This window comes from Macaca mulatta, chromosome 12 (genome assembly GCF_049350105.2).
Source record: "Macaca mulatta isolate MMU2019108-1 chromosome 12, T2T-MMU8v2.0, whole genome shotgun sequence".
Taxonomy (NCBI): Eukaryota; Metazoa; Chordata; class Mammalia; order Primates; family Cercopithecidae; genus Macaca; species Macaca mulatta.
Genome location: NC_133417.1, coordinates 96,684,201 through 96,756,289, shown reverse-complemented (window position 1 = coordinate 96,756,289; position 72,089 = coordinate 96,684,201). Strand labels below are relative to the sequence as shown.

The following is a 72,089-nucleotide window of genomic DNA, read 5'->3' as shown; positions in this document are numbered from 1 at the left end:
AATGCGACTTCACTGTAGAGGGAAAAATATTCATCAGGTTGATTATTCAGCAATGTTTGCTTACTCAAATATTTAATCTAAATATGAAGTTAGGCTCCTTTTTACCAGGGGATTGAGTCCTCCTGGTATCACTGGTGCTGCACAATCATATGGCCATACAAACACATCCACATCTGCATGCTCATGGTACATACACACTCACAATCAAGCAGCCACACAACCACCACCAAGAAGGCAGTGAATGAAACACCATCCTCCAAAAGCTCCAATCAATGATGAATCAACGTATTCTCCCACAAGTGGGTAAACTCTTTGGTGTCTGTGACCCCACATTAACTCCCTCCTATGTGGCAAGTCGTTACTCCTACTCCCCTGTGTTCCTGTGGTGCCCTACTGGCACTGAGCTCCTTGGCTCCATCTGCACTGTTGTCTCGCTGGGTCCCTGCTGTGCACTCTGCTGCCCTCCTTGCTGCCAGCATTTTGCAGCCGCCACCTTTCTGCCTCCAGCGCTGCTGGCAACTTCTATTATTGCTGTATTTGCTGAGAAAGCCAGTCCTACAACTGTCTCCCTTCTCTAGAAACAAAAAAACAAAGGGGAAAACAAGGCACTCTCAGGGACTAGTCAGTTTTCTGTCCTTCAAAAGTCCGAGGTCTTAATTTCTGGTTTGTATAGAGTCTCAATACTACCTCACAAAGGTAAGAGGAGGTCTTCCCAGCACTAGTGCTTATTTTGGGATGGCTGATGATGGGGAAATCATTAACATGAAATAACAACAACAAACATTTACATAGCACTTAGAATATTCTAGGAACTGTTTAAAGTGCTTGGCACACATTAATTTATTTAATGCAATTATTATACCAGTCCCTTTCAATGTTAAAAGCATGCTTATACCTAAATTGGCCTCCTAAGCCCCAGATCTAAACTTTCCAATAGAAGGGAAATCCTTTGCTCTCGCATCATCATCCAGAGTGATAGTTACGTCTTCCCACTCAGGATATAGTAAGATTGGACAAGGTTGATACCTGGCCTGTCCCAAATTCTGAGCATTCCTAGATTGTTATATCATAGTATAAAGGTTTAGCTTTCTCAGGGCAGATAATGTGTCCATTCAAATTTTTAAACTTTTTAAAAAATGAAAATAAATAGAAGATAGAAAAATATAATAAACCCTTTTATACTAGTCCCCAATCCTTAATAATTATCATCTTATGAATAATCTCACTTCATCTATACTCCCACCCACAGTACTATTTTGAGGCAAATAACTAACATCCTATCATTTCATCTTGTGTGACCAGCTGCCTTGTCAATGGGCAGGAATATTTTGAAAAGAATCCTTTTTTCTGAGTAGTAGTTCTCAATAGTAGGCTTAAAATATTCAATAAACCATGCTATAAACAGATGTGCTGTCATCCAGGCTTTGTTTTCCCATTTATAGAGCACAGGCAGAGCAGAGTTAGCATAATTCTTAAGGGCCCTAAGATTTTTGGAGTGAGCATTGTAAATGAGCAAGTAAATGAGCATTGGCTTCAACAAAAATCACCAACTGCGTATCCCCTAACAAGAGAGTCAACCTTTTCTTTGAAGCTTTGAATCCAGGCATTGACTTCTTCTCTCTAGCTATAAAAGTCCTAGATGGCATCTTCTGTCAATAGAAAACTCTTTTGTCTAATCATCCTTCAGTATTGCCTCCAGGTCCTTCTACATATACCCAAATACACACATGCTCAAGTCCCACAGTCAGTTCTGTGGAACCTGCATATATGAAAAGATGGCCCTCTATATATGTGGGTTTCACATCCCATGAATACTGTATTTTCAATCTGCATTTGACTGAAAACAATTAATGTAAAAGTGAACCTGCACAGGCACAAACCATGTTGCTCAAGGGTCAACTGTGCATTGAAAATCTGTTGTTTAAAGCAGCCACCTGTCTTCCTCTGTTTGTGTTGCTATCAAGGAATACCTGACACTGGGTAATTTACAAAGAAAAGAGGTTTACTTGGCTCATGGTTCTGCAGGCTGTAGAAGAAGTATGTTGCCAACATCTGCTTCTAATGAAGAGCTCAGGAAGCTTCCCCTCGTGGCAGAAAACAAAGGGGAGCTGTTGTGTAGAGATCATATGTCAAGAGGGAAAGCAGGAGAGAGGGGAGGTGCCAGATGCTCACAGAAACCAATAGAACAAGAACCCACGCATTTCCACAAGGATGACACCAAGTCCTTCTTAAGGAATCTGCTCCCATGACTCAAACATTTCCTATTAGTTCCCACCTTCAACACTGGGAAACAAATTTCAACATAAAGTTTGGGGGGACAAACATTCAAACTATAGTACCAACTTCTTCAATTAACGATCTTAGCTAGATCTTCTGGAGAACTTGCTGCAGCTTCTACATCAGCACTTGCTGCTTTACCTTACACTTTTATGTTATGGACTTGGCTTCTTTCCTGAAATTTTATAAACTGACCTCTGCTAGCTTCCAACTCTTCTTCTGCAGCTTCCTCACCTCTATCAGGCTACATAGAATTGAAGAGAGTTAGAACTTATTCTGCATTAGGTTTTGGCTTAAGGGAATGTTATAGCTTGATTGATCTTCTATATATACCACTAAAACTTTCTGTATATCAGCAATAGGCTGTTTCACTTTTTTATCATTCATGTATTCAGAACAGAATTCTCTGGTTTATTTCAAAATGGCTACTTTTCCCATCCCTCTGCCAGAAGCAGAAGAGGATTTTTCTTTGATATTCACTATGAGAACCTGCTAGAGCTCCAGGAGATAAAACTCATGAAAGTGTGGGAGCCCCTCAGTGATTGGGTTTTCCTGGTGTTTTTAATCTCTTAGAATTGTCGCTCTGAGCCTCCAGCAAATCATCCGCTACTGTTCAAGTTTTCCTACCCTGCACTGGTTCCCGCGGAGCTTTCTGCTCCTGGGTTTTTGCTCTGGTAGGTTGTGATTCTTTGTATTTGCCTGACTCTACAAATCTGTGAGGCAGTTGTTTGCTCTATGACCTCACTGTTCTTACAGATCAAAGAAGAGTTGTTGACTTTTCAGTTTGTTCAGTTTTTTTACTTGTTGTTACGGTAGAGTAGTGATGTCCAGGCTCCTTAAATGTGGAACTGGAAACTAGAACAGGACACAACAGGTATCTCCAAAATACTAGGACTCTTCAACATAGCCAACAAGCCATGTCACACTAGGAAAAAAGTGACCCATTTCTTAATATTATCAATATCTAATCACAGTTCAGGTTTTCCCAAATGTCCATTGCATACTTTTATCCAGTGGATTTTTTCACAACAAAATTCAAATAAAATTCACGAATTGCATTTAACTTACGTTTCCCTTGAGAGGACTTTCCACAATCATCACCCCTTTAATTTCCTTGCAATTTATTTGTTGAAGAAACATAGCTGTTGGTCTTGTAGGGTTTCAAACTTTGTTTCTGGATTATTTAACTTGTTCTCTGTACTCTAATTTCCATAAACTTGTAGATATAGAGACCCAAATACAGTCAGGCTCAATTTTTTTTGAAAGAATGCTAGTGTTAGTTATTATTGCTTCATATCAGGAGGTGCATAATGTCTGGTTGTCTAGTGTTTGGTGATTGATCAAGGTGGTTCCGAATTGTCAACTAGATCCATTTATGAGAAAGTATTCATCAATTTTCCAAAATGATTTAGAAAACATTGGTGATCATTTCATAGATTCATTATTTCATTAGAAGTAGCAAAATGGTGATATTATAATGCTGTTATTCCTTCTTAATTTATTAGCTTGAATTTCTTATAAAGAAGAACTTTTCCATATCAACTATTAGATTACCCTGAGGCATGGTTTCTATAGGAAAGACAATATAAATATTCTATTATTCTTTTTATTTATCTTTTTGCAGAACAATGAGTTTTCTGTGTTTTGAGTATATATAACATATATACATATATACACATATATTATATATGTATGTAATATATGTAATACATATATGTATTGTATGTGTATATGTATATTATATGTGTTATATGTATATATACATATAATATATTATATGTGTATATATGTATATATATAATATATATACACATATAATTTTTTTTTCCTTGGAGGCAAGGTCTTGCTCTCTTGTCCAGGCTGGAACGTGGTGGCATGAACATGGCTCACTGAAGCCTCGATCTCCTGGGCTCACAGGACCCTCCCATCTCAGCCCACTCAGTAGCTGGAACCATAGACATGCGCCACCACACCCAGCTTATTTTTTTTATTTTGTGTAGAGATGGGGTCACGCCATGTTGTCTAAGCTGGTCTCAAACCCCTGGGATCAAGCAATCTTCCCGATCTGCCTCACAAAGTGTTAGGATTACAGCCATGAGCCACCACATATGGCCAAGCATAATTTCAAACTCACAGATTTTAATATGAATTTTGATTTATCATAATTGTTTTGGTATACACAATTTACCATATTTGGCAAGAAATAATCCCTTCAAATTGGCTCCTAAGTCCTTTAAAATGTAGTATTTTTTAAGGGTTTCCTTTCTTTCATGTTCAACAAGATGTTTTCAGCTTATCTCATACATTTGTCATTTCTCCAAGGAATTCTTATTCCTTTTAGCAGAAAATTGCATTTAGAGACTATAATCTGGGTTCTGAGGGTGCTCATTACTGATTTTCAAATAACAGGGCAAGAAAATGTGCTTCTGTAAAGGAAATACATTATGATTTTATAATGATATTTCCAATTCAAATTTGTAATTATAAATACAATTTATAATTTTACTTAGCAGCTTTGATTTTATATATATAGATTCTTGATTCCTAATATTAACAAATTGCATGTTATTTATCCTGCAAAATATATATAACAGATTCAGAGTAACAATATTAACATATGTTATTATTTAACATTAATACTATTAGTAAGTTAATTTTATTTTTAATTCATTTTTATTTATGTTTAATTTATTTTCATACCTTAAGGCATATCCACTAAAAATGCATAGACAAATGACTGTGTTTTAAAAATACTTGAAGTAATTCTCCTCTGTGTGTTTAGGGCACCAACACAATTAGTTTCATTTATTTCATTTTGCTTTTGCTTTGGATATATAGTCATGCACCTCATAACATTGTTTCAGTCAACAATGGCCCACAGTGAACCATGTAAGCCCTGGTGGTTCCATAAGACTGTAATGAAGCTGGACAATTTCTATCACCTAGTGACACTGTAACTGCAGTGACATCATAGCTGTCTTAATGGTATAGCACAATCCATTACATATGCAAATCTATGATTAAAAAAGAAGCAAATTGAGTAAACCACCATGGACATATTTCTGAAAAAAAGTGACACCTCCTCAAAAAGAGCCTCAGGCAGGTCCTTCAGGAAGCATTCCAGAAGGTATTGTTATCATAGGCGATGACAGCTCCATACATGTTATTGCCCCTCAAGACCTTTCAGTGGGACAAGATGTGGAGATGGAAGACACTGATATTAATGATCCTGACCCTGTGTAGGTCTAGGCTAATGTGTGTGTGTCTTAGGTGGTTGTTTTTAAGCTTTAAAAGAAAAAATAAATAAATACATTTGAAAAAATTTTGAAAAGCTTATAGAATAAGGACATAAAGAAAATATTTTTGTACAGCTGTGCAATGTGTGTTTTAAGCTAAGTGTTATTACAAGAGTTAAAAACTTAAAAAACATTTAAAAAGTTTATAAAGTAAAAAAGTTACAGTGAGCTAATTCATTATTGAAGAAGAAAATGTTTTTTTATAAATTTAGTGTAGCCTGTTTATAAATTCTATAGTAGTGTAGAATAATGTTCTAGGCCTCCATATTCACTCACCACTCACTCACTGACTCATCCTGAGCAACTTCCAACCTCTGAGATCCATTCCTGGTAGGTGCCCTATGCAAGTGTACCATTTTTTGACTTTTATAGTGTGTTTTTACTGTACTTTTTCTATGTTTAGATAAACAAATGTTCACCATTGTGTTACAACTGTCTACCGTATTCACTTCAGTAACATGCTATACAGGTTTGTAACTTAGGAGCAATAGACTACATCATATAGCTTAGGTGTGTAGTAGGTATATTCTATGATGTTGGCACAGGGACAAAATTGCCTAATGGCACCATTTCTCAGAATATATCCCTGTCATTAAGTGACACATCACTGTATAAGTATTTTTTTATCTTGATTGTAAGTGTGCACGTGTGTAAAACATTTACATGGTTCTAAAGTTCTAGCTACAAAACAAAGTAAATTTAGAGATATCTAACTTCTATCTGTGTCCCCTCTTCTAAAAAATCATTATTAGTGTTTTTTATTAATTCTTTCATTTTTCAAATAAAAGCAAAATACATATTTATATTCTCCCTTTATTAAATAAGAGGTAGCATACTCTATTAACTATTCTGCACCTTTTTTCACTTAACAATATATCCTAAAGATCATTTTATGAAAGTATACAAATTTCCTACCCCTGTTGGAGCTGCTTAGTATTCCATGGGGTGAACACACTGTAGTATGTTCAACCATTCCTGAGTTGGTGGACATCTGAGTTGTTTCCAGTCTTTAACTATTATACGCAATGCTTCGGTGAACATGTCTTTTCGTATTTGTGCCATTGTATCTTTAGTTTTGTATCAGTTAGCTTTTGCTATGTATAGCACACTACCTCAGAACTTAATGGCATAAAACAACAATCATTCATTAGCTCAAGATTCTGTAGGTCAGCAATTTTGGCAGAGCTCAGTGCTGTCCTTCTGTTGTTCTCACTCATGTGACTGAAGTCAGCTGGCAACTCAGCTGGAGCTGGATAGTCTAAGACAGACTCATCCATGTGTCTAGTATTAGCAGGCTGTGAGCCAAGGTTTCTCAAGTGACCTCTCATCCTCCAGCAGGCTAGCTAGTGATCATTTATATGGTCTCATGGCAGTCTCATGGCAGTCTCAGGGCTCCAAGTACTTCAAGAGAGAGCAAGCTCAATGCCCAAGCACTTTTCAATCTTCTGCAGCCATCAAGTTTGCTATTGGCATTTTGATCTAGCAGGACACATGAACAAGCCCACTGTCAGCAGAAAAGAAGAGGACTAACCAAAGACATGCAAACATACTTTCCTGCTTCCATGGGAGGGGTATACCACCATCTATTTGCAAATCATCTACTGTGGAGAGACATTACTAAACGTGGGTGATACAGTTTGGGTACTTGTCTCCTCCAAATCTCATGTTGAAATATGATCCCCGCTGTTGGAGATGAGGCCTAGGGGGAAGTGTTTGGGTCAAGGTAGTGGATCCCTTGTGAATGGTTGGACACTTTCTCAGTAGCAATGAGTTCATGTGAAACCTGGTTGCTTAAAAGAGCCTGGTATCTCTCTTGCTCCCTCTCATCAAGTAATATGCTGGCTCCTCTTCTCTTCCACCATGACCAAAAGCTTCCCGGGCCTCCTCAAAAGCTGAGCAGATGCTAACAACCATGATTGTACAGTAATATGCTGGCTCCTCTTCTCTTCCACCATGACCAAAAGCTTCCCGGGCCTCCTCAAAAGCTGAGCAGATGCTAACAACCATGATTGTACAGTAATATGCTGGCTCCTCTTCTCTTCCACCATGACCAAAAGCTTCCCGGGCCTCCTCAAAAGCTGAGCAGATGCTAACAACCATGATTGTACAGTAATATGCTGGCTCCTCTTCTCTTCCACCATGACCAAAAGCTTCCTGGGCCTCATCAGAAGCTGAGCAGATGCTAACAGCCATGCTTGTACAGCTTGAAGAACCATGAAAAAAATATACCTCTTTTCTTTATAAATTTTCAGCCTCAGATATTTCTTTGTAGCAATACAAAAGGACTAATACAGCAGGATTGCTAGGTCACAAGGCAAATTCAAATGTAAAATTGCCAAATTCCCCTCTATAGAGATTATATAGTTTTGCATTTCCTCCATGAGTGAATGTTCCTATTCCAATAGTGTTACCAAGAGAATATGTTTTTTTGTTTTGTTTTGTTTTGTTTTTTTGAGACGGCGTTTCACTCTAGTCACCCAGGCTGGAGTGCAGTGGTGCAATCTCGGCTCACTGCAACCTCCACCTCCCAGGTTCAAGCAATTCTCCTGCCTCAGCCTCCTGAGAAGCTAGGATCACAGGTGTGCACCACCATGCCCAGCAAATTTTTGTATTTTTAGTAGAGACAGGGTTTCACCATGTTGGCCAGGCTGGTCTCGAACTCCTGACCTCAGGTGATCCACCCGCCTTGGCCTACCGAAGTGCTAGGATTACAGGCATGAGCCACCCCACCCAGCGAAGAGTGTGTGTTTTCAGACTTTCATATTCTTTCCAATCTAAAAGTTACGAATGGTATCTCAGTGGTATTTTAATTTACATCTTTCATTATGAGTGAAGTTGCTTCTTTTTATATACTTAAGGGCCATTTGAACTTTTTTTCTGTGAACTGTCCATATTTTTTGCCCATTTTTCCATAGTGTATTTTGTCTGCTCTATTTATACAAGTTCTTTTTATGTTAGGAATATTAGCCCTTTGTGATATTACACATATTTTTCCCAGTTGTCATTTTATTTTTTAACATGTAATTGTAGTCAAATTGATCAATCTTTCATTTAATGCCTCTGAACTTTGAGCCATTTTTAGAAAATTTTCTCCATTCTTAATAGAACTCACCCATGGTTTTTTACTGTTTGTGTGGGGGTTAGGGAGAGTATCCAGTTTTCCCAATATCCAAGACTCCATATTTTCCCTGTTGATCTGATACTACTTCTGTCGATTTAAATTTAACTAATTGGGTCTGTCATATGTTGACATTTAAAGTATGACTAATCTCAGGTAAAAATGTAAATTAGTAAAATTCCATATTTTGTTTTCCATTTCGCCTCTGCATACACTTCCTTTCAAAACTAACTCCAATTCTATCTCCTCTATGAAGCACCATCCAGGGTCAGCAGCAGCCACAACGTTTCACTACTGTTCAGTCATAACAGTATAGGCTTTGGTGTGTTGAACTCAGTCACCGTGATCTCATGCAAACTACTCAATCCTTCTCATGGGGATAACAAAACCTCCCTCTCAGGGTCATTCGTAGTAACTCACTAGCATAGTACTTGGCATATAGTGTTCAACAAAGTATAGCAGCCCATTAAAGAAGTGGAAGCAGAGGATCGTTAAACAATTGATGAGAAGGAAAAGCAAAGACCTGATATGCATGTGACTCAGAAATGTGGAGTTCAATGCAGAGAACCTCTGTTGGCAGTGATAATGTGTCATGTGTTTGTGTACATACGTGCACGTGCACATGGACTGGGAAAGAACTATATATTTTTAGTCTGTTTCACTCAGGAATGCTTCCCTGTAGACTCAGGTTGGGGGATTGTAGCGGGGGGCGGGGTGTCTTTGCTTGACAAGTAACTTACACTGTCTGGCTATGCCGATTCTGAATGCCAACCTAGGAGTATAAAATCCTGAGAGGGCACGTCAGCCCAGCTCATACCTTAAGAAAATCAGAGCTTGAGAATCAATATCTGCTGAAGAACTGAGCACCCAAACTGCAAACACTGAAGTTCCAGGATACCCCCTTCTACGCTTGGCACTCTATCTCTGAGGACTTCATATCGCACCCTGCCACAGGCTCCTTCTCTTGTTTAGAGCTGTTCAGGGCAGAAGAGTGGTGTGCTAACTCCTTTCAGCCAGTCCTTGGATGGCAAGTCCTCCTTCATTTCAGTAGTTTCTGCCCAAATGTCAAGGATGACAGGTGTAAATCTTGATGGAAAAAAAAGAGCTGGAGCTAAGTTGAAACAGGGAAAGAATAAAATACCAAAATCTTAGAACTATATTTGAGATGCATGATGGGGTTAGGTTTGGCTGTACTCTGGCATGGTTGAGAGTTATAAGACTTGGAGAAATCTAGAGATGACTTTGGCACATATGAAATTTTCCTTTCAAATAAGAATGTTTTCTAAAGTATCGAAAGAGTGATGGCTGCTGGTGCCATGGAAAAAGAGATTGACTGGGGAAGGCACATTGGAGAGGCTTCTAGAATGACAGCAATGTTCTGTATCTTGATAGAGGTTGTGATATAAGCCTAGTTAGGTATTTGTTAAAACTCACTAATGCACAACTTAGATTTCCATATTTCTTTGTAAATTTTACCAAAAAAAAAACACCCTGAAAAATACTGAATTCTAATGAATAGGCATGTTGCAATGTTTAGGGAAAATTGTACGGTGTCTGTAATTGACTAAAAATGTATTAAAAATGCATTAATGGCTGGCCGGGCATGGTGACTCATGCCTGTAATCCTAGCACTTTGGGAGGCCGAGGCCGGAGAATCACTTGAGCCCAGGAGTTCAAGGCCAGCCTGGGGCAACATGATGAAACCCCTTCTTTACCAAAAATACAAAAATTGACCAGGCATGGTGGCTCCCCCCTATAGTCCCAGCTACTCAGGAGCCTGAGGTGGGAGAATCGTCTCAACCTGGGAGGCAGAGGTTGCAGTGAGCCGAGATTGCACCATTGCAATCCAGTCTGGGTGAGAGAGAAACTCTGTCTCAAAACACATAATTAAAAATGTATTAATAGGATGCACAGATATCTGATAGTGGCAAAATCTAGGTGGTGAGTATATAGATATGTACGCTAAAATTCTTTCAGCATAGCTATATGTTTAAAATTTTTAATAAAATGTTGGGAAGTCATCCAATACTATAGTTATCAGAAGCCAATAAATCACTATGCACCTCTGGGTGCACAGCAATCCCGAGGACTGTCACCAGGAACAGAGAATTCCTTCCAATGTGTCCTCTGCCTGGCCCTAAGCAAGCCACTGACCTCCTTTCTGACACAAACCTGGACCCACAAGTTCTCTGTACTTTTATCATCTTGTCCCTGCTGGGCAGAGGTGAATGGAAAAACACCAGTGTACTCAGCTAGTGGGCAGGTCTTTGTAATGAAGACCCAACTCTACATGCTGTGATGGTAAATCGTCAGCGTAAGTGCTTTTCTGTGCCCAGACAAGACAGGAAAAACTGGTTTTTTTTAAAAAGAACATATTGTAATAATTCATATAAATTGCTTAATATTTCAGATTTTAAATTACAGATTGTTTTCTAATAATGGCATGGAGAAATGAACAGTATTTTATCTTATTTCCAATGCTGATGGAGAAACGGCTTAACATTTGTTGAGCCTTAGATATGGAGCAGAGGTATTGCATGCATTAGCTCACACAGTCCTCCTAACACTTCAAGTACATAGCTCCAATATCATTTTATAACGAGGTTCGTGGTCCTGGAGCCAGTAAATAGATCCAGGACTCAAACCAAGATCTCCTCAGCCCAAAACCATGTTCTTTTTCATGGAAGCACATTCTGGCATTTAAAATAGTTTATGTTCTGCAAAGCTCACATAACTACAACAGCAGCAGTCATTTGACCAGGATTTTACCAAATACCATTGGGTAAAGGAATGAAATTTCTAAGGGAAGTGTCGTGTTCCACTTCAATTGTTTTTACCAAACCACCGCTCACCAAAAGGCATTTTTAACAGTTTACACTTCTCACCAACAATATAGACAGATGTAATGAGAATACAAAACTTGGCAACCTTTCCCATATTTTCTATAGCTTTAGGGGCAGTTCAGGGTTTAATCTACTTAACTGAAATTTAATGTCAGTGTTGATTGTTCATAAACAAAACAAATGGCCCAGGTGCCCCTTAATGATTTTCCATATCATGCTTACACCACCATCACGCAAAAATTGCTATTCAATGGAACAGAACCATTTCCCCCACGTGTTAAACTAAGCCAGATTTCTTAACAGACAGAAACTATGCATTAATGACCCAGTAGATGGCACTAGCTGTGCTGACTACCTTTTTATTCAAGTAGTCCAGCAACTTAGGTCAGAAGTTTGTTTCCTACCAGGGCTATAAACATTTGATACTGAAGATTAGAAAAACATGGCAATCAAATCATGATTTCCATGTTACTTGCAGAAAATATTCATTGTAGTTGCCTCTCTGTACAGAACAGGAGATCTTTACGTGGAAGATGAAGGGTGGTTTCTGTATTTTCAAAAGTATTTATCAAGTCTCCAACTCAACTACTTTTCAATTTGGCCAGCCTTCTTTCATATAGTAAAGTAGGGAATTGAGGGACAGGAGGAAGGCAGAGGATACCGATAACATGAATTTGCTGAGATGAGCAACAATAAACTCTAAATTTTCAAAACCTTAGGGCAAAAAAAGCATTTTACTTTTATCTAGATAGGCTCAAGTCATGTAACCTCCCTATTAATATCTGATCCTCACATTGATATATAATTTAGATAATTTTATTTGAACCTTATTCAAAATTTGCAATGCCCACAATCAGAGGCCATACTAAACCTCTTATTCTGCTCAGGGCTATATGCTTTACCCAACAATTCTGCCCTCTGGAGGCACATTCTTTTAAGTACAATTTTTTGTTTTATAATCCAAAACTTCAGCATATATTAGCCTCACAAAGGTAAAAGAAACTGAGAAAATATATATATGTGTGTATATATATAATTTCAATACAAAGGGAGATCTCAAGGGCAGGAAGCAGGCAACCGCAGGGTTTCAAGTGCAGATCTCCCAAATGTACTGATGTTATTCTAGTAATGCAGACCTGTACTTTTTAACAACCTGTACTTTTAACAAGTTCCTGGGAAGCCTCATGTAGATGGTTTCTAAATCATTAAGAATTTTACTCAATATCTATTTAATATACAAACCAAGAAACTAGACTACCCTATGCTGAGAAACATAAATTTTGATGGAGTAGAAGACATAAAACTTACTTGAATTTCTGATTGGAAGTAACGTTTTTAAAAATATCAATAGCCCTTCAACAGAGGTTGAGACATATTGTGGGGGTGTAATCAGTAGTTGTGTCAATAAACTCTCAAGAGACCTGTGCTCTTTCATAGGTCAACAGTGATCATCCAAGCCCACATGTTCTCAAATCCTGGGGAGCCACAATAAAATTGTGGGTCGTCGACCAAGACCCTCCAAAAGACTTAAAAGAAACATCTACTAGTCAAACTTCTTAAAATGTTCGTTGTCTTCACATCATGCTGGTTATCTCACAGTAGTAAAAAGCCCTTAGTAACATCTTTGGGTCTAATGTTAACATGGAAAAACGTTTGTCATAAACCAGACTTGATTTCCTCTTTTCCTATCTGTGATCTATACTTTGAGAAACATCAATAGATCATTTTAGTTCAGAAACGTGGAGTAATTTGGTTACAGTATTTGAATTCCAAACTCAGGCAGTCCCCAGTAAAGCAAACTGTGAGACATTTGGATATAATTTAAATATACCTGAAAAGTAAAATGTTTTTCTAGCTTTTCCCTCAGGGCGTAACACCACACCATTCATAACAGTGCTATTTTCCAAAGGTCGCAATTAGATTTCCTCAGAAGCATACCTGAACTGTTAATCATTACAACTCCTTTGTGAAATATGGGACTGGTTAATTACCCAGTGTAATCACTGGCTGAAACCTCAGCACACTGGTTATCACCCCAGTGGAGGCAGGTTTTCACCTCTACCCCTACCTGTACCCCTCTCTTAATGCCCATACTAGGGAACTGTGATCTTCTTTCTCCACTAGAAATGTTCAGACTTTCATCAGGTAAGGGATAAAACAAAGACAAGAGACAGATCTTTAAAAAAAAAAAAAAAAAAAAAAAAAAAAAAAAAAAAAAGGAGTAATAGGGCAAGTAAACTCAGGTTAGAGGAATTTGGGGGCATTCCATGTTGTTACTATTTCATATCATGTTCAGTTTGCTGTTTCTAGAACCCTTTGAAATTCATTAGAAGAACTTAGAAGAACTTAAGAGTCATTCTCAGCCTAAAATGGCTTGGAGCAAACAGCCAGTATGTTAATGACACCAGAAAATGTCATTTCAGTAACTAAACTGAAATGTTAAGCGCTATATGTCCGCAGACTGATGTAAAACTTGTACCTTCTGAGAAAACTTTTTAAGGCCATTTACCTACTTTCCTATACTTTAGAAGTTCTCCTATCATAAATTGTAACTTCAATCTTTTACTAACCTCACATCTATTTGTTTTTAGCATCATTCCCTTGGCATTACTCAACCCAGCAAATTAAACATTCATTTAAAATGTTAAATGATAAAAATACAAATGACAAACACTACTATACATATTCAGGTTATCCTCAAGTTAAACTGTCATCAAAGTTAAAATTACAAAGGCTATAGGGACAAAGTATAAAGCATTGGTACACTAGGAAAAACTGAGTGTTTAAATGCCTATGGGAAAGCACACTATAGCCTTCCCCACTAAATATCATTATCTGGCTTTATGGATTTTATCTTTCAGTTTCTGTATTAGAGCAACTTCTCCTAGAACCTGCCCAAACAAGAAGGGGCAAGCTGATCTGATGAGACTTTGATCCACTCCAGAACCGTTTTGTAGAAACGATATGGGGGACCCAATTCTGGTGAGGGATATTTTTATACTGAGTGGTTTTTGTTTTCAGTAGGTGTTGTTTAAACTTATTTCAAAGTTGATAGCTGAGAGCACCAGGAAGGAGGAAGGTAGAAAACTTTCTTCCTCTTAACTTCTTGATGAGTGTGTTCCAGTAGGCTGGTAAGGCAAATATTCATTATGGATTGTAACTCACTTTGCTTTGCTTTTGGAGGCTTCCCTTAAGAAAAAAGAAATCTGTTAATAAATGATAAAAACACAGAACAAGGTTACATTATTGAAGCAAGTGTCAATCACAGAAGTAAAAGCTTAGGTCTTTCTCCATTTAATCTCAACTTGTTAAACAGGGGTTCACAACCGCTAGATCAGTATCAACTCTGGCCTGCTAGGAACAGGAACACCCAGCAGGAGCTGAGTGGCAGGCGAGGGAGCCTAACCGAGCTCTGCCTCCTGTCAGATTAGTGGTGGCATTAGATTCTCATAGGAGCATGAACCCTATTGTGAACTGCGTGTGCAACGGATTCAGGTTGCACGCTCCTTATGCGAATCTAACTAATGACTGATAACCCGAAGTGAAACAGTTTCATTCCAAAACCATCCCCCCCATCCCATGGAAAAACTGTCTTCCAGGAAACTGGTCCCTGGTGCCAAAAAGGTTGGGGACCACTGTATTACAGGGTAACAATACTTTCATACTGAATTCTGCATTTTTTTCCTACTGTTGGGGTATAAGACGACATTATTATGTGTCGCAAGTCATTATAATTACTTACATGGAAATCTTAAACAAGTCTAGAAAGGATACTGATACTTACTTGTTTTCATAGTTGTGGAACCTAAGGCTTAGAGACATTTCAAGTGTTAATAAAACTCACCCAACATCACAGGTGACGAGACAATGAAGCCAGGATTGGAAGCCCAGCATTCCATACCTGACAGTATTAAATTTTCTAAAACTCCAAAATCTTTTCTTTTAAAATCACCTTTAATGCCACATCCTCCTACAAATAATTTAAAGTGTTGCTCCTATCTTACTTATATAAAACAATCATATACTAATTTGTTTTTTAAAAATTCTAAACATCCACAATTTTAAGAAACATATTCTCTATCCCAATCCTTAGACAACTTCTTCTGAGGTATTCTGTAATGTGAAAATCTTATGAAAACATTAATCACAAACAAAGCCAAATTATAATCATGAATATGCATATGAATAAAGGAACAAAATTTCTATAATTTTTGTAATCTCAGTTACAAAAGTACTATAGAAGACAAATAAACTTGTGGAGATTATTCGGGATTTTGTCTAACCCTTAACACTTTCCACACAGTGCCTAACACATACTGTGTACTGAAATATTTGTTAAACACACTGAAGTAGGATAAACTGGCACAACCTTTTGTATTCAAATGCTATGGAGTTTTCAGAAAACAAAATCTACTTATTTTGTGATTTGAAGTGGAAAAAAAACAAAGCAACAAATGCAGAGCTAAGTAGCCATAAGGTTGATACCATCACTACAACAGTAGTAGTTAAGATGTACTGGCTCTCCACTGTAAGTCATTGAAAGAGCAAAAATTAGGTACATTTGTTAACATTAACACACGCTTTATTCAAGAGATAATATTCAAAGAGTTAAACCTAAGAGTTTATCCACCCTACAGTAAAAAGGGGAAGTGGGTACCACTTACGACATGTACATAAATTCCACCTTTACATTTCTGAATAAAGCTGTAATTGCTTCTTTGATAGAGCCATTTCTTAAAACTTTTGCTAATAAGGCTACATGAACTGTGTTCAGAAACTTTGACAACATGCACACTCACCCCTCTCAAAGTTAGTACCCAGGATTTTCACTCCAGGCTGAGTACCTGTTAAGTAACGAGGACTTAAGACTGCATGTTACTATATAATTCAATTTGACTCACCTCCAGTATGTTTACAATTTTTTTTAAATAATCAGATCAATGTTTATTATAACGTTATAACTCTCTCAAATTATACTTCAGTATTTAACATGGTAGTTGCAAAAAATAAATATTCAAGGCCCCACTTTTAAATTTTCCTCCAATGTAATCCACAAAGTTGATAATACATGTTAGGAGCACTACTCTAAAATAAATGTAGCTTTCTTTTAAAATTACTTGTTGAAATATAGATTACATTCTATTCCAAATTCTGATAAGGAATCTGTTTTTCTGGTAATACAACAAAAATTTGAGATGAGTCAGTCCTTGGAAAATCTCAATGGTAGTCACTCAACAAAGTCAATCATTCTGAGAGCCACAAACACTCAAAAATTACTGCTAGCATTGACAAGTTCTTGTGTTTTTTGATAGTTATTGCTTTAGTTGGCAATATCTGAATACAAGACAAAAGAACATCTCCCATTAAGCCTTATGTTAAATATTACAAAACTTATACAGAAGATAGACTCATAGAGGCTATAAAGCTGATGTAACTCACCCATGAAATAGGTGCAGGTTTTTTAGAGGCTATCCAATAATCTTTTTGCTCTAAAAATAAATGCCCCTACTTTTCAGTGTTCCCATTCTTCAACAGGAGACTTGAGCAGCTTAACAGTTTTGCTATAAAAACAAACCATTCTTCTTAATAAACCAAGAATATAAAAGGAAACCCAATAAAGGACATACTTTTCACAGTTAACAATAAATAAAAGTGCAGTAAGTGTTCAAGTAGGGCATGTAGTATAAAAACTACACGTGAGTATTTAGCATAGGTCATCTTTTAAAGGCTCTCCGAGGGTCCCTGCCATTACTGATTGTGGTCATCACTGTTTGATTACTAGCGGTTCCTTGGAGTTGTGGATTTATAGGTCCCCGGCCATTGCTTCTGCCAGCATGTGAAAACTGGTGTCCCCTTGATTCAGGGCCAGTGTAAACACCATTTCCTAAAAAAGAATACAAAAACTCATCACTATTTTCAGAGGTAGTCTATAGAAGTAGAACTATCTTAAGTGCCAACACGTTATTAATGCTTAAAAATATTAGGTAAAGCACACACTTTCATTTTCATACTGAAAAAAAAACACTCAAGGTGGGCTCTAAGTTTTTCCAAACGTATTGCTATAAATACGTTAACTTGATGCTGTATTAATAGAGAGAAAAAAGCCAACTTGGGCATCAAAATTAGAAATTTATTAATAGAGTAAAAAACATGCATTGCCTACACTATAAAAGTAAAAGAAAGGGCAAAATAGTGAATATTGGAATTTGGCTCAAATATGATTAATATCTCAAAACAGACAATGTTATTCTAACTTTTTAAAGGCAAAGATGGAGTTTCCCACAATATGATCAGCTATGCCAAGACATGTAGCCTTCAAGTTAAAACATGAGCTGGACAGGCTCAGTGGCTCACACCTGTAATCCCAGCACTTTGGGAGGCTGAGGCAGGTGGATCATTTGAGGTCGGGAGTTCAAGCCTAGCCTGGCCCATATGGTGAAATCCCATCTTTATTAAAAATACAAAAATTAGCTGGGTGGTAGTGGCGCACGTCTGCAATCCCAGCTACTTGGGAGGCTGAGGCAGGAGAATCATTTCAGTCTGGGAGGTGGAGGTTGCGGTGAGCCAAGATCACACCACTACACTGCAGTCTGGACAACAGAGTGAGACCCTGTCTCAAAAACAAAACAAAACCAAAACTTAAGCCATCCTAATGAACTCCAATCACAAAAGACTGACCTTTCCTCATATATTTAAGACTTCAGAAGACCTTTAACAGGGCTATAAGGATCATAAACATGATGTCTGGGGGTCACGTTAAATGACATTTGAGGGTCATTAGCCTTTAAACGGCTCAGCTCATCTTTTAAAGCAGCAGCTCCTTGTACATGAAAAATTAAGGTAAACTATGACTCTAAAGATAAAATGCTTTCAGTGCACCAAAATAACCAGTAATTCTGTGTCTACTATAAGTAATCACTAGATTACAGAAATTTTATAGGAATCAATTTTTTAAAAAGCATGGTATCTCTTCACAGATATCACCAAAACCTAGAATTCTCAATAAATTGGCTTAAGTTTATCGACTTTCTAGAGAATCAGCTGATTGGGGATTCCCTGTTTACTGGCAGTTCATCTTTATCACTAATTTATGCCTAAAGACATTGCTTTTCATCTAAATCTTTATAACTCTCTTAATTCTTACACCTGATCACAAATGAAACACACAAACAAAATCTTACCCACTGGTCCAAATGTACCTGTACCCATATTATTATTCGTGGAATTATTCTTCTGTTCACTCTGTGCCTAAAAAAAAGTTTTTAATTTAACCAAATGAGAATAAAAACACAATTATATTATTACAACATTACTATATCCTTTCTTTTTCAAAGTTTTGGGTATTTTTTTTTTAAATTAAAATTTTAAAAGATTTTGCCTAGGTCATTCAAGGTTAAAATGTTAAGAAATGTTTCCCAAACCTTTCAGAGCTCTGTTATATCCTATTTCCTGATAATTAGTCACCATACCACGAAGTGCAAAATGGCACATATATCTAGTAGATGACACCTCAGATATACATCCTCACAAAACAATAAAAATTACGTATTCTTTTAAAAATTCTCATTATACTGAGTATCAACAGGGCTAACCTAGTCATAGAATTGTAACACAGTCAAAATTAGCCTAATCATAAAAGTATACTACACAATTACCCCTTTGTTCTGCTGTCCTCGATAATCTGGGTTGGGTTCACTGAAATTTGGCACTTCTGAATAAACCATACAAAATCTGAAAGAAAATAAAGAACAAATTAAATGACTTCTGAAATAAAGTCATCAACCCTTCTTTATATAACATCTCTAACTTTTAGGAATGAGCTTATGTGTCAAATTAATAGCAACAAACTATCTCTTCATTTACAACAAAAACTTCCCAAATGATTATGTCCCATAAAACATCAAATATTTGACTGTCTACAAGATACATAACATTCTATTTTGTATTTAAATTCTTCTTTAGTGCTGGAAAAAATAAATCACATCAAAAATCAAGGACACAAAAACAACTCTGTCCTGTTTCTCCACAAAAGCTGATCAAAGGAAAAATAACATGAGAGTGAACCATGTTTAGGGTTCCAGGGTGGTTTCTCCAGCAGTGGTAATGGATTTGCACCGATCCATTCACCCACTCCCATTCAGTCCCTCTTTTGATCGATCACTGTGGATCTGCAAAGATAATCATTTAGGATTAAGAGTGGTTTCTGGCAATAAATAAAAACAGGCTACATAGCCACCAGTTTACCTAAGTGCTTCCTGTAAGTTGACCATATAATGTGTACTAACATTACACAGAAGCATTTTATTAGCTCCTCACCATACCGAAGACAAATCAGAACCAGTTTTGGTAAATCCTAGACCGACCCTGACAAAGCGCAGTCATTAAGAAATGAGTGACCTCTAATGGTTTTTCACATAACTGACCCCCATTATTATCAACACCTCTGTCAGGACAGAATCCTGAACCTTTCAGTAATAGACACTAAGACCTTTCATAACATATAACTCTATGAATACTACCCTAAGTGAATTCTAACTTTCCTTCTAACAAAGGCAAAGTGTTAAACATTTCTGATCTTTAAAAGCTAGCATGATCATTTCTTTTCCTTCATTATTAACCACAGGTTCTCCAAATAAGTATCTTATTCCCTCAGTGGAGAACAGTTTTCCTTTTTTTATTTGGTGCCATTTGTGGCTTCTCTCTTTAAATATCTTCCAATTTGACAGGCATTAAGTAGATGGCTGAGCATTAACCAAACAGAATGGACTGATGATTTGGCTCACTGCCTATACCATACTTTATGAATACAACCCAATGTCTAGGCTAACATGGAGGCTGAATTACCTTACACCCCTAGAGAGGATGGCTCCTCCAGGTCAGGGTGGAGATCATTATCAGGGTAGTAGTGTATGGAATCTCGCATTGCGGCTGCCTGCACCGCACCTAGACTGTGGATAAATAGAGGACTTCAGTTTTCATTGCTGCAAGTCCTTTTAACATGAGTACATATTCACTCACAACCATAGAAAAAGAAAATTTAAACGTATGGCCTGAAACTTGGTGAATCACTAGCTTCGTATTTGGTGAATCACTATAAGAGAGAATTTACTTCAAATGGCACTTGTGACACCTAAAAAATGAACGTTTCTAAAACCTACAGAAATGCTCCCACTAAGGCTGGTCTCAACTGCAGCTTCTTCTACCGCTCTTTGCCAGGAAAAACTGACACTTTCAACCACACAAAACAGTACTGACAAGTGTTACATTTGTACACACGAAGTTATTTTTTCAATTAAGCTACCAAAGACACTCAGTTTACTAGTCAAAAAAGCCAAAGAAAAGGTTTACAGTTCATACCTACCAATTATTCCGTAGATATTATTTATAATGTATGCAATTATACAAAATGTATTTTAATACTTACTCCCCAATTTTTTGAAGTTCACCACCCCTTCCAGTATAAAGTGTCAGACATCCTTTCCACATGGATGCATACCTAGAGAGAAAAGAAACATTATTTCTTTAGAAATATATTTATTTTCTTCTATTTAAATCAAGTAAATCGTCACACTATATATTTTTTGTATTAAGGTAGAAGTGAGGATCAAGCCCTCTCTATCCACCATAGTAAATCAAATACAATAAATCTAACTTTGATAACTTGCTATTTACAAAAGAATACAAAAATTCTGTTGAATTTTGACATAATTATATAAATCATAACAAACCCTGGAAAATAAGTCTTTTTGCAAAGCAAGCATTATTATACCTGATGATCACATCTTTAGTCAATCAACAAAAGAAAAGCTTTTAATTGCAGACATTTAAACAGAAACTATTTTTCAGCCACAGGATATGTAAAATCACCCTAATGTTTCCTTTACAGTCTAGTCAAATAATGATATGTTTTTCCTTCTGCCTCCATAAAAGACACAGGATTTCTAAGCTACCGAAGATCTGGTAGAATTTTAAAGTGCTAAAAAAAAAAAAACTAAGGTCACAAATCTTTCACCTATCTGCCTTTCCAAACATGCAATTTTTAATACCACACTGGGTTTGTAGTAAACGAGCTGGCAATTGTTTACTCCGAACAATTTTGAAAGTAGACAGCATCGTTAAATAAAATAATCCTAGATAGAGAAACGGTAAATTAATATTATAAAATCAATCCAAGGTTTGGTTCTCAATGGTTCTTTGTACAACTACTATGGTTACTTCTTGACTTTAACTTATTATACAGTTCTCTTAATTTTAATAAGGGTTATTTATTAAAGACACCATTCACCACTCTTAAGTTATACAAAGTGTGGCTTAGGAGATAGTGCATTAACATTTCACCTTACTAAAATAAAAATTAATGCATATTTTGAGAAAAAATTTGGTTACAATTAAAATATTTAACATTCACTTTAAGAAATGAGAACACTGAGGTGTTTTCAGGATATTCTGATAAACATGTTGATATTTGAACCAACCATTATTTAGATTTTAGGTATGTTTTTCTTCAAAAGCCATTTTTCTTAGATTCAACCAGAATTTAAGGGCCTTAGAATGGGCCAAACTCCAAGCTGAGTGTGTTATTTTGGTAAATAAAGTATAATTATTCCCATTTCACAGAAGAGGAAGCTGAAGTATGAGGTGTAGTAACTTCTCAAGGTCATACTGTAGTAAAGAGTTTCTTTAGTTTTTAATTTTCGTTTAAATTGTACTCCCAGGTAACTGTTCCCCTTAAAATTCTATAGATACCTAACTAATAAGTTTAATTTTCCAATAATTTTTTTGATGGAAACACCTATGACTGTCACTACAGAACATGAAATACTTGAAATAAGATGCTGTTTTTAGCATAAAAAATACTTTCAATCATTGGGTGAAAAATATTTGGGGAGCCAAAAACTCCAATTATACTAATCAATCCTCACCATACATCCCTAAGTAGGAATTCTCTTTTGTTTTTTAAAGATGTGGAAGTTTAAAAAACATAGTTACTGTCATGAGTCAGTGTTATGAGAAGAAAATGTCTAAGTCCTGACTCTCACTTCCTGCTTTGATGACACTTTACCTCACTTCCTGAAGATGTTGTAAGCCTGTAAGGTAACATCAAGGAGCTCTAAACTCCTACTCAGTGCTTTCCAATACTTCTAAGATTCTACTTATTAGGCCAACATCAATCTCCACCACTTTCCCTGCAGTTATGATAAATTATTACAATTTTATTGATCTCAAAAGCTTCCAAATTCTGTTTCCAAGATCCTTTTCTGACCTTTTATCTTCCTAAGATAAAAATTTGGTAAATCTCTACAAGCAATCTACTTTTTTAAAAAAAAGTTGTACTATTTTTTAAAGCCACCAATCTGCCAATTGACTCTTTTGGATGAAGGTATTGCGGATGTCTTTCTGTCAAACATTTTCTGTGTATCCCTTTGGTTTTTGAACAACATCCACCTTACAACAGAAGACACAAGAAATCATTTTGGAGAATCAGCCTTCCAGATACTGTAAAGTTTCCCTCTTTTTCCAAGTACAAATTTGACATATCACAGAAAACGCTAAATCCTTTACCTATAAGTTTATGTCCACATTGTCTAAATAACATAAGTAAAATATTGGCCAGGATTTCAAGTCATTAAAAATGGAGGAGGGGTGGGAAACAACTGAGTGGCAACTATACTAAAGAAAACAACTTATAAAAAAGAAAAAATATGGACTATATCAGTCTCCTAAAAAGACTCATTGACTCTGAATAGAATTAAAAATCTATGCCGGGCGTGGTGGCTCACGCCTGTAATCCCAGCACTTTGGAAGGTGGGGGCGGGCGGATCACCTGAGGTCAGGAGTTGGAGACCAGCCTGGGCAACACGCTGAAACCCCATCTCTACTAAAAATACAAAACTTAGCTGGGCGTGGTGGCACACGCCTGTAGTCCCAGCTACTTAGGAGGCTGAGGCACGAGAATCTGTTGCTTGAACCCGGGAGACAGAGGCTGCAGCGAGGAGAGAGAGCGCCACTGCACTCCAGCCTGGCGAAAGAGCGAGACTCCGTCTCAAGAAAAAAAAAAATTTAAAAATCTGCTTAACCTGTAAACCGGGGTGTAGGCGCGGATTTCCCAGCTGAAACCGACTGCCTTTCACCGCAAAGGTGTGTTACATCCTAGCGCTGCCCACCATCCAAAGTTAACACCAAAGGGGCTCAAAACTCCTCAGAGTGGCCCACAGAAAAGGCCGGGGACTTCAGGTCTTGCCAAGATCCCGGGAGCCGGCCAATCCCGATTCTGCAGACTGTTACTTCCCCGACTTTTTTGCACACCTACCCTCTGGTCAACCGAATAATATCCCCTGGCTGTATAAGACCTCCGATCTCATCCCACACGGAAATAGTGATGCTGCCCGTTTTATCTGCTACTTTGCACGATCTCACTTCATGGCCGTCTTTGGTTTTGGTCACGCGTCCTGTGAGGATTTAAAAATCAAAGGGAGGGGGTGTTAGATAATGAGGACATCCAGAAAGGCTAACTCCTCCTCCGGTATTTTAATACATCTGGAAGGTGGAAAGTGACCAAGCCCAGGGCTCCCGCCTCAGGTAGGATCCGATCTCCGGCGGAGGCCACTGGAGCCACGTGGGTGGGGGAGGGGAAGGAGGGGGAGGGGAGCCCCGGGCGCGCAGAGGCGGCGCCCCTGTCTCCCGCCCCGGGACGCACAGCGGGCGGTGGAGTGGGCTGCAAACCCCACTTACCTATCTCCAGGACAATAAAGACGACATTTAAGTTTTTCAGTCCGGGCTTAATATCTCTTATAAAAATAAGTGGGTCGTTGACCCTATTCATATTGGGGCAGGTGCGGCTACGGCTGCGGAGACGCGAGTGGGCAGGGCGGGGTCAAAGCTTCCCACCCTCCCGGGACAGGGGCGAGGGCAGAGGGGCGACCTTGGGCAGGGGTGGCGACAGAAGGGGCAGAAAGCGGTTAGTCAGGGACCGGGGAAACCAGCCCGGACAGCACTGAGCCTAAAAAAAGAAAAAGAAAAAAAGGGCTCACAAGTTCTAAAGAAAAAAGGCGAACCACTCCGCAAACCAACCCCGCTCCCAACCGGGCGACAGGACGGCAAGCGTGCTAACTGCCCCGTTCTTTGGATAAAAGGAAAAAAAAAACGCAGTGAGGGGACACTTCTGCCCTGAGTCCCGCTCACTCACACGGGCGCGCGCCCAGCCTGTCCCGGGCTCCGGGAAGGAACGGGTTGTGACAGCGAAACGGGAGCGGAGACAGAACACCGCACGCCCAGCGTCCCAAACAGCGACTGATGAACACGCCCGCGCGCCGGCAGGACCCTCGGCCCGCCCCGCCCCTTTGTGACGTCACGCTGCGTCGGCACGCCTGCTGCCACGCCCGCCTGGTGCGGGGGAGGGGAAGCGAAGAGGCGGGACCCAGCCGCCGCTGCCCGCAGAGCTTCCCTCGCTCCTCTCCGGGGGCTGTCAGCGCGGGCTCCGCCCCCTCGTCCTTCCAATCGCTCTCGGCCCCGCCTCCCCCGCCCGCCCGCTCTCCGCCCACTTCAGCTGTTGCGGCGGAGTGGCAGTTCTGTGCCGCCTCGCTTTCGTGCTGAGGTCTTCTGCCACTCACTGTCCGACTTTGGGGTTTTCTTGCCTTTTTTCTCTCAGAGTTGAGCCCCTACCCGGGCCCTTTAGTCCCTCGGTCACGAGGAACGGTGGAGTTTAGAACCTGTGAGTACGTTAGATAGTTCGCAGTCGAGTAAGAACAGAGTTCGGGCAAGGGCGGCTGGTCCGGGACCAAGGGAAAACACGCTGGCATGGTGATAAGGTCAGTGGCTACCAGGCTGGAAGTTTAGCACCAGAAGGGAATTTGGGGATCAATTCAACCGCCTCATTTCAGGCATACTTAAATTGAAACCCAGAAAGGTGAGGTAATTTGCAGAAGGTCACCCAGCAGCCCCTGAGCAGGCAGGACTGCAACACAAATGTCGAACGTGGCCTTCCACTGTGTAATACTAAGCAAATAGACACGTAAATTCCTTTGTAGACTTCTCATCTTTCCTTACGCCCTGCCTCTCATATTACACACCTTCCCCATTTTGCCTTTCTTCTTTTACTTTGCACTTGTTTTTGTACATCTAAAAGGAATTAATTATTCAACAGCAGTGGGAACCCTTGAAACATAATCTGGGGGAAAAAATCAATAAAGTTTTCTTTATGTCGCGTAGTTCTAAAGAGCATGTGCTTTAGAGACAAACCTGGGCTCCAGTTATTTACTTGTGAGACCTTTAGGTCAATTGGCTTTTATTACAGCTTTTTAACCATAATAAAATGGGGATCCCTGCCTCGCAGAAGGTTGATTAAATGGATCATAAATTGTCCAACTAGTGCCTAGCAAATAGTACATACTCGGTATTTTCCCCTTTTTAATCCCCGTTTTACAGGCGATGGAACTTACCAGAGACCAGATAGCTAGAGAATGGCTGAACTGGGTTTTGAATCTAGTAAATCTTGACCCCAGAGCTCTCCAGCCTAAAGGTAATGTATAGACTTAGCTTGCAGTGGTGTAATTATAAGAGTCAAAAACAGACTGAAGAAATAAAATAGCAGGATAAAGTAGTGGGGCATTAAAGAATCATCTAGTTAACTCTTGGTGGTGGTAGCAGAAATGTTGGGAAAAGTGTCAGAAGCCTTAATTTTTTCCCTATTTTTATGAGTATTTTTAGATCAACCACCACTTCCCAAATATTTGCACACAAGCAGCATAGATATTATAGCCCTAGAAAGAGTTGCAAAAATTGTCACAACGTTAGCAAGAGAGTCTAGGCATTTTTAAGGAAACAGAAGCTTCCATTTCATGAACTAATAAAGCCCAAGGTGCCAAAGACACTGATGTCATACTGGAAAGTGGTGTAAAATAAAATTATAAGCATGATTTCAACATCAAATAAAACAAATGATGAAACATGCCAGTTAATGGCAGAACCAGTGTCCAACCTCAATCCCAATCCAGATCAGAAGGTCTGATTCTACCATGGTTATCTGGCAGGACTTGACACTTCAATTGGATTGTACTCAAAGCTGTATTTTCTTACACAGGCAAAATATTCTCACAGAAGCAATATTTAAGGCAGAGCTCTTTTCTTTTCTTTTCTTTTTTTTTTTTTTTTTTAAGGTTTGACAAGATCTTCAAGAGATTAAGAATAGACAGGAAACCAATTAAGAATGTTAAGAGTTATGGCCAAGAGTTTGGATAAAGGAAGTTTGCCACTCAACTCTCAATCATTTGCCCCCAGAAAAGGGATTAGGTTGGGCTATTCAGACTAACTGTATGGACATTTTATAAAAAGGAATCAGAAGCAGAAAATCAAGCCCCACAAAAGCAGAAGTTGGTGCTCCAAGCTGTGGCTCCGCCCTTCCCTTCCTCCACAGGAGAGAACTCAGCTGAACACCTACTTCCTTCCCTACCAACTCAGCAGTTCTCAGAAAGGAAATGGCAACCATATGCTTTCTCATTAACCAAAACGAAAGGCAGCCTTGAAAAACAAGATGTTCTGGACAATACAGAAACCCTTCGGCCCAGGCTAGTTGGTTTCAGCTACCGCTAAATCACTCCCAAAGGTGTGGTTAATAAAAAGAAAAAGGAGAGGTCAAGAAGAACAATTATTGCTATGCAGGTATCTTATATTACCATTCAGTGAAATAGATCTGCCACTCATTCTACTCATTTAGGTCATAATGATTGTATTACTCATTCTTTAATACATTCACAAGATTACTTCACGGTCTTCTTTTCTCTAAGGCTGTTGTTCTTCAAGCCTCCATTTTTCACAGCCTAAACATAAGCTTACTCTGAGATAATGGACTCTTCCACTTTATGCCCATAACCTCAACACCACGTTTTAGTGTAAAGATGCTTGCTGAGATCCACTATAATACAGAAAGGCATCCATTAGGATCCTGCACATGGAAGGTTCTGTTATCTGGGTCCCCATTGATAAAGGTTTTGTAAATTTTACCCAGCGCTCAGTACCCACGCTCACTCACAGGTTTTGGTTTCTGGAATTACCAAAATTATTTTCACTTTGTTTGCACTATCCATCTATTTAAAACTATTACAACATCAATGAAACAGTTGTTTGTATCAAGTACTGTTTGATTCTAAATATCTTGTATAGTGAAACTTAACAATTTTTAAAATTGACAAGAACCACAGTGTGCTCACTCACCATACAGATATAATCCACTTTGTAACATAATTGGCAACTCAAAAAAAAAAAAAAAAAAAACCAATGGTCTTTTCTTAATTTTCCTAAAACAATTTAACCAAAAGACTCAGAAGTAATGTTTAGTAATGATTGCAGCAATAACCACATAAATCATTCATATAGTGATAAATGCTAATACACTGAGCATTTGCTATGGGCCAGGCGTTTTACACTTATAAGGACTTTTTTGGGTTTTGTTTTTGTTTTAGAGACAAGGTCTCACTCTTTCACCCACCCAGACTGGAGGCAGTGGCTGCACCATAGCTCACTGTAATCTGGAACTCCTCTGCTAAAGCGATCCTCCAGGTTCAGCCTCCCAAGTAGCTGGAACTACAGGTGTGCACTACCACGCCTTAGCTAATTGTTTTATTTTGTGTAGAGATGGAATCACACTGTGTTGCCCAGGCTGGTCTCAAACTCCTGGGCTCATGCAGTCCTCCCATCTCAGTCTCCCAAAGTGCTGGGATTACAGGCATGAGCCACCAGGCTTGATCTGATGTACAGTTTTTGATGTGTTACTTATGTGAAGTAATTGATCTCATTTTATAATAAGTTGTGGAGCTTGCATTTCAAAATAACTGCCTGTTACATGTAATAACTTTTTCTACAAAACAGGTTATTTGCCCTAAAAAGTACATAACTTTGTTTATCTAAATGGGTAACTGGATTTTTCAAAGGCTTTCTAATTCACAGTGATAAGTGCAGTGAACATGTCATCTGATCCCCCAAATCTGATTGTGTGGGGATTGTGAAATCTACTTGTGAGGAATAAATCTGTAGTTTCCCTTGGGAAGAAATGCATCCCTAAATGGGTTAATTCAACCCAGCTACATTATCTTTATTATTATTGTTATTATTTGAGACAGGGTCTTGTTGTCACCCAGGCTGGAATGCAGAAGTGCAATCACAATTCACTACAGCCTCGATTTCCCAGGCTCAAGCAGTCTTCCTGCCTCAGCCTCCCATATAGCTGAGACTGCAGGCACATGCCACCACACCCGGCTGATTGTTTTTATTTTTTATTTTTTATTTTTTAGTAGAGACCAGGTCTCGCCATGTTGCCCAGGGTAGTCTCAAACTCCTGGGCTCAAGCAATCCTCCTGCCTTGGACTCCCAAAGTTCTGGTATTACAGGCATGAGCCACTGTGCCCAGCATCTTTTTAATGACATTTAATGATAGAGTGAACAACTTTGGCTTCTGTGTTCCAAAAGGCTTTTCAAATGTATCATACCTCAAATAGCTACCTGGATTTTTTGTTTATTCAGGTTAGGAAACAATATTATTAGAAAATAAACAAACTGAAGACTGACGGGACAACATACAGTGCCAAGATGCTTCAAAAAGAGCTGCTTGCTACTGTTTTCTGATGTTTCCCATTGTCCTATTAATAAAATGAATAAATAAATAACAGTTTTGAAAAACCCAGCTGGCCCAGTTGCAGAGCCCTGTTCCTTAACAGGCCCTACAGGGAGTTTGTGACAGTATGTATAGGAGATTAATATCATGCCTGACATGTTGGAGTAGAAGGCTTGGTATCTCTTTTTAGAATTCTGACTTACTATTGTGGTTTCTTTATAATAAAGATGGATACCTTTTCTTATTTTGGAGCATTATCAAGCTTATATACATGCACACAAACATATGCCAGTAAATCACCAGGAAGAAACAGTAAATGCTTTCAAACAAACCCCTAATTAAGAGTATTACCCATAGGAGCATAGCATATCCCAGTTCTAAGGATGCTTACAAGTAATGTACGCTAACCCTTTCACGTTGTGTACAAAAAAATGCAAGCCCAGAGATGTTAACAAGATTACCACCTGGAGCCCCTAATGAACTAATGGATCTCAGTAACTTCACCAAAGGCTGCTAATAATCACAAAAAGAGAGACAACCAGTCCAAAACAATTAAATCAATATCTCCCAAGGTGGGACTCGGTCATCAACATATTTTAAAACTCCTTAAGTAATGACAATGTGCAACCAAGTCTGAAAACCGTAGGAGGCTAAGAGATTTTTTTTTTAAATAATTTTCTTTGTTTTCCAAATACCTATTAATATGCTAGAGCAACGTTTCCTTTATATTAGTTAGGGAAATCCTGCATTGATAAATTTCTAGGAGTGAAATTATTAAGTATATATTTAAGACTTCTGATATGTGTTATCAAATTACATTTTAGGAATTTCAAAAGAGATTTGTATTCCATTTGCCCTTTGTATGTATGCATTAAACATAATTCTTTATTCAACAAAATTTTATTGAACTGCTACTACATGCCAGCACTGGGACTATGTCAGTAAAAAACAATACAAAAATCCCAGACTTCATGGAGTTTACATTGTAAAGAGATAGACAATAAAATAAGTAAAATTATATAGTATATACTAGTGAAAAAGCAGGGGAAGAGATGGGGATTTAGCAGGTAGGAGTGTAGAAAGTGGTGAGGGAAGGTGATATTTGAGTAAAAAAACAAAGAAGGGGAGGGAGGGAGTCAGGTGGGTATCTAGGATAAGGCACTCCAGACATAGGGAGAGCCATTGAAAAGACCCAAGTATCTCTGGCTTTTTCCAGGAATAGCAAGAAAGCTACTGTAGCTGAAGCAGTGAGTAAGAAGAAAGTTTAGAAGATGCAGGGACCAGGGGAGAGGGCAGGGATATCATATATGAAGATTTTGTGCTGATTTTGGCTTCTTAATTTGAGACAGGAATCTATTAGAGTGTTTTAAGCAAAGACTTGATATGCTAACCTCACTTAACAGGGTCACTCTGACTGTTGGGTGGAGAGCAAAAGGAGCAACAGTGGAAGCAGGAAAATCAGGAGGTATCATATTAATCCACTTGTGGTGAGTGGTGGCTTGCAATAGGGTGGTAGCAGTGACAATGGTATAATGTGATTAGCACCTGAAGCTATGTGGAAGATAGAGCCAACAGGTCCACTGTCTGGCTGCAGTGGAGCATGAGAGAATGAGATGAGTCAAATATGACCTCTAGATTTTGATTCCGAGCAACTAGTAGGATGGAATTGTCATTAACAGAAATGGGAAGGAATACAAGTGGAGCAGTTAGGGGGATGTGGAAAGATAAGGAGGATCATTTTAGACATAAGAAGTGAGATGGGAAGAACACAACAAGGTGAGTGGTGTGTTGGATGCCAGGTGAATCAAATGTTTCTGGGAAGAGGGGGAGATAGTTGTGTCAAATGCTGCTGATCAGGTGAGATGAAACAGGATTGATCACAGGGTTTAGCAAAAATGAATATCATTGGTGACTGTGACAATGAAGTTGGTGAAGGATGAAAGACTAAGTTGAGTTCAAGAGAGAACAGAGTTCATAAATTAGAAATATGAAAGTTAGCACATATAGCTCCTCCTAGGAGGTTTTTTGCAAAGGACAGCAGAGAAATTGGCTAATCACTTAAGGGGAAAGTGGGACAAAAGAGGTTTTTTTTTTTTTTAATGTGAAAGAAAAATAGTAACATGACTGTAGGCTGAATGGCATTATTCAATAGAGAGAGGGAAAAGTCAAATTGCTGAAAACAAATCCTTGTCCTTGAGTAGGTGAGAGATGATGGGAGCTAGGGCTGCTGTGGAGAGGTGAATAGGCGCATAGAGGGATTTTCTGGAACAGGAGGCTGAGTTGCTATGATGGTAGGAGTGTGTGGAAGGTCTTTTCTGATAGCTACTATTCCCAATGAGATAAGCAAGATCATCAGTTTAGAGTGAGAATGGGGAGGAGGTGCTGGAAGTTTGAAGTGTAAGAAGAAGTTAGAAAGAGTCATTGGGGATGTGGGGGACTGAATGAAATGGGGAAATTTATTACAATTTTAGAAGCCAACTAAAGACTCATGTGAAGGAAATGAACCGCTAATTTAAAGTTGACCAATGCACGTGGTTTTGTATTTTTCTTCAGATACATTCATCTGTGAGAGTTTAGGCACAGACCAGGCTGAGAGTTGGATTTTACCAGTATCAGAGTTTTGACAAATGATAGTAACCCTGGTTTTTGCAACATTTGTTGTACACATCTTTCCCATTTGTGATTTGCCTTTTCCTTTTATCTGTATTTTTAGTGCAGAAACTTTATATTTTTATATCTTCAAATTTATTGTCTTTTCCTATCATGTCTTCCATTGCTTTTTTGCTTGAGGAAATCCTTCATCATGATGAGATGATATAAACTTTTTTCTATACCTTCTTCAATTTTTATGATTAAATATTTACCTCTTATGTATGCTGTGATGTAAAGCTCTAATAAAATATTCATCAAAAAGTTACTTTATTTTTCCAATCTTATTTATTAAAGAAACAATTTCTTAGATTTATTTTTTAAAATATTGTGTATTTTTTCTATTTTATAAACTCAAGTTCCAGTTTATCACTTTTATCTGATTTATCTGACTGTTCTCAGTATTTAACATGCTCTGACTGTTGTATGTTTATGATTCTTCAGCATCTGATAAAGGCGAATACCAACCTCCAGACCCCTTTTTTGTAAACATTCTTTAATCATTCTTGCTTACCTTATTTTCCTAGACTATTTTGTCATGATTTAAAAACAGACTTTTCTCGGGATTTGTTTGGAATTGAAAGAAACCTAACCACTAATTTGGGACATGCCAATTTCTTTATAATATTCAAGTTCCCCATTCAAGAACCAGGCTATGATCCTCAATTCTTGTCTTTTAAATTGTACTGGATTGATTACTCATTCACATTTTTAATACATTTTAAATCCCCTTGAAATCAGAGTTTTACTTTGATTTTCATTTTGCTAGAGTGGTGATTCCTCAAGTAAGTTCCCCAGAAAGAAAAGAGGAAGAAGGTACCTTCTGATACTTTACATATGCAAAAATGTCTAATTTGTTTCTCACATATTTGGGGCAGATATAGAATTTCCACTTGTAGTTTTTTTTTTTTTCTTAATATTTATCATTAAATCCAATGGATAGAATGTTCCTTGAAACACTGATTTTAGAAGGGAAAAAAATGAAAGAGGCTGGGCATGGTGACTTACACCTGTAATCTCAGCACTTTGGGAGGCCAAGGCAGATGGATCACAAGGTCAGGAGTTCGAGACCAGCCTGGCCAATATGGTGAAACCCCGTCTCTACTAAAAATACAAAAATTAGCTGGGTGTGATGGCGCATGCCTGTAGTCCCAGCTACTCAGAACACTGAGGCAGAAGAATCGTGTGAACCCAGGATGTGGAGGTTGCAGTGAGCCAAGATTGTGCCACTGCACTCCAGCCTGGGTGACAGAGCAAGACTCCATCTCAAAAAAAAAAGAAAGAAAGAAACCTAAGTGTTATAAAAGGAAGATTAAGTTAGTGTACTATTACTAGGGAAGTATATGTAATTTTATAAATGAGGTCAATATACTGATAAGGAAACAAGTACATGCAAAAAAAGAAGCTACATAATAATATGTATACTAACTTATTACAAAATAAAAACATATCAATAGGTTTTTATTATAGATATATATATAGTAAATATAGATATTTACTATCTATAATAAATACAGATACATGTTACTATATATGTATAGAATCATTTTCATACTATATATATAGATATATAGATGTATTTTCATACTATATATATCAATATATTATATCTATTTTCATACTATATATCTGGAAGAACATACACCAAGGAATAACAAATCACTATGGGTATTAAGATGTGGGAGAAAAAGAACTTTCACTTTTAATTTTATATACTCTGAAATTATTTGAAGTTTTAAAATGATGTGTTATTCATAGGTGTACAGTTTTTTATAGCCAATGTACACATTTATTTCACCTTTTTTATGCTTTTATTTCACTTGACATGGTTGACCACATCCCTTTTGTACAACATCGGGTCAGGCACTTCTCCTGTGTATTTCCGTAACACATTGTACATATCCCAATTACAGGAATTTTCACTTAAGTTTATAATTTCCTCTTTATTTGTGTATTTCCAAGGAGACCAAAAAGTCAGGTACTTTTCCTGTTTCTAATCTTATGTTTTACCTTACAAAGTACATGTTCAATAACTATTGTTTGAAAGTGTCTGTGTGATTTGAAAGGGAATGTGTATTATCTAGCATCTGGAAAATAAAAGAGGCAATGCTCAGAAGGCAGAAAAAGGAAGTGAGCTAGGCAAGGTGGAAAGTCCTGAGGGTGAGCTATGACCATTGGTTGAGCAGCCAAACCACCAAGGGAGCGTTTCTTTAACTGCAGCCTAAGTAAGGCATAAAGAACAAGTGGAGAACAGTGAAAGAAACTGTGCAAGAGCAGTAAGAAGATAACTGGCCTTCTCCATTTAGGGGAATTCCACACCTAAGTGGAAATGTAAATGTCCTTCTCTGGTGACCTCGTAGCTCAGCTATCCCAAGTGGGTGGGATAGATAGGAGTAACGTGGAACCTTTGAAGGGGAAGTTGATAGGCAAATACCACTGCGAAAGCAAGAGAGAGCTGAGTTCTTTGTTATTAAGGTAAAGCCTTAGCTATTCTAAAAAGGAAACACCAAGAAGTGTACATCTATATGCAGAGGCTTAAATAAGATGGAAGTTCATTTCTTCCTTGTGTTGTAGTCCCAAGAAGAGCAATGCAGATTTGCAGGATTTGAGTTTGCAGGAACTCAAATTCCTTCCATTTTCCACCCACCATTCCCTTAGGTGATATCATCAGTGGGTTGTGGTCACACTCACTGATTCCCATCTGTGGAAAAGAAAAAGAGAGGAACGCCAAAGTAAGCAGCTTACTTTTAAAGGTAGAAATGACCCAGAAATTGCACGTACCTTCAGCTTACATGTTACTTCACCTCACATCCTATTAGCCAAAACTTAATCATGTGGTCACATTTAGCCGTGAAAGAGGCTAAAGATGTAGGCTCTAGGTGAGTAATCATGTACCTAGTGTAGCCTTTATTTCTATGGGAAAAGGGAAGTATGGATTTTAGAGGAAAACTGTAAGTGTTTGCCATATGAAGAAACCAAATGTTGTGTTGTTAACCTAACTGGTAAAACTTGAAAGGCTAATGGCCACCAAATGCTGGTCTAAGACTACTATACATGTACAGTACAAAAACCAAGGACAGTGGAGGAAAGCATGCAATTTAAAGGTTTGTCCTTTAGTATGAGATAATATTCTTCCTGTTTTTATGTTGTATTTAATGAGATGGTGATGATGGTAGATAGCATTTCAAATGTCCTTTCTTAAAAAAAAAAAAAAAAAAAAACCCAGAGTATTGGCAACACTACATCAGTATATCCATTCCCTAATATGTGTGTGTGTGTGTGTGGTTGAGATTTTACTGATTCTTGAAATCTTTATCTGGGAACTAATGCTCCATGTGACAACCAAGTACAGAGGGTCAGCAGAGAAGGCAGTATTATCCCTACTCCTCCTTTAACATCGAAGATGGTTTCTCACCTCAAGAATAGGTTTTGTAAACTCTCCTCACTGGACCCACCATCATCTCCTTCTGTATATCCAGTTAGGTCCTCCCACCTCTGGACTCCCATAGTATTGTTTACATGGTTGCACCATAGCTGCAAGGTCTCTAAAGGCCTAGACTCTGGAACTAGCATAATGTCACTTTTGTCACATTCTGATGGTCAAAGCCAGTCATCAGCTCAAACCAGATTCAAGAAGATGGACAGGTAACCTCTGCCTTTTGATGGGAGGAGTAGCAGCATCATATTGCAAAGAAGCATGTAGACACAGAGAAGTGTGATTCATTTGGGTTGTGGGGGAAGGAGTCATTACTGTAATGCTTTTCCACAGCTGACATTTCCCACATGATAACATTCTATCTTCCAGCCTTCCTGTCATGCCCACAACTTCCTTTAAAACAAAGTGCAGTTCATATGGTACCTTGCTTCATACTATATAATTCTGCCTCCTGGCTTCAAGAAGTCAGACTAGAGATAAGTACTTCTATTAGTTAGGATTAGGACTTACTTCAAGTGAGAGAAAATGCCAACTGGCTGGGCGTAAATAAAACAGAAGTTTATTTCTGGCTCTTGTTAAAGTACAGAGGTAGATTCTAGAGGTTTGGTATTGGCCTCCACATTATCAAGCCTATTCTATCTTGTAGCTCCATTGACTGTACTTTCCATTTCCAAGGTTGCCTCATTATTCAAAATGGCTGCCAAGGCTCCAAGCATCATACATCCCATTTCACTCAATAGAAAGGAAAAAGGCAAGGGAAAATAGAGCCCACTCTAATTCGGGATGTTTCCTAAAAGTTGCACACCCAGCTTCCTCTTATATCCCATTGGCTTGCATTTACTCATATAGACACACCTGTCATCAAGGGGGATCGGGAAGGTGACTTTCTGGTGACTGTGTCCCCAGCCAAAAATCAGTGGTTCTATTACTATGGAAAAAAGAGTAGATAAGAATGAAGATATGAAGGAAGTGAGGGAACAAACCATGTAGATATCTGTGGGAAAAAAGCACAGGCAGAGGGAAAAGCAAACACAAAGTTTCAAAGCAGGAGCATTCTTGGAAAGTTTGAGGAACATCAAGGAATCCAGCATAATTAGAATGAGAGGAGGGGTATCAGATGAGAATGAAGAGATAGCCAGGGGTCAAGCATAGTAAAGACCAGGTAATGTGCTGTGAATAAGATATTCTAAGAATCCCAAAGCAAAGCGGTGTAGGGGTCCTCAAGACCATCTACCAGGTTCAATGATTTGCTAGGAGGACTCACAGGACTCAACATATAGTCCTACTTATAGCCATGACAGTGACAGGATACAGAGCAAATTCAGCAAAGGGAAAGGCATATAAGGCAAAGTCTGAGGAAACCAGTTGCAAGCAAGCCTCCAAGAGTCCTCTCCTAGTGGAGTCACACAAGAGGCACTTTATTCCTCTACAACAAGTTGTGGCAACAGGTGTGAAATACTGCCTACCAGGGAAGCTCAAGGTTTTGATTGTGGGGTTGTCACAGAGGCACCCTTTTCCTGGCATATACCAAAGCCCTGACTGCCAGAAGGAAAGCAGGTGGTTAGCATAATAAACTATGCTGTTTATACTAACAATTTAGACAGAGTGGGCCACTTTTATCATTTAGGGAATGGCCAGAACCCTGCTGGAACCTAAGTTTCCAGATACCCATCAGTAGCCAACCTTGCAAGGAGATTTCTAGGAATAGCAGTCTTGGGCCTATTGCTAATTCTTTCCTGAACAAAAGTACACAGGGAGGGATGCACAGAGCAAAGTAGTGTAGGAACCAGGAAACCAAGCAGAGACTAAGCAGGCTCATAAGTTAGTAGAAGCAATGAGTAAATAGAAACCATGAACCAGATAAACTGAGACTTAGAGAGTACAATAGTAACAGAAGGAGGAAGAAGCAAAGAGAGAAGTCCGTGGGACGACAACCTCTATTACTGCTCTTAGGATATCAGAGTTGCTATTAATATGTGATTCTGGAGACCAATGAACAATGCTCCAGCTTCACATAAGGCCTGATTATTCCATTAAAATTTTTCCTATACTTGCTTCCTAATGTATTCGCATCCTTATAATAAATTGAAATCACCAAAAGTTAGAGGCATATTTGTGCTCCTTGAAACCTAAAAACACTTCACTAATACATCTAGGGTTTTGGCCATTGAAAACTAGACATTATAGAGAAAAACTAGAATGGTAGCCAAAGGATCACTGGCCAACTGGATAAAGGACGAAGATTTATACTGTGGCATAAAACCTCCACCCACTCCCCACCATAAAGCCCCTGCTCCAGCTACATCAAACTACTCACAAGTACATTCAAAGTACATTACTATACTTCTTTGATTTTGATCATGTAGTTTACCCTGTTTAGAATTCTTGGTCTTGTCATCCTCAAAAAACCCTGAAGAGCTTCTTTACCCAGCTCAGGAGTCATTTGCATTCTCTATGAAAACTCTCTGACCATTTCTTCCCCATACACTCTTGTCTAGCCCCTTCAGAATGAATCTTTATTTCTGTACTACTCTCTCAGCTCTTGGTACATATTTCTGTAGTAGCACATATAAAACATATTGTAATTGATAATTTATGTGTCTGTCTCTGAATAAATTATGGTTCCTAGCACTTAGCATAGTGCTTCACAAGTGGTAATTCTTTACTAACTATGTATCAAGGAAATGAACGGATGAACGAACCAAGAAACAAATGCAATGAATCACATATTGAAGAGTTATGACACCAGGAATAAAAGACAAGGCTCCATGACCAAGACACCCAATTTTCAATTCTCATGCTTGAAACAATAATATCTCTCATCTGTTGGGGTACTTTTTATTTCTCCAAATTATATTGCTTTTGTACTACCCTAGTTCTTTGAAGATACTATTACTTTATTCATGTTAAAGAGCTGTGTTAGCATTGATTATAACAATTTCTCTAGTGAGCAAGCAAATTATTTTCTTAAAAATTATGGCAGAACTTAAATATCCCCCAACTAAAAAAGTCTGATGCTAAATATACTTAACTCTAGAGTGTCTAAGTGTATTTATACAAGTAAGTAAACACACACAATTATTCTCCTGCTGTGAAAGTACTTTCTACCTCTAGTGGCTTATATGTGTATGCATATTCTTAAGTTAAACTTTTCAAAGGGGAAAAATTTCAAGTAATATTGATTTCACAACCCACTACTATGACACTAAAAGTGAATTCCCCAAGCAATTTTATAATAAAACCAATTCTAAAAGCTTAGACATGGTCATATCAAACATTAGATAAAATCTAAATTTGTTACTATTTCCATGTTATTTCTTTTGAGTAGTGACCCTTTAAAATCTGATAGTATGTAGGTTTCCTTTATCTCCCTGAGAGTTATCAGAATCAAGGCCTTTGGTTAAATGCTTTCATCACATGTTGTGGTTGTGGTGGCTATTGTTTTCAACACGCAAGAGGTTGCAAGAACTGAACTACACAAAATGGATTCCCCAAAACTGAAAAGAAATTTTTAAAAATAGCACTGTCTGAAATTAAAGCTCATTCGAATTAATTTTGAATTTCCTAGGTCAGCCATCTGAGAGAGGGCTTGCAAATGTGTATTGACGAGATTGGGGTGTTGCCCAATTCTCACATGTGTGTAGAGAGGAGAATGTTGTTGCAGAGTTAGAGAAGGAAACCAATATTTTTTGAACATTTTCTTTGTGCCAGGCTCTTAACATATGCTCTCATTTAATCATCACAGCACCCTTCTATCATAGAGGTCATCATCCACATTCCACAGATGAGAAAAGGAAGTTTGGAGAACGAGGCTCCAGGCTGCACACCTATTGCTGAGGAGAGCTGAAATTCCAACAATGTTTCTCCAGCTCCAGAGTCTGTGCCTCTACCACTTGATATAAAAGACCATGTGATCACATCACAAGCTACAAATAACTCTAACTAAATGTAAGCTATCCTGGAATTCATCCCTAAAATGGAGTGATCTGCTTGGAGATTAAAATTAAAACAAACAAACAAAAAAAAGAATTAAACAGGGATCAGCAAATTATAGCCCCAAACTTGCTTGCCAAATAACCTAAGGCTGCTTCCAGTCTACAAGGGCAGAGTTGAGTAGTTGTGACAGAAACCAAATGATCCACAGAATTCAAAATATTTTCTTTTTGACCCTTTGCAGAAAAAGCATGCTGATCTGAACTCTGGAAGAGAACCTTTGTCAATCAATATCTAGCGTTGTCCCAGGAAGAGAGATTCAATGTGTAGCAGACACTGGAAAGCCTACCTTATATAAGTGCAAGGGGATCTGCGCTGACCCTGCCCCATTTATTCAAGTGAGTAAATTCCCCTTGCCATGACCTATTATCTGTCAAGAAATCTCATCACAAATACCATTTTCTAAGTACCATAATAACTGAGAACAACTATGAAGAAAAACAGATAACAGATAATAGTTGCTGTGAAAATATGGCCAAATTGTAAATTAACAGTTTAATATGCTGGATTTAAAATCACCACACAATGAATTTATAATTGGTATGAAACTCTTAAGTAGATCTGATCATATCTAAAAAAACTGGTAAAAATTAGTTTCTGAACTTTGCCAGAATCAAAGATTAGGATTCTTATTGACCCAAAAAGACAGATAAATGAAGAATATCCAAGTTAAGAAAGTTAAACAGCCTCTCAATCTACATCAGTTTATCAGTATGTTTCATGCATTAAATTTGTTCAAAGAATAAATAAACTTAATTGATGAAAAAGGTTTATATGCTTTTCAGCAATTGTATTCACACTGTGTTTCTTATTTGTTTTTATACCATGATAGAATAATAGGATGGAAAACATGAGACTCTGCACTATTTTGAATAATTCACAAAAAATTTTGGAATAGAATATAGATAGTTTAAGTTAATTAGATTGGCCCTATGAACCAATAATCTAATTTTCAAAGTAACATGGAAGAAGTAATTTTGGGTTACTAGCAAAAAAATTAAAGAAAAAGCTGGAAATAGTTTATAAAGAGGGAAAAAATTTTTAAACTGAATAATCTTTAAAAAGTAAATAATTTCTTCTTAATTTGAAAATATAGAGAAATTGGTGACAGTGTACACTTCTGGTTTTAGTCTCTTTTTATATAAATGTGTATTTAGGACAGCTTTAAATTTACAGAAAAAAATGCAAAGAAAATACAGAGTTCTTAATATACTCCTCATTCAGTTGCTCCCCCATTAGTATCCTACATTAGTATGAAACATTTATTATAACGAATGAACCAATATATTATTAACTAAAGGATTCCCTCAGTTTTTATTTAATGTCCTTTCTAGATTGGTTTAGTTTACCCATCCCTGAACCAAGTAGACATTGGCAAGGAAAATGGAATTGCTGTGATTGATTTAATTAATCCAGGCCGACCACTGGCAGCCCAACTATATGCCAGCTAACCTTAAGGGTGAAGTTGAATGGATGTTGACAGGTCAATCACTATATTCACTACAATGATTTTCTGATGAGGGATCTGCTAATATATACTATGGGGAAAAGAATCCTAATTCATCAATCAGCTTTTCCTTATTATTCTCCAATAGGACACTCACTAATATAACTAATCATGAATAGCCAGAGATGTTCATGACACAATAATTGTTTGACATTTCTAGAGGGTATTTCTAGAAACTTTAAAAATTTCCAACATTCAGAAAAACAGAAAAATTTTATATGATTTCTTGGTTTTCTTTCCATTCTATTGATAGACATGTTGCTTCCTAGGCACTAATTTAAACCCTATAGATCACTGTCTTTTCTTTAAAAAAAAAAAAAAATCTATTTTTTAGAGAATAAAATGCATTCACAAGATTAAAAATCAGAAGACTCAAGTATATATAGTGAGATTTTCCTCTACTACCTGTGTTCCCTAGTGATTTCCATTCCTCCCTACCACCAAAGTTACCATTTTCTTGTGCATTATTCCAGAGATAATTTGTGCAAATGTGTATTTATGTATATATTCTTTCCTCCACTTCTTTTTACAATGCTCTCTTCACCTTGCTTTTTGTCTTTATATCTTATTGCTCTTTCCATAGTGATATTGAGAGAGCTTGCTCATTCTGTTTTATGTCTTCATATTATTGCATTGATGAATTTACTGTAATTTATTCAATTAATCTCTCATTAATGCACATTTGAGTTATTTCCAATTTTTTGATATTACAAACTCTAAAAAGTGCTGCAATGTATAAGCTGAGATATATGTCATTTTACCCCATTCCCAGGAGGATATCTGCAGAACAAACTATTGCCTTTCCATCTTTCACCAAAATTTTATTTTTACTCCAAGAACAAGTTTTGCACTGGGTGAGAATACTCACAAAATAACTTTCACTAATCTTCGTTTGTTTAATATAAAACACTCATTCAAGTCACAGACCAAAACCAACTTCATATTATATATTTCACACACTAATTTACACTAAAACTCTATTGTCTCACTAACAACAATCACTTTCTTAGAGCTTTACTTGGAGTACCAGAACTAGCAATTGGAGGACACATAACAAAATAATACCATTGACTGAATGTGAAACAAGTTGATAACAATATCAGGAAGATGAGACATGCCAGGAGATTGCCTGGCCTTGCTCGGTCGCATGGTAACTTAGTCACTGGCCTTGGGATCCTTTCAATTCAACTTGACATCTCAGCAAAGTTTCTAGGTTTGTGACCCTCTCCAGGGAAACTTCTATACATCCAAAGTTCTGTAAAATTTTCTGTCAGAGTTCTTAAAATTATAATACTCAGGGTATTTCAGATGGCTCCCATTAGCAAGGGTCAGGAAAGCTAAATGCATTCTTTTCTAGTTACCAGTCCAGGGCAGAAGCCAGTGTGCTCTGAACAAGATCTGAATATGGATTATACCATCACCTGGGACTTATCAATGAATGCTCCGTTCAGTCAGTACCCTCAGGAGCTCAGTAGTGGGACCCATAATGATAACATTATAATTAAAATACTCACATTTATCGAGCATTCACTATGTGCTCTGCTACCAGCTTTAAAAGCATTTTTTTCATGATTCTTTTTCACGATTCTAGACTTGATTCATTTGCAGATTTAATCTAGAAATCTTTTTCATGACTTTAAATTTCAGTCATTTGCAGATGTAGTACAAGGGTCTACAGAAAGCTCATCCCTTCCTCTTCCACTCTGTAACCCAAAGTTAACCTTGATGTCAGACTCTCTCATTTGTCCTAAGAGTGACTAAAATGAAAATATCCCTTCAAGAGGGAACACAGTAAACAGAACCAGTCTTTTACACATCATTTTGACAAATTTTATCATATTCTTTCCAGGATAAAATCTTCCTGAGGAGAGGACAGAAAGAGCTCTGTTGATATGTTAGAAGGTGGGGACAGAGTACTGCTAAAAAGGGAGCACTTAAAGGCAGGTTGATACACAGTAAAAGTTTAGTTGGCTTCAGAGCAGTATCTGAAATATAATCACCATTATTACCCATCTTCCAGTTATACATCTCTGTTATGAACGTGTGGGAAAACAAAGGCCAGAATGGTTTTGTTTGATTCTCCAAAGTATTGATAATAATAAACTTTAAGTAATGGTTCATTAAGTAGTGGCATGCTCAAGGATCAGAAACTTCTAATCAAAGCATTAGATAGCCTTCAGAAATTGCTTTTAGGTATTTATGAAGGGTGTTAGAGATTACCCCTTTTAAAATATAACCAACTCAAAGACCAGTTTCATAGACATTTGCTTTTCAAAATTATTTTTTGGAGATTTTGATCCCGGGTCTTTAAGCATTAGATGTGAGTTATTACTTATCAAGACCTAAAACCACTCAGACTGAAGAAGATCTCTACCCAGTTGCTGCAAGTGGTTGGCAAGTGGCATGGAATGCCTGAAGAAGTGGGTCACACAGTTAATTACACACAATTTAGCCAAGAGGTAGGCAAAAGGCCATCTCACTCTGTCTCTTATCTGTGTGCAGTTTGAAACTTTATCATTGGCAGCAATTTGGTTTTTGTACCTTCTTAGCTTCCAAGGGGCATTAGGCTGGACTGTATCATTTATGGCCTCTCCTAGATAACTGAGTATACCTTGCTGAGTGAATGTCCAGGGCTGAGGGAGAAAAAAAAAGACTGTGTGGTGTCCCACTATAGTCCCTGAATATAGGCTCTAACCAGAAGCACACAACTGGGCTGTGATTACTAGGGCCTCACCCTTATTTCCAGAGAATTACCCAGCAACATTACTGGAAATGAGCTGTCTTGTCCAGTCAGCTCCCTTTCTCTCAGCAGAAAGGTTAGAGCCCCATGAATTTCACAATGTTGCAGCTTCTTGGGAAATGCATTATGAATTTCCAAATCTCTTGTTCAGCCTTGATAAAATTCCCAAATGATTGCAAAAGTGAAAATAAAACCCAAGGCCATTTTGAACCTTGGTATTTACAAATAAGACAGGGAATAAAAATTACATGCAAGTAAACTGGACATCATAATTATATCGACTTTTTGGCACTTAGTAGAATCCATAGTTTCTGTGTGGAAGGAATAAATATTGATAGTAATACAAGTTTAATCTTGTCCTCTATTGCAGTAATTTATGGGATGTTAGGACTGATATGAATTTAAATAACATCTACTCCATACCTTCATATCACAAATTTGAGACCAGAGAGACTGTCAACACACTTATGGGCACTTAGCTTACATGGTAGAAAGAACACTCAGCTTACAATGAGAAAACTTGAACTTGAGTCCAAACCCCGACACTTTCTGGTTGTGACTTTCAGACAAGCCAGCAGGCCTCAATTTCTATACTGGCAAATTGGAGTAATTTATGCACCAGGAAGGCTTACTGTGAATGTTGCTTTGTTGAGGGAGGAACAGTGAAGTACCACCAAAAACTCGGAAATACATTGACTCTTAAAACTAGTAAAATTCACATAATAGATGAGAAAGCCACCTTCAGAAATTAATAATAAAATTGTCAATTTAGGATGGAAGAGTTGTTTTTAAAACAAGCCTTTTTCCTGATAAAATATTACTAAATTTTCATCTTTTAAAAATCTAGACAATAAAAAACAAAGTGAGGATTGGCTTACTTATAACGTAGTGAGTAGATCTCCAAATGTATTCTGGAGGAATTGACCATCTACATACAGATAGGAACATATCATATCTGCTTTTGACACTCAGCAAGATATTGGTATAATCTTTCAACATATTTGAGAGCACACAGAATTCTAAGGAAAGTGAATTGGGTGAAACATTTGGGAAGCTGATTTGATCTGAAATGTGATGTTAATTTGATAACCTGAGGAACGACAGTGAATAAAATAAGGCAGATTGGCAAGAAGTAAAACAAAAAGGAAGCCCCCAAAGGCCCAAATGTAGACCAGGAATGGTCCAAGGCTTTACAGGCTTTATTTATTTTTTATTTATTTTTATTTATTTTTATTTTTTGAGGCGGAGTCTTGCTCTGTCCCCAGGCTGGAGTGCAGTGGTACGATCTCGGCTCACTGCAACCTCCACTTCCCAGGTTTATGTGATTCTCCTGCCTCAGCCTCCTGAGTAGCTGGGATTACAGGCACCCGCCACCACGCCCAGCTAATTTTTTGTATTTTTAGTAGAGATGGGGTTTCACTATGTTGGCCAGGCTGTTCCACCAGCTCCAGCCTCCCAAAGTGCTGGGATTACAGGTGTGAGCCAGCACACCCAGCCAGGGGGATCTATTTTTGTCTTACTTTTCGGAAGTATTGTCTTAGTTATCTTGTTGCTTTTCATTTAGTTTTCTATGTAGTTATTACTAATTCAAACTCTACCTCAATTGTAGAAATCTCCTTTTAATATATTCAAATGCATTAGGACTCTAACAACTTCATCTTCTCAAGGAAATCTGACTTGCTTCCATCTGGATAAGATGCTCTTCAGCATTAAAAATCAAATATTTCTACAAGATTTGCTTGGAAAACAACCATCCCTAGCTCCCATCTTCCATTTTTCATGCCCTAGAGGCAACTACTTGCTCCCCGACACTGCCCAGCTGATGGAGGCTGCCTTCCTCATACTCCTGGGGACTCTCCTGGTCATTCCTAGTCTTGGATCTTGTTTCCTGATTCCTATGTCTTACTCTTTCTCAGCTTGTTTCCTAGTAAAGAACATAACTAAGTAGCTTCTTGAAAAAGAATGCAAAGAAAGTAAATGTTTTGAGGCTTTGTGCTATGATTTGACTGTGTCCCTCAAATTCACGTGTTGGGAACCTAATCTTCAAATTTATATGCTGATGGCATTTGGAGGTGGGGCCTTTGGGCAGTAATTAGGGTTAGATCAGGCCATCAGGATGGAGCCCCCATGATGGGAGTGGTGGCTTTATAAAAAGAGGAAGAGAGACCTGAGCTGACATTCTTTTGCCCTATCGCTGTGTGATGTTCTTGTCATGCTGTGATGCAGCAAGAAGGCCCTCACCAGATACCAGTGCTGTGCTTTTGTATTTCCTAGCCTCCAGAATCATGAGCTAAATAAACCTTTATTTTTTATAAATTACTCAGTCTATAGTATTTACTCATAAGAATAGAAAATGGACTAAGACACCTTATAAATTTGAAAATATCTTCAGTCTACACAATACTCTTTCAAGGCATAGAAGTCTCTTTTCCTGTGAATTTTGAAAGCACTGCTCTTTTAGATTTAGGTGTTGCTATTGAGAAGACAGATGACACTCTGGCTCTTCATTTTTAATATTAAACCTGTTTTATTCTAGAAGTTTGTAGTCTCATCTTTTTGTCCCTCTTGTGCTGAATGTTTAAATTCTTCAATACAAATTTACAGAGTGACTACTATGTGCCAGGCACTATTCTAGGTATTGAGGATATATCAATGACAGTTTTATAATGATACTCTCAGGTGAACATGAATTTCTCTCCATCATTCTGGTAGTTGGTGGGCCCTTCAACCTGAAAACCGAGATTGTAAGATTTCAATGTTACACATTTTTGATAATTTCCTACCCTCTGTTCTCTTCTTTTAGTAATACTATTATTACATGTTGGATCACCAGGACTGATCCTCTAATTTTCATATATCCTTTCTCCTCAATTATCCTTATTAGTCTTTCTGTTCTACTTCCTAGGAGATTTCTTTATCTTTTATCTCTTACATTAAATTTCTTATTTTTAATGTCATCTTTTTAACATCTAGGTTTCTTTTGAGCTTACTGAATATTCCTTTTATAGATAATCCTGCTATTTTATATATTTTCTTATTTTATTGTTCTGTTAGCAGAGCTTGTTTCCTTCAAGTTGTTTTCTTCTGTTTGTTTGGTTTGGTTTGGTCTCTATCTTTCATTAATAGGCTTTCCTCAAATATCTAGTGATTCCTAGCTCTCTAGTTTTATTTTAAGAATGAAGCATTGTGCTTGCTTCGGCAGCACATATACTAAAATTGGAACGATACAGAGAAGATTAGCATGGCCCCTGCACAAGGATGACATGCAAATTCGTGAAGCGTTCCATATTTAAAAAAAAAAAAAAAAAAAAAAAAGAATGAAGCATTGAAAAGAGGATGTTTTGTATGCATGAGGAGACTCTCCATTGGTTTTGCTACAGGATGATGTGACATAGGCCAACATACTGGGCCAATGTCAATATCTTTTCTTTCAGGCTGATAAGATTGCCCAGACAATATTTCCAGCCTTCTGCTAAGAAAACATAAGCCTGGCTAACAGTGTTCTGGGAGCTAAGTGAAGGAAGAAGATTGAGGAAGTCTCAGTACACAATTTATATACTTAATCCCCAGCCTGCAATATTGTACCCTACATCCTTTCCTGGTAACCCCAGTCCAGAGTCCTTGTATTTGTTCTTGGCACCAAAATGAGAGGCAGTCTCCCACCTGATAAGAATAGGAATGGGTCTTTATAGCAGCATGATTTATAATGCTTTGGATATATACCCAGAAATGGGATGGCTGGGTCAAATGGTATTTCTACTTCTAGATCCTTGAGGAGTCGCCACACTGTCTTCCACAATGGTTGAACTAGTTTATAGTCCCACCAACAGTGTAAAAGTGTTCCTATTTCTCCACATCCTCTCCAGCACCTATTGTTTGCTGACTTTTTAATGATCGCCATTCTAACTTGTGTGAGATGGTATCTCATTGTGGTTTTGATTTGCATTTCTCTGATGGCTAGTGATGATGAGCATTTTTTCATGTGTTTGTTGGCTGCATAAATGTCTTCTTTTGGGAAGTATCTGTTCATATCCTTCACCCACTTTTTGATGGGGTTGTTTGTTTTTTTCTTGTAAATTTGTTTGAGTTCTTTGTAGGTTCTGGATATTAGCCATTTGTCAGATGAGCAGATTGCAAAAATTTTCTCCCATTCTGTAGGTTGCCTGTTCACTCTGATGGTAGTTTCTTTTGCTGTGCAGAAGCTCTTTAGTTTAATTAGATCCCATTTGTCAATTTTGGCTTTTATTGCCATTGCTTTTGGTGTTTTAGACATGAAGTCCTTGCCCATGCCTATGTCCTGAATGGTATTGCCTAGGTTTTCTTCTAGGGTTTTTATGGTTTTAGGTCTAACATTTAAGTTTCTAATCCATCTTGTATTAATTTTTGTATAAGGCGTAAGGACACATGCACACATATGTTTATAGTGGCACTATTCACAATAGCAAAGACTTGGAACCAACCCAATTGTCCATCAGTGACAGACTGGATTAAGAAAATGTGGCACATACACGCCATGGAATACTATGCAGCCATAAAAAAGGATGAGTTCATGTCCTTTGTAGGGACATGGATGCAGCTGGAAAGCATCATTCTCAGCAAACTATTGCAAGAACAGAAAATCAAATACTGCATGTTCTTACTCATAGGTGGGAATTAAACAATGAGAACACTTGGACACAGGAAGGGGAACATCACACACCTGGGCCTGTCGTGGGGTGGAGGGAGGGGGAGGGATAGCATTAGGAGATATACCTAATGTAAATGACAAGTTAATGGGTGCAGCACACCAACATGGCACGTGTATACATATGTAACAAACCTGCACATTGTGCACATGTACCCTAGAACTTAAAGTATAATAAAAAATAAATTAATTAATTTTTAAAAAAAGAATAGGAATAGGGAATTCGGTATCCATTAGCTACTTACAAAGAGGTCTCACCAAATCCCATGTTTAAGCACCACCCTCATTCATAGTTCCTAAGATATCTGTGCTTCTTTTTTTTTTTAAAAAAAAAAAAAAAAGGCCTCTCTATGTTGCCCAGGCTGAAGTGCAGTGGCTCTACATAGGTGTGATCAAAAAGCACTGCAGCCTTGAACTCCTAGACTCAAGTGATCCTTCCACCTCAGCTGCCTGAGAAGTTGGGACTACAAGCATGCAACACCACACCCAGCTATGTGCTCCAATTCTGGGGGGCTCTGTAATGTAAATTGGGTTGGTTATCATCAAGCTAAAGATTCAGCTTTCTTGGTTGTCTTAATTCAGTTGCTACTTGTCTATCTGCTTCCCAGTTTCTAAAGTTTTATTGCTGTTGTCTCCTATCTCATTCCCTTTGTCCTTGTGCATTTATGTTTTGTTAACAATTATTTCATTGTTCTCTCAACTGGGTTCAGAAGGAAAGAGATTTGAATGTATGTGTTCAGTCTAACATCTTCAACTGGACCGTCCCAGATCCTGTGCTATTATTACTCTCTATGTTATAAGGAAGTTGGCAATGTTTGTCCTAACTGTTCTAGAAAGACAGGTAGTAAAACTAACAAACACAAATGCAGTCACTAAAGAAATATATTGACCACAGTTTGGATGAAACATCCATCAAGACCTCCATCATTTTTTTGTTTTGTTTTCATTCTATGCTTAACAGAAATCTTCTAATTATATGAAACTCAAAACGTCCAAAGTAAAATTGTTAATCTTGCATTCAAACTCTGGATGCTACCGTGTTCTCTTATTACCATGTAGTAAGATGGTCACTATCCTTCTAATTACTCATGTCAGAAATGTAGGAGTCATTCTAACATCTTCTTCTTCAGCCTCTTTATCTACCCATCACTAAGTTCTGTCATGAATATTTATGACATGTTTACTTCTTTTCATCTCTACTATGAAGGTCCTAGTTCAAGTTACTAGCACGTCTCTCCTAGACTTTTACAATTGCCTCTTAACTGATCTCTTTCAGCAACTCACTGGCCAATTCCCCAAACTGCAGTCATAGACACCTTTGCAAAATACAAGCCAGATCATATTCTACACAACCTGCCTAAAATCTCAGAGTTTCCTATGGATAAGAGTGACAGTCATTAGCAAGGCCTGTAAAAGCCTGCAGGGATTGGCCTTGTTCCTTCTCTGGTTTTATCTAGTGGTACTCCTCCCCTGGTGTCAGCTCCCTAGTCAGGCTGCCTTTCTTTCTGATCCTCTTTTTGTCTGAAGCTCTTTCCCCCTAAAAACCCCTTCAGGCAGAACAGCTCTCTTCTACAGCTGCTCCCCATGCCTAACTGCCCTGTCCATTGGCCCTGGTTATTGCTTACTCAATCCTTAGGTTTCTGTTCAGTGTCACTTCTTCAGGGAAGCCTAGTGAGGTCATTCTTCTTTTGAATTTATACATATAGAAACATGCTTCATTTCTTTATAGCATTGTCTCACTTATTAATTAGGCCCTCTTTTTATGTCTATTTGATTAATATCTGCCTCTCCCACCACACTATAAGTAATATGAAAGCAAGGAATACGTGTATTATTTCTCACTACTGTATTCTCAGGACTTGAGTAATTGCTGATTTTCCCTTTTAGAGTTGGTTTAAGAAAAAAAATATCTTGGATGGAGTCTTCTTTAAATTCAGAAAAATTTGAATATACTATCATGCAGCCTTTCTTTTAATGATTCAAGGTCATTGTTATTTTTTAAATACTGTAATACAGCCAATTTCTTAGTCTTTTGAGTGTATAGGGATATCCACTACTATGTTAAATAACCTCAGACCAATTGTCCAGGAATAAAATGAGATAACTCTAAAGTTTTCAAAGGAGAATTTTAGTTCTTTAATGCTCAGCAGAAGACAACTGACTGGTTCAATTACTACCTTCAAATATAGGAAATATTTAATAACAAAATATATATATATATAGTAAAATATATATCTATAATATATAGCAAAATATTTTGGCATACAAAGTAAGATTGGAGAATAAAGAACATTCAAAAAAACCAATAATTATTATTGTTATTGTTACCATTATGGAGTACTTATCACCTTTCAGTAGTAAGCAAGAGCTTTAAATGCATTACCCCATTTAATCCTCATTGCAACCCCCTGAGGTAGCTAACTGGTAGTATAATATTTCCATTTTACTAATGAGGAAATTCAGGCAGGTTAAGAAAGTGGTTAAGAAGCCATAGGCCCAAGCGATTGAGTTGGCATTCTTCCCCCAGGCAGTCTGGCTCCAGAACCTGCTGGCTTAATCCCTTTCATGAAAATGCAGATAAACAATTCTTTTCAAGAATTGCTTCACCAAAAGTAGATAGTTTCACCAAAAATATATATATATATATATACTTTTAAATTTGAGAGAACCTTCATCTGGACACAAGAAAAAACAATTTAGAAGAATTGAACATTGGAGTAAACTACTTTTAAAAATAAGTTATATGTCTGTTTTAATTAACTATGAAAAATAGAATGGACCAGGCATAGAGGCCAGAAGAGTCAGTCAATCATATCTTTAAAGATGAGGCAGGGACCCAGTGATCTTTTGACATCACCTCCAGGTCTCCAACCCTGAGACTGAGTTATCCTTTGTTTCTAACCTTTTCCCTGGGTGAAAGTTTGCCTAATGTAGTCAACTTTGTTTTATCCCAGGGTAGTTTATCCAGGACAAATCTGGCTTTATTGAGTTTGGTAGTCACTTTGCTTAATGACTTGCTGCGTTAACAACTTGGCATTCTCTTCACCGGCGATCAGCACCTACCCAGCTTAATTACTTGCTTTGTTGACATTATGCTGTCTTCAGGGAAACACTTTAAAATCCAAAAGTTAATGTCTTAGTCCTTGTGTGCTGCTATAACAGAATACCCGAGACTGGGTAATTTATAATAAGCAGAAATTAAATGACTCACAGTTCTGAAGATGGGAAATCTTAGTTCAAGGGGCCAGCATCTGGCCAGGACCTTTTATTATATCATCCCATGGTGAAGGGCAAAGGGAGAATAAGAAAGAGACAGAAGGAGGCCAAACTTGTCCTTTTATAAGAAACCCATTCCTCTGATAATAAACCCACTCCTGTGATAATGGCATTAATGCACTCATGAGGACAAAGCCCTCATGGCCTTATCACCTCTCATTAGGCCTCACCACCCAACACTGTTGTATTGGGGATCAAGTTTTCAACTCGTGAACTTTAGGGGCACATTCAAATCATAGCACTTAACCACCGCCAGTTGTTGTTGTTTTTTTTTGTTTTGTTTTGTTTTTGTTTTTTTTTTTTTGAGACAGAGTTTTGCTTTTGTTGCCCAGGCTGGAGTGCAATGGCATGATCTCAGCTCACTGCAACCTCCGCCTCCCAGGTTCAAGCAATTCTCCTGCCTCAGCCTCCTGAGTAGCTGGGATTACAGGCATGTGCCACCATGCCCAGCTAATTTTGTATTTTCAGTAGAGATGGGGTTTCTCCATGTTGGTCAGGCTGGTCTTGAACTCCTGACCTCAGGTGATCCACCCACCTTGGACTCCCAAAGTGCTAGGATTACAGACATGAGCCACCGCGTCTGGCCAACCACCTCCACTCTTAATACCATTCCATCCCTTCCTGACCCAAGTATAAGATCATAAATGATACTAAGGAGAAAGATATAGGAAAAAAAATTAAAGAAGTTAGCATGATTGTCATGAGCATTTTGATGAATTAAAAAAATATGAAAAAGATGAAAGAAGACACTATGGCTCAATAAATCAGAAAGGCAAGAGCCTATAAGAATAGTGTTAGTAAGACTAAACTATTGTTTAGAATTACCATGAGGCTTACTTAAAATACAATAAAGATGCTTTAAAGAAATGGATTATATTTTTAAACACAACAATAATCCAACTTTGGCCAAGCATGGTAGCTCACACCTGTAATCCCAGCACTTTGGGAAGCCGAGGCAGGTGGATCACTTGAGCGCAGGAGTTCAAAACCAGCCCAGGCAACACGGTGAAACCCCATCTCTACAAAAAGTCCAAAAATTGGTTGGGCATGGTGGCTTGTGCCTGTAGTCCTGGCTACTTGGGAAGCCGAAGCAGGAGGGTCACTTGAGCCTGGGAAGCAGAGGTAACAGTGAGCAGGGATCATGCCACTGCACTCCAGCCTGGGCAGCAGCAGGAGACCCTGTCTCAAAAAAAGAAAAAAGAATCCAACTTTATGGGCTAATGGTGTGTGTGTGTGTGTGTGTGTGTGTTTGTGTGTTGGTAATAGTGTGTGTAGAGGAAAGTATGCTAGAATTGGGGTCCCTCCATCTCTTCCCTGGACTTTCCAAGGAGCTACTGCTGACTCCCGCCCTGCTCCAGGGAGGCCTTTACACTCTAATCTCTATGCAGGGGCCATTGTCCTCACCATGTAGTGGGCTGCAGGCCTTAGATGACTCATACTTGCTTTTGGAGAATACTTGTTCAAAGGCCTTAAAACCTTAAAATCTGCGTGCTCAACCTCACCAAATGCCATTATGTCTCCCTGTCTTATCGTAAAAAAACTTCCCCTGTTCCTCCCTCTGCTGGATCATTAGAAGAAGATGGGGAATAGAGGAGGAATTGTATATCTATTTAGACTCTAGACAAGTTATCTGCAGGAATGCCTTTGGTTTAGATAACTATAAAAAACTCCTCCAGTAAGGAGTTTAATCTGTTTTGTGGAATTTGAGACCAAAATGTCAGAAACACTTCCATACATCAGACTATCCATGGGCTTCTGTAATGTTTTCATAAAAGAGAGCACTTGATATATACAACCAGTTAGCAATTTTGATAGGACAATGCCAGTGGCCCAAAATGACCAGTGATTCTCCCATATGTTAAGATGCATGTGAATATGATTGACATTATCATTCTCAAAATACACTAAACCCCCAGTTTTATAAGGCTTAATCGCCTTTGGAATTATTAGTTCAATGTCTGTTTTATCCCCAAGTTCACTGCAGGCTTTATCCATTCAACAAGATGAATAGTGTCCTGAGAACAACAGCATGCAATACCCTGCTCCTCCCACTTTACACCTGTAATCCTTCCTCAGACTATAATCTTGTTTGAGGTCAAGGGGGTTTTGACTCTCTTTTCACTATTGTGTTTCCAGTATTTCACAGAATCCTTGTCACAAAGTAAATGCTCAATAAATAGGTAGATAAATAAAATAATACATTAATGACTTAGGAAGGAGTGTTGTCTTATCTTTCTCAGGATCCTAAGAACATCATTTAAGCCTTTTGCTCCCAAATCTGTCTGTACTTCAGGATCACCTAGGGAGCTTTTTAAAAAACAGAACTTAGAGCCAGGCATAGTGGCTCACATCTGTAGTCCCAGCTACTTGGGAGGCTGAGGCAGGAGGATAGCTTGAGCAAAGGGAGTTTGAGGCTGTAGTGCACCATGGTTTCACCTGTAAATATCCAATGCACTCCAGCCCAGGCAACATAATCAGACCCGATCTCTAAAAATAGTTCAAAAACTAAAACAAAACCCAGGTTTAGTCCTCACCTTCAAACACTGCAAGTAGTAGTTTACAAAGCTCTTTCAAGTAGTGCGATGTGTTGTTAAATTTGAGAGGCAACAATTTAATCTATCTGGCCTCAGTTTTCTCATCTGGAAAACAGTTGATCTACCCTCTCACAGAATGTCATTAAAATCAAATGCAATAAAATGTAAAGTATTCTGGCAAAGAAGAGACCGTGTATGACTGTGCAAGGTAGGACAAGAATGGACAGCGACCAAATAAATAGCCTACCAGAGAGAAAAAACACACAATTTCACAACCCAAGTGCTTCTCTGTGGCACATACATAACTCAACAAATTCTAAGATTTGAATAGGATCTGAATGTTTTCTGAACAAATCAACTCCTCACCTCTTTGTCTATGAATCTCCCATGTGTATCTTCTGTTTAACTTGGAAACAAAGCACCTATTTTTTTTTAAAAAAAGTATGGGGAAGTTATTGGAAAGACTGGCTTGTTTTGGGAAAGACCATTCATTCATTCCTCATTTTATTTCTTTGTTGCTCAACATTCATAACTAGTCATTTCAACCTCATGCTTAATCTCCAAACTTGCATCAACATAAGTGCTGGAGACATGATCGTGCTCTGACTGGATTCCCTGGATCCCCTTTATTGTTTCTGTCTGCTTATCTCCGAATCTCCCAGCTTCCGCACACTCAACTCTTAACCTAATTCACCAGACCGTTTCTTCAGAGATCTACCCTCGGGCTACAGGACACCATTAGACAGGATGCACTGAGGGCCAGAAGTGGGGTGGGGTGGAGTTGATGTCCCACCCCTCACCCCAGGGCAGCAAGTAGTGAACCCCAGAATTATAGAGGAGTAGGAACACCCAGATTATTTGCCTTGATGCAGAATAAACCATACAGTGTCAATTACACTCCAGAACTCCTGTGGATTTAGACTGAGAATGAAACTTCACCTGCAATTGGACCCTTGCTTGGCTTCTTCCTCCTCCTATTCTACTTCCCCAACTCCCTTATTGGTTTCTCACTTAAGAACTTCCTTAACAGTTATTTGCCCACAAATCTTCATCTCAAGATCTTCCCCATAACTTCTTCATCCTGCTCAACCCCAGATATTATATATTTTTTAAAACTTCATTTACAGTTGTTTGATTACCGAGATGGAGTGTGTACCTATGTGTCCATAATAGTTAAGTCAGTTGATTTCTTCTTTAGTGATCACACATCCTTGGCTCATCTTGTTAATTCAGATTAGGTATTTTTGTGTGTAATTTACATACAGGAAAGTAAACCTATTTTAATTATATAGCTCAACACATTTTTACACATGTACACACCCATGTAACCAACACCCAGATCAAGATATAGAATATTTCCAGCACACTAAGGCTCCCCAGTCTTCTTCCCAGTTAGCAGTAACCACCCCCAAGTAATTACTATTCTAATTTCTATTGGTATAGATAAATTTAGCCTGTTTTATAGGCTTATAAATGAAAACATCTTGTACATACTCTTTTGTGTCAAGCTTCTCTCATTCAACATTGTTTGGGAAATTCATCCAGGTTGCAGTATAGTTCATTCTTTTTCATTTCTGTGTGGTTTTCCATTGTATAAGTACACCACAATTTATTTACCCATTTTACTGTTGACGGAAATGTGGGTTTTTTGCAATATAGAGCTTTTATAAAGAAGGCAGCTATGAACATTTTTTACAAGTCTTTAGGCAGATGTAAGTAGTCATTTCTGGATGTGTACTTAGAACTGATGTTGCTGGGTCATAGATTATAGATTGTTTGGTTTGATTGGTGGTACAGCAAACATAGTAACTGTCATATTTGTATAAATTTCTGCCCAATTGACTGCTTGTCTTTTTAATAATAGAAATCTTCTTTTTCCCCAAGTTTCATTGCAGTATAATTTTCACATATAAAATTCACCCTTTATAAATGTAAAGTTTACAGAAATACCATATGACCCAGCAATCCCATTACTGGGTATATACCCACAGGAGTATAAATCATTCTACTATAAAGACACATGCACACGTATGTTTATTGCAGCACTATTCACAATAGCAAAGACTTCAACCAACCCAAATGCCCATCAATGATAGACTGGATAAAGAAAATGTGGCACATATACACCATGGAATACTATGCAGCCACAAAAAAGGATGAGTTCATGTCCTTTGCAGGGACATGGATGAAGCTGGAAACCATCATTCCCAGCAAACTAACCCAGGCACAAAAAGCCAAACACTGCATGTTCTGACTCATAAGTGGGAGTTGGACAATGAGAACCCATGGACACAGGGAGGGGAACATCACACACCAGGGCCTGTCAAGTGTTGGGGGAGAAGGGGAGGGATAGCATTGGGAGAACTACCTAAGGTAAATGACTGGTTGATGGCACATGTATACCTATGTAACAAACCTGCACATTCTGCACATGTATCCCAGAACTTAAAGTATAAAGAAAAAAAAATTGACTAGGATTATAGTCATTTAACCGCCACCAAATCAAGATAAAGAACATTGCCATTACCCTGGCTGGGAGTGGTCACACCTGTAATCCCAGCGACTCACACCTGTAATCCCAGCCCTTTGGGAGGCTGAGGCAGGAGGACCATTTAAGGTCAGGAGTTCAAGACCAGCCTGGCCAACATGGTGAAACCTCATCTCTACTAAAAATACAAAAAAATTAGCCCGGCATGGTAGCACATGCCTATAGTCCCAGCTACTCAGGAAGCTGAGGAGAATCACTTGAACCCGGGAGGCGAAGGTTGCAGTGAGCCAAGATCATGCCACTGCACTCTAGCCTTGGCAACAGAGCGAGACTCCATCTCAAAAAAAAATTAAACAAAACAAAACAAAACTTTACCTGTTTATTCTTTAAGATTAACTCTAGAATTATTCCAGAAAGTGTCATAAAAATGACCATTGCCTTCTCTGAAAACACAGATATGTAATAAATCACAAGTCCTAGCTCTTGAGTTGGACAGGTCAGCCTAGGAATCTCAGTCGCTTACTTGCTGGATAACGTTAGACAAGCCGCTATCCTCTCTGATAATCAGTTTCCTCTCCTGTAACATGATTATAATAATGGCACCTGCATCATGGGGTTGTTATAAGAAATGGTGAACATAACTAATATAAACGAGGGCTTGCCATTTGCCCAGCACTGTACTAAACACTTTATAGTGACGTATTTAAATCTCACCACAATCCTGTGAAGTATGTATTTTCCCTGTCCTGGTTTTATAGATGCAGAAATTGGAGCACAGGGAAGTTAAGTAAATTGCCTGAGGCCTGAGTCGGGCTCACGAGCAGTGTGCCAGCTACTACAGGGCTTCTCTGCTTCACAGATAAGGAGGTGACACAGGGGAGCATGGAGCACAGAGCCCAGCATGAAGAATACAGAAAGGCTAACTTTTATTGTCATCGTTCATCTTCTTTATATTCTCAATAAAGCTGTATAATTGTCTTCATTTAGGTCATGCACATTTCTTGTTAAGGCTGGTCATAAATATTTCATGCCCTTTTGTACTATTGTGCATGGGGTGTCTCTTTTTCCTATTATGTTTTTTCATTGGTTTTTTTGGGGATGCAGCAAAAGCTATTGACTTGTTTACATTGAGTAGCTAAAAGAAAACGTTAGCGGCACATTAGTACCATTTAAAATTCCGCGCCAAACAGCAGTTTTAATTATGTATGTTCTTTTAATATCAAATGAAGTTAGTAGATAGATAATGAGAAAAAAATGGAGGTTAGAAATAACGTTTTAGATTTTTTCACCCTTGGTCAAAGAGGAATAAAGAGAGAAAAGAGTAGAAAAAATGAATACACTCATCTGAGAATAGTACCCAAAAAGCCATAGCATATTACACCTCCCCGCAGAAAAAATTTTTGCTCAATTTTCTTTTTTATGTGATATCTTAAAATAATATTTACAGTTTAAATCAACTAAATAAAAATTTTAAGGTCTTCTCACCACTGGAAGAATTGTGAGATAAGCAAATATTTCTTCCCGTTTAGATGTTCATGTTTTATTATTCTTGTTAATCTAACCAAGAGAAAATAACTTTTTCTTGTGAAAACATGATCTCTCTTAAATAGCCAAATTTTGTACTTATCAAGGGAAAAAGCTGACAATATATTCAAAGGTTTTGACCTTTGTATAGTAGATATATTTGAAAGTGAATATGTCAACACTCTTAAGAACATTTTAGTGCCAGCCAAGATATGACTGTGTCAAAGTAACATAATGACTGATCTGCTATCAGTCGTGACCTAATGGAAAAAGATGCTTCATTCAAAGTTTAAAAGTAGAATAACTTGAGGAGCGTTAATCAAAGTACTGTTTATAAAAGGTTCGGAAGTATAGAACTACAATGGACGGTGCAGCACAGTGGGACCAGTGTCAATGAAACTGTTGCTGTACCAGACCAAAAGGCAGGGGTGGAGGAGCAGTGGAAGGCCTTCAGACAAAGCCATGTTATGAAGATCCCAAAGGACAATCAGATCCAAATCCAACATGTGAAGCCTAATGTGCACTCAAAGGAGGCCCACTTACAGCACAAGAAAGGATGGTCTTTCCTTAGAGTCACTCCATCCATGGCTCTTGACATTTACTTTTATTAAACAGAAGAAAACTAGTTAATGTATTAATTAAGACTTTGGGTTTGCAAATGACAAACACCTAAGTAAAACTTGTTTAAAGAAAGAAAGAAAATGTATATGATCACTACTCGGAAATTCAGGAGTACAGCTGTCTTCATATGTTGCTGGATTCAGAAGCTCAAACAATTTTAAGTGGAGAATACTTATTCCCCGTTTTCTTTCTCAGGGTGAGCAAGCATGAACAGAACCCTCACACCTTCTCTCAGTGTGCTCATTTATTTCTACCTTCGGGAAAGTAGAAATCTAAGATCTAGCAGAAACTCACCTCACCAAACTGTGAGCCATGACTTGGGAGAGAGTTATCCAACTGGGGATTTGGGAAAGAAATGGGCATCTGGGCATGGTTCAGCTCTTCCAGTGCCCTTCATTCTCTCTGATTAGTTTGTCTGTCTTGTCATCTGCCTTCCTTGTGCTAAGCAGTCCACAGTGGAGGACAAGGTCCAAAGATTCCAGCCATGCCAGTGGCCTGTTGCATTAAGGAGAACTAAGTAGAAGCATGAACTAAGATAAACTAAGGAGCAGAGTGTTAGAGAATTCTTTTGGGCTGCAATCCAAAGCCATGAGCTCAATCAGCTTCTTAATCATAAAACTATTTCTTTTCCAATTACCTAGCCTGCATTTATCTCTAAATTTGTTCTGAATTTAGGTAAAATAAGGTATTGTATTTGGACCCCTAAAAATCCCATCAATAGTGTAATCAGAATACTTTTTTACTCTTTCCACCTGTCAAATGTTTTCCTCTCTAAGCTTCATTCCCAAGCAGATTCTCCTCATTTGGGGGTAAAGATGGCAAAAGGAAGTTGTTTACACTGATCTTGAAGCTCACAATTTCTATAAAAAGAGAGTGATGCATAGTAACTCTAGCGAATATCATGGGGAAAATTTTGTATTGGTTCAGCTTGGGTGACATGTCTATCCTTGGACAAGCGTGAAGTACACTGATTGGTCATGTATGGATGACTTGGGTACTCTAGTTTCTGGAGAATGAGTCAGCCTCACCTGAGACATAGGGGGTTAGAGTGAGGAAAGGGACCACACTTAATGTGCAGATTGAGCACACAGTAATTGGCTTAGTCTCAGTAGATTGCTAAGGGAGTTGAAATGCTTTAATTTTGTTTTCTTCATATCAGTGATTATCAACACACTGGAATCATGTGAGAACACACTACCCCAGACCAATTAAATCAGGAAAGCTCTTGGGGATCAGCAGTTTTACAGTCCTAAGGTGTTGCTGATGTACATGCAAGGTTGGCAAACATTATCTTAAGTAGCACCATATTAATTAGTCTGGGGCCAATTAAGGATAACATTGATCATCTTCCATCACTAGCTTTAACCTGTTATTCAAAGAAGGAAGTCTGATGGTAGAGGGAGACTCTGAGAAGATGGAAGTAACAGTAACATAGCTTTTGAATCTTTCTGTATTTTACATAAAAACATACAGAACAATGAAATAGTAAACCCAAATTCCCATGAACAACATATGCAACCAAACTGGCTATAAGATAGCCCCCCAAACCACTAAATAAAAGCAGGTAGGGGCAAACCACAGACAGTGTCCATCAGGTGAATGAAGAGGGAAGTAACTAGGTGTCTGAAAGATGTGAGACAAAGTGACCCACAAAAGAGCAGACCTGAGAACAGCAACTCCCTTGCAGGATGGGGCCCACCCAGAGGAGTAACTGCAGGAAGTGGAATCAAATTGAGCAGAGAGGGCCAATAAAAAAACAAGGAAAGAGGTCACACAAAAGTGGGGGAGGGAACAGAGCAATGAATTCACAAAATAGTCAACTTCAAAATATAGAATATAAAACACTAAACTTTTAAAACTGATTACCTCTGGCAATAAAATTTCTGAAATATTTCATTTTAAATGTATACACTTCTTGTGATTTAATACTTTTTTCCCAGCAAGCTTGTATTGCTGTAACACTGGGCATGTGTTTGTAACATCTAACATATGCATGTTATATATGTAACATACATATATTACAAAAGACATATATATACACACACACACACAAAATAGTAAGACATAGTATTCAAAAACATGGTTATGAGCTACCTTATATATGCAGAAGGCAGTGCAGGTTGGACCCATTTGGAGGTCATCAAAATCAAACCCTGTATATCTTGTGAACCCAAACCAGCTATTGAAGAAGAAAAAAGAAACTTTCAAGAAAGATTGTATGAAAAACAGAAACTGCTGGTGTCTTAACCCTCACAGAATTGTCCAGACATTGTGAAGGCAATGAATAGTAATTACGTGAGTGAATGAATGAATGAATGAATGAATGAATGAATATAGAATGTCAAAAAAGTTTAAGTCTGTTTTCAAAAAAATCAACCTGAAAAATCAAGTAAGCATCAGAAGAATTAAAAAAAAAACATTAATTTTTTTTTTTTAGAATTTAGAATGGGAGAACACTATAGTGTTGAAGTAACTCATTATAATAGAGTTGCCTGAATAAGTAACTCTAAAATTGGGTCATGATCTTTTCACTTCTGTTGACAAACATGTGAGACACTCGATGAACATACATAATTTCTCACCATCCTCTATGCATGACTCCAGTTTTCTCTCTTCCTGAAAACAACATATCAGAATGCAGATGAGAGAATCTTCAGTCTCTTCTATTTAAAAAAAAAATGAAAGAAAATCTGGAAAAAATTCAGTACAACTATTATCAGTAAATATGTAGTTGTGCCATAGGAATGAACTTATGTTTGCCTGGTGACCCAGCATGTCCTCATTCTGTGTCCTCAGAAAAATTACTCTGCATCTCTAAGCCTCATTTTTTTCCATAGAGTTAATAATTGTACCCACGCTATTGTGGCAATAAAATGAAATAATGAATGTGGAGTGTTTAGGAGAATGCCGACAAAATGTTGTCTAACAACAACAATAGTAATTTACCAGTAAGATAATCCTAGCATGTATGGCATTATCCTAGCATGAAGAAAACAAAAATGCCATTGAAAACCACTAAATTCAATAGCCTTAAGTTTCATTCTTAGTAAAATTATTTAATTCTCTTTATGTTTCCCTCATGTAGTACTCAGGTTAATAGATCACTTAATCATTTTTTAAAATTCTGAGTACCTACCATGTGTAAGATACATATGCATTTGTTGGTAATTAGAAACTGTATTGGGCTTTTCCTTTTATTTAGCTGTTATTTGCATATTAAAGTTTCAGGGTACTTCTCAAATGAAGGGTGATTTTAAAACCAAAGTAACACTCTGTTGGGTGGCGCCTGTCCAGATAGCTCATCTTCCACATATGAGCCTTGGAAGATTCTGGCCAGACCTCTGATGGGCTGGGCAGGAGGAGCTATCCTAACCCTTGGGGCAGAGCTGTGTGGGACCACAGATTCACCAGCTGATTGCGGAAAGCCCTTGTTTTTTGAGTTGTCCATGCCCCGTGGACTTGGTAAGCAAGTCACCCTGCGCTTTAGTCCATGGTGTCACCAGAGTACAGCAGCAGCTACCTGGTTCCTGGTGCATGGTTGCAAATAACTTGGCTTCAGTGATTTCTCATGGAGGTGACTAAATCAATTGGTAGGCTTAGTGTTTGTGTAGACAAAGACTTAGAACCTGTTTTGCGTGGTGCAATTTTAGTTTCTGTGATCTTTCCAGTCATTTTCATCTACAAGCTGTTGGCCCTGAGAATTATTTACATTTTAATTAGGAGTGCTCAACCCCCTCTATGAGTAGAGTCAAGCAGCTTATTTACTTCCTACTGGCAGGCTTCTGAGGAAACAGCTTAGGCAGGCTTGCTGAGCCGTTGAGCCAAAATAAAGTCACTTGCAGAAGAGCAACACCATGTCCTCACTTCTTAGCTTTGCTTCTCTGCTGGGGCTTCTCATGGGGACCAAAACTGAAATGAGCTGTTCTGTGCAGCAATCAAACTACTGCCTGGTTTTTTTTTTTCTTCCCTTTTCTCTGGATGAAGCAAACTTTTTAATAGGTTTCATTTGCATATATAATTAGCACTCATTTTTTTTAGCATAGCCAGGGAGTGAGTTTGTTCTCTGTGTGCCTTTTCAGATAAGCTTATCCTTTTAATCATGTAAGCTTTTCCTTGTTTACAAAGAAATATTTTTAAATACTATTCAGCTTCACCCCCTTCTGAAACAGAGTACTTTAAACAGAAAACAAACTTCCTTTGATGACAGACACATGACTGTCATTATGGGTTAGTCACTGAACTATGCTCTCATACCCACAAGAGCTACAGAGATGGGAGAACTTGTTTGCCCCAGCATTAAATAACTCCACAATGCTGCCTCTTGAGTTCTTGTTTCTGCCTTTGTTTCTCTCCCTTCTCTGTCCAGCTGCCTGTCTCTAACTTTCTCTATTTCTAACTTGCTATTTCTAATCTGCCAGGAGCTAGGAAATCAGATAAGCCTGCTTCCTCGAACTGAGAAATCAGATAAGCCTGTTTCCTAGAACTAAATGTCTGACATAATGTTCTGTGAGAGAAGTGCATGAACTTCCATGCATACTTGGCTATTGTTTAGGATGCTTTTGGTTGCAAATAATTGAAAACACTGGTTCATCATGGCTTAAACAACAAAGAAATTTATTGCTTCCCAGAACAAGAAGACTCCAAGTAGGATACAGTCCAGGAAGGGTACCACAGGCTACATTTTACTCCTGGGGGATTCGACCAGCTCTGTCTTCTCCCACTGTTGGCTTTGTCTTCCAGCTGGTGGCAATAGGGCTGCTGTGGTTCCAGGGCCACATCTAGATGCACCCATGTTCCCAAAAAGGAGAGAGAACATCAACTTCTGTGTCTCTTTTAGGAGAAGGAAACCTTTTCCAGAGGCTTGCCAGCTGACTTCTCCCAAAGGGACCAGAATTGCCCTTTCCTAAGTCCATCACTGACTAAGGAATAGAATTCTTAAAGTTGACCTTGGCTAACTAGTATCCATCCTGGAACAAATTGAAACTCTCTTGGGAAAAAGAAGAGGAAAAGTGGACATTGGGAAGAAACCAACGTATGTGCAAGAAATGAGAATTATTTGTCTACTTATGATTTTATAACTGTGTCTACAATGAGTTAAGACTTGGAACAGATCAACTTTTAGAAAAGTGAAGTATTATTTTAAAATCAAATGAAATGGTAACCAGAGACATTTAGTGAAAAACCAGCTTTGACATGAACCTATAAATGGAGACAAAGTTTGGTGTTGCTTTCATGTGAATATTACAGCACTTGAATGATTCAACCTAGAGTTCATAGTTGATTACAAGGAAATGTGCAAAGAAAGGGGCTGTTGAGAGGAAAGTGACACAGGTAACCGGGATTTCTTATGAAAGCCAGATACCCTTCAAATGTCTAAAGGCAAATATATTAAGTGACAGGAATGTCCCAAGAACAAATATTTTCTTCTTGGAGCATATTAGAAAGATCTTAAGAGCTAGACCACTCTCTAGGGATAAGCAGCCATGGATATATTAGGCAAATTTGTTTGAACTTTGCTTCTTTCTTACAGCTCTGGAAAAACTTCTCGATATATAGGGACCTCAAATTACCATCTCTTCAATTAACATAGGAATATAGATTAAATATTCTTCTGGATCCACTAATAAGCCCTCTCATTTTACAGAGTTTAACTTTGCAGGAAGATATCACTACTCCTTTGATGTGGTCCCTGACTCACCTCCCCAGCTCCAAGCTTGATTTCACATTCCATCTCTATGCTCCCCTAGCACTCAGTGCCTACTTCCAACAACAAACTTACCACACTGGATTGCAATCTTTGATTATTGTTTGTCTTGTCCCCTAAATTCCAAGGATCTTGACAAAGGAACTAGGTTCTATTTATTTTTGTATCCACAGGGTCCTGGTACTTAAGGAATACCTTTCAGAAGGATGGATGAATATGAAGAAACTAAGGAGCAAAGGAATCAAAGATTTCTTCCAGTCCACTCGGGAAGTTAGCTGCATAGTTAGAAATAGAACTCTAAACTCCTGGCCTGTTTTCCAAACCACAGATATGCTTGGTTTATGCAGGTAAGGTTTTAGTTTGGGGTGTTGTTGTTAAACAAATGCTCTAAAACTATGCTAGGGGCAGGCAAAGTTTGCAGGTATTAGAGACCAAATGACCCTGAAACCATAGCATCAGTATGTGCAATGTTTTAGGAATGTCAATGTGGCTCAAAAAGAATTTCTGTGAAAAATATGGACTCTCAACTCTCCTCTCCAAGGCATCTTTAGTTTCTAACCAGTTAGGAGACTGAGCCCCAAGCCTGTCTCTTACCCATTCCATCCCAATATACACGAAAGGCTACATGCTATGAATATGGTGATAACATCTGCCAGAAACCTCCATCATTCATTTTATCCTTGTGACTTCTCTGGTAACTCAGCATCTTAAAGGATGAAATTTTCTTTTTATTGCAAAGTTTCAGAGTCACTTCAGGCTTCTGTGAGATCATAGCATGCTTTTCTCATGGACTAGGACCAGGCAGACAGTCTCACTGAGTCACAGTCAGAGCAGGGACTCCCTCCATCCCCAGGCCAGCCTTATTATGTACAAATGTGCTACCTTGTCACCTAAAGTATAAATAAAGAAAGGTTTATTCTTGTTCCAGTTTCAATTTGACCAAGCTTCCACCAGAGCCATACACCTGTTACTGCATTTGTTTAGTTTGCTGTATAACTTTCTGCAGAATATAACCCTTGCTCATTCCTCATATTGTACGATGCACATATTCCAGAAAGTAGACTGGCCCCAGGATTGATGAAAGCCTTCTTTTTGCTTCACATCTCAGGACTTTTGTGAATTATCAGCACATTAAGTCCTGACTGGAAATGTCAAAATGTTTCAAATTTCATAAACTACAGCAGATAATTTGGCTGAAAACAATTTGGCTAAATGAAAAAGATAATTTGACCGAATAAAAAGTACTTATAGTTTACTTTAAACTTTATTGTAAAAACTTTTATTTTAAAAGTAACTTTGTCAACAGAACAGTTGATACAAATAATACTTATTGAAAATGGGTGAATACAATCACTGGTTTTTCAGTGTTGGTAATTTTAGTGTGTATGTATCACAAGGTAGTGAGGCAGTTCTCTGTGCGTCATCAGCATTTTTGTCTGATTGTCACAATTGGTTCCTTTTTTGCCAATTATTTATGTTATTTGCTTCTTACAATACTGAGAAGTTGGAAAAGAGAATTGTTCAACAACAATATATATTTGAAACAACCTAAATAACCAATAAAATTGGACTTGCTAAAACAACCTAAAGAGCAAGTAATAGGGAAATCTATTAAAACTGGGAATTATATATTTTGTTCCATGCTTTATTTTATTATTTCAGTGCTTTGTTAATTTTCCCCTGGTATAAAAGCAATGTTACTCAACTAAAAAAATAGAAAATACAGATATGCAAAAAAAAAAAAAAAGGACATTATAAATCACCTACCTGGTTGAAACTTTGAGTGATTTCCTGTCAGGTAGTTTTTAACGTGCCTACACACATACACATACATACACATTTATAAACACACACACACACACACACACACACACACCCCTGACCCCCTGCAAAATAGGATCATGCCATAACAATGCTTCATAACTTTCAATATAAACCACATATAAGCAAGCTTTAAACTGTTGGACTTTTTGATAATTTCGACTAATATTCCATTGGCCAGAAGCAAATTAAGGGTTATTATAATTATAAATAGAAAAATCTGATATGTGGACAAAATGCTTAAAGCCACATAAAAGGTTGTGACTCAATCCCATGATTAATACTAATTACTAATATATTTTAAATCCAGTTTCCATAAATTAAGACTTTTAACCATATTGTCCTATTGGCTACTTTTCTTTGGAACATATTGTTTGCTTCCTATTTGCTTGTGATCAAATCAGTTTTGAGCAAATTATTGGGACATGAAGGGTCAGTTCAGTGTTAAGCTAGGTCATCCTTCCAATATCACCCTACCTGAGATAACCTTATTGGTCATTTCCATCCCATTTGTTTTGATGCACACAACATCTGAGTGTTCAAAATAGTGTTCACTATGAGACTTGTTTCAAAAAGAATTTTAGGTGATTTTCACAAGCATATTCAACAGAACAATATTAAAAATTTAAAAAAAAAAACTGGGTGAAGGGTACACAGGAACTCTCTGTTGTATGTTTGCACTTTTGGATAAGTCAAAAATTAATTCAAAATAAAAAGCTTTTTAAAAAAAATAGCCTGAAGGCTGGATGCAGTGGCTCACACCTGTAATCCCAGCACTTTGGGAGGCCAAGGCGGGCAGATCACCTGAGGTCAGGAGTTCAAGACCAGCCTGGCCAACATGATGAAACTCTGTCTCTACTAAAAATACAAAAATTAGCTGGGCATGGTGGCGGGCACCTATAGTCCCAGCTACTTGGAAGACTGAGGCAGGAGAATCGCTTGAACATAGGAGGCAGAGGTTGCAGTGAGCCGAGATCGTGCCACTGCACTCTAGCCCAGGCAACAGAGCAAGACTCCATCTCAGAAAAAAGAAAAAAAGAATAGCCTGAAATATACACAGATTAGAGAGACACCATTTTCCAAAACTAAGAGAAATCAAACCATACACACACACAGTTAGATAATGATAAGATGAGGCCAATATGAGAATTATTCCACAGCAGGGCACACTCTAGGGTTTCACACAATTACTACCATAATAGAGTTGGGCCGATGTAAAAAAGAAACATGAAATGGTGTTCAATAGATCAGTAGGGTGAGTATAGTTAACATTAATCAATTGCACATTTCAAAAAAGCTAGAAGAGAAGAATTTGAATGTTCCCAGCATAAAGAAAAAATAAATATTTAAGGTGATGGATATCCCAATTACCCTGATTTGATTATATGAATGTATCAAATTATCACATAAACCTGAAAACATGTATATCAAATATGTATCAATTTAAAATATAAAAAGAAACATGGTTATGATAAAAATCACATTATCACGTGTAAAAATGTACTGTTTTTTAAAAAAAAACAAAAGGCTTTCCACACTTAGGTCGAAGAGAAACTTTTCTGTGGGTTTTCCCAAAGTGAAAAGTAGGTGATATAGGGGTTGCCATTCTCAGCAACACCCTAACTCTAAATACAATCGTGTCCTGGAGAAGCAAAATTAGGATCCTGGATTTAACAGAAAGGGCAGAGCACTTAGATTTTAATAGTCATGAGCTATTAGAAATATATTTTAAACAATTTTCTTTTTAAAAGAAAAAAAAGTCTAACTGTGGGAGGAGTGGTGTAAAGAATGTTTCAGGAAACATCAGCCTACCTGCCTTGTCAGGAGAGCTTTTAAAAAATTAAATACTAGATAAGACAAGCAGAGGCAATATGCAGGTCCGTATTTCCCAGCTATCAGCCAAGACTGAAAAGCAAGACTCAAGGCATTAAGAAGAAATGGAGAAGCATAGTGTTCCCTTAAAATACCTGATGTACCTCATGCTGGGAAACACTGCCTGCACTGTTTATGTGTTGGGTTTTTTATTTAGACCTGTTAAAAAAAATGGAAGGAAGGTCCAGTCTACCCCAAGCAAAATCACACAGGAACTGAAGTTGTGGCACCTATTTGCCTCCCCTTGTAACTTTCTCCCCTCCCCAACTTAAAAGGATGTTGCCTCCAGGCTAAAAAGAAAGGGATGGATGCAATCCAAAGAAGAATGAGGGCCAGGGGAAGTGTGAAGTCCAGCCATGGAGGTAAACCCCCAAGGGAACAAAATCCACTGGGGCCCAGGTGGGCTTGCGTGAGCTCCAACTGGGGGAAAAAAGGAAAGATCCCATGGGTCTCTTTTCCTGGGCCCAGTTCTATTCTCAGACTCTTCCTCTGGTGAGGGAGGATGGAGAGGGGCTTCTTACCACTTTAGACTCACAACACTGTCCTGTTCTTTCCTCCAAGAGATCTAATCCTCACTTGGTATTATTTACACTTAGCTTCTAATGTGATGGAGCTTTTAAACCAGGATTGGCTGTCAGCAAGTCTGCTAGGTTATTCTAGAGTTTGTGGGGTTTGGAAAGGAGTGGGTATTGTGTAAGAATCCAAGCTTCCTACTGACAGCCCTAGGACTTGGAGCCCAGCCAACCTGAGCACAGGTCTCCTAGCCCAGCTACTTTTCTCTGCTCTCACTCCATTTTTTTCTCTTCCCCTCCACTCCAAGATGCTGGGCATGCAGAATCCATTCTTACTGCAATTTCTTCTCCAGTCTTTGCCCTGGGTGCTTAGGTCTCTTCACCTGCCCCTTCCCTGCCCCCATCCCAAGAATGACAAGAAAGCCTTCCTATCCTGGACTGGGCATTGCTCAGCCTCCAGAAACTTGGTTCTGGCTCTTTTGAGAGTGGTTGGGATACTGCTGCATAGAAGGAAACAAGAAAGTGAAGTGAACCAAACAGCCTCAGCCATGGGCATTGGTAAATAAGAAGGAGGCTGGAAATCCTACAAGCTGCAGATCATAGATCCTGATGCTCACTTGCCTTATAATACAGATTCAGATAAGGAAGTTAAGGTCCTGAGAGATTTGTTCAGGATCACTCATTTATTTATTGCCAAAGTCAAGACTAGAATCCACTTCACACAAATATCACCCAATTGATGTTGCTTCTTTCACTGTGCTAGATGCAAGCAGAAAACTGTGGTCTTTCCAGAAATACTCATGCCAACAGGAGTATGGGAAAGATATCAGAAAAGCTTTCCAGGGTCTGTGTGGTGGCTCGTATCTATAATCCCAGCACTTTGGGAGGCCGAGGTGGGTGGATCTCTTGAATCCAGGAGTTTGAGACCAGCCTGACCAACATGGTGAAACTCCATCTCTACAAAAAACGCAAAAAATTAGCCAGATGTGGTGGCACAGGCCTGTAGTACCAGCTACTTAGGAGGCTAACCCTGGAGAAGTCTAGGCTGCCGTGAGATCCCTGCACTCCAGTCTGAATGCCAGAGCTAGACCCTGCCTTAAACAAAACAAAACAAAACAAAACAAAGATTTCCACCGAAACTGTTTATAGATAGTATGAAACTAACAAAATATCATTTACTAGATTGTATGTTTTCATAGCAGCAATTTTAAAAAGAGGTCGAATTTCACCACTATTTCTTCCTTTCTTCCTGGAATTAGGCATTGTTTTGATAATCTTGGTCAACTGAAAATATTCTCTCTATAACTATCAAGTTAGTGTGAAAGTTTTTTAGGAAAAAATGCTTTTCTATTTTAAACTGAATCCCAACACATATGTATAGACATCAGTTTCTGGAAGAAGAGCTATTTTTAAATAGTGCATAAAATGGCATTTAAAATAAGCCATTTCATCAGAGTTGCCTCCCTTGCCTAACAAACTATTCTGAAACTAATCAAATGATTCGATTATTCAGTCCAAGTAAACAAATGTTAGTACCTAAGTGTTAGTTTCTGCATGGGACACAAAGAGATGCTGCTCCCACAGAGATCCCCATCTGCGGAAAGGGTTAGATAAGGGCAGAGCAGCTGTCACAGGAGATGGGGGATGAGGGGGGTGAGTGAGCAAAAGGATTGCAAAAACCTATGGAGATGCAAAGCAGGGAGGGAAACAACAAATATTTGTTGAAAAAAATTATCCTAGAATAAATCAGACATTTAGTAAAGGTAGTTGTGGAGGCAGAGGCTTGGAGGATGAGAGGGATTGAATAAAAAAATGCCTAGCTTTTTGCCTCCAGAGCACAAGCATTTAGCAAGTCCAAATATTGAAGATACTGTAATGATTTTTAAAAGAATATGCAAAATATTTTAATTTCACTCCTTCTAAAAACACTTATCTCTTTCCACCATGGTGAACTTGTCCAAATCCCTGGGTCCTAGCCATTTTTGTCAGCCTTTTAATATTAAACCAGAAGGATAGAAATCCCACCAGCCCGGAGACCTTTTGCTTTTGTGTCACAGTCACCCTGTCCCCAATAGCTCATATGGTATCTTCATTTGTGCTTGTACTGAGGATGGAGTTTCTTATGGCTTAACCCACTCATTCAACAAATATTTAGTGGGCATCTGCTATGTTCTAGGCATTGCCAGGCACCAGTATTAGAAGGGTGAATATAAATCTTCAGGGAAATGCAAATCAGAGCCACAATCAGGTATCATCTCACAAGGTGGACATTATATTTTGAAAAAATCAAGACAAGTGTGAGCAGGCATGTGGAGAAATTAGAATCCTTGTACACTGCTGGGGGGAATGTGTAATGGTGTGGCTGCTATGGAAAACAGGATGGAGGTTTCTCAAAAAATTAAAAATAGAACTACCATTTAATCCAGCAATCTCACTTCTGGGTATATACCCAAAAGAATTAAAATAAAGATCTCAAAGAAGTATCTGTACTCCCACATTCATTATTTATGGCCAAGATAAGGAAACAACCTACATGTCCCCTGATGGATGAATGGAAACAGAAAATGTGGTATATACATACAATGGAATATTATTCAGCCTTTATGAAAAGGAAAGCCTGCCATATGTGACAACATGGATGTACCTAGAGGACATTATACTAAGTGAAATAAACCAGTCACGGAAGCCCAAATACTGCATGATTCCACTTACAGTAGATATCTAAAATAGACTCAGAAATGGAAAGTAGAATGGTGGTTGCCAAGGGCTGGGGGAAGGGAGAAATGGGAAGTTATTGTTCAACAAAGTTTCAGTTATTCAAGATTAATAAGTTCTAGAGAACTACTGTACAACATAGTGCCTTGTAATTAACAACACAGTTTTGTGCACTTAAACATTTATCGGGAGGGTGTATCTCACAGTAAGTGTTCTTACCACAATAAAAAAAAAATCAAACTAAACAAAATAGAAGGGTGAATACACCTTTAAATAAATCAGGTATAAACAAGGGAGTCAAAGATGTGAAAACAGAAAGGTAGCTGGAGCCACAGGGCAGAACTAAACCACCAGGGCGAAACATTCTGTAGAGGTATTGCGGGAAACAAATTAAGCCACCCAAATTAGGGTCTCAAGCCCATTATTTCCTAAGTACTCCAAATTAGAACAGTATGTACATCCCAACTTTTGCCAGTTTGCCAATTTGATAAGCAAAAAAAAAAGAAAAAAAAATAGTTTATTGTTTTCCCCTGGGACTGGAACAGTATCACAGGCTTCTGACCAGTTTCTATCCCCCCAACTCCTAGTTGATCCCCTATGAAAAGTGTCATCTTCTAGTTCTAGTTCTGGAGCAAGCTCCAGGGTGTATTTCAAAGGCAGCATCAGAAGACCAAGGTGAAAATCAGAAGGTTCCCTATGGGCTTCCTATTCTTTTTTGGTCTGATGTAAGGGCATATCCTTTGGTAAGGTAGAGATCTGTGGTCAAAGAAATGATCCTATCCTTTAAGGTAAGACTAGCTCCAGTTTAACAAATAGTGCCTTTGTCTCCTGGGATCAAGACAGTACAGTACCCTACATACAACACAATCCCCCA

General features: G+C 38.2%; 1 protein-coding gene, 1 long non-coding RNA gene and 1 other non-coding gene across 5 annotated transcripts; 2 read left to right on the top strand and 1 right to left on the bottom strand.

Annotated features, from left to right (window-relative positions):
* Positions 1-15,469: 15,469 nt before the first annotated feature.
* On the bottom strand, positions 15,470-24,826 carry NABP1 (nucleic acid binding protein 1). 3 transcript variants are annotated; one of them, XM_015110573.3, is made up of 7 exons: positions 24,721-24,826; positions 24,267-24,534; positions 23,845-23,983; positions 20,959-21,030; positions 19,190-19,265; positions 18,716-18,782; positions 15,470-17,418 (listed from the first exon to the last, which is right to left on the bottom strand). In XM_015110573.3, the coding sequence occupies exons 2-7, from the start codon at positions 24,355-24,357 to the stop codon at positions 17,249-17,251; spliced, it is 615 nt and encodes a 204-aa protein (XP_014966059.1). In that variant the 5' UTR covers positions 24,358-24,534; positions 24,721-24,826; the 3' UTR covers positions 15,470-17,248.
* Positions 24,827-25,114: 288 nt separating this feature from the next.
* Positions 25,115-65,229, top strand: LOC106992676 (uncharacterized). Its single transcript, XR_003721361.2, has 4 exons — positions 25,115-25,342; positions 38,970-39,172; positions 39,402-39,555; positions 64,469-65,229. It is a non-coding gene; the product is annotated as an uncharacterized LOC106992676 (long non-coding RNA).
* On the top strand, positions 46,651-46,757 carry LOC114671680 (U6 spliceosomal RNA). Its single transcript, XR_003721697.2, has one exon. It is a non-coding gene; the product is annotated as a U6 spliceosomal RNA (small nuclear RNA).
* Positions 65,230-72,089: the final 6,860 nt, after the last annotated feature.

Excerpts from the sequence above, each read along its gene's own strand:
- NABP1 (XM_015110573.3), bottom strand. The coding sequence starts at position 24,357 with ATGAATAGGGTCAACGACCCACTTATTTTTATAAGAGATATTAAGCCC. Across the intron at positions 21,031-23,844 it reads ATTATTCGGTTGACCAGAGG|GTATGCATCCATGTGGAAAG; the intron begins GTAGGTGTGCAA and ends TTTTCTCTCTAG. Across the intron at positions 18,783-19,189 it reads GAGGACAGCAGAACAAAGGG|GCACAGAGTGAACAGAAGAA; the intron begins GTAATTGTGTAG and ends ACTTTTTTTTAG.